Raw genomic sequence first — 72,089 nt, forward strand, 5'->3', positions numbered from 1 at the left:
CCAACAGATGGAGAGATATACCATGTTCTTGGATTGGAAGAATCAATATTGTGAAAATGACTATACCACCCAAAGCAATCTACAGATTCAATGCAGTCCCTATCAAATTACCAATGGCATTTTTTACGGAACTAGAACAAAAAAAATCTTAAAATTTGTGTGGAGACACAAAAGACCCTGAATAGCCAAAGCGGTCTTGAGGGAAAAAACGGGGCTGGAGGAATCAGACTCTCTGACTTCAGACTATACTACAAAGCTACAGTAATCAAGACAATAGGGTACTGGCACAAAACCAGAAATATAGATCAATGGAAAAAGATAGAAAGCCCAGAGATAAACCCACGCACCTATGGTCAACTAATCTATGACAAAGGAGGCAAGGATATACAATGGAGAAAAGACAGTCTCTTCAATAAGTGGTGCTGGGAAAACTGGACAGGTACATGTAAAAGAATGAAATTAGAACACTACCTACACCATACACAAAAATAAACTCAAAATGGATTAGAGACCTAAATGTAAGACTGGACACTATAAAACTCTTAGAGGAAAACATAGGAAGAACACTCTTTGACATAAATCACAGCAAGACCTTTTTTGATCCACCTCCTAGAGAAATGGAAATAAAAATAAACAAATGGGACCTAATGAAACTTAAAAGTGTTTGCACAGCAAAGGAAACTACAAACAATACGAAAATACAACCCTCAGAATGGGAGAAAATATTTGCAAACAAATCAATGGACAAACAACTCATGCAGCTCAATATTAAAAAAACACACAACCCAATCCAAAAATGGGCAGAAGACCTAAATAGACATTTCTCCAAAGAAGACGTACAGATGGCCAAGAAGCACATGAAAAGCTGCTCAATCACTAATTATTAGAGAAATACAAATCAAAACTACAATGAGGTATCACCTCACACCAGTTAGAATGGGCATCATCAGAAAATCTACAAACAACAAATGCTGGAGAGGGTGTGGAGAAAAGGGAACCCTCTTGCACTGTTGGTGGGAATGTAAATTGATACAGCCACTATGGAGAACAGTATGGAGGTTCCATAAAAACTAGAAATAGAATTACCATATGACCCAGCAATCCCACTACTGGGTATATACCCAGAGAAAACCATAATTCAAAAAGCGACATGCACCCCAATGTTCATTGCAGCACTATTTACAGTAGTCAGGACATGGAAGCAACCTAAGTGTCCATAGACAGATGAATGGATAAAGAAGCTGTGGCACATACATACAATGGAATATTACCCGGCCATAAAAAGAAAAGAAATAGGGTTATTTGTATTGAGGTGGATGGATGTAGAGTCTGTCATACAGAGTTAAGAAAATCAGAAAGAGAAAAACAAATACCATATGCTAATATGGAATTTAAAAAAAAATGGTTCTGATGAACCTAGCAGGAGGACAGGAATAAAGACGTAGACATAGAGAATGGATTTGAGGATATGGGGAGGGGGAAGGGTAAGCTGGGACGAAATGAGAGAGTAGCATGGACATATATACACTACCAAATGTAAAATAGGTAGCTAGTGGGAAGCAGGTGCACAGCACAGGGAGATCAGCTCGGTGCTTTGTGACCACCTAGAGTGGTGGCATAGGAAGTGTGGGAGGGAGGTGAAAGAGGGAGGGGATATGGGGATATATGTATACATATAGCTGATTCATTTTGTTATACAGCAGAAACTAACACAACTTTGTAAAGCAATTATACAATAATGATGTTACCAAAAAAATAAAGGGAATCCAAATTGGAAAAAAGTAATACTGTCAGTTTGCAGGTGAAATGATGTTATACATAGAAAATCCTAGAGATGCCACCAAAAATCTAGTAGAGTTCATCAATGAATTTGGTAAAGTTGTAGGATACAAAATTAATGTGTGATGGTCCTTTATTAACTGCTGTGATTCAGAAATAAAGAATTTCATAGTTTAGTCTGAGGTAAACTGGGAAAATTAAAGTTTCTTCCCTGTCATATTTCTCAGAATCTCTACTCTATTGATGTGAAAGACAGATCTCTAAAAAGAAACAGAGAATACAGCATTTTTGAAACATTTGACGACATAACTGTTTTTTTATGGTGCATTTTACAAAACTTATTTTGGGAAACATTGTTCTAATCCAACTCTATTATTTTACAAGAGAGGAAACTAGAGAGGTAGAGAGGTGTACAGAGGTAAAATTATTACCCAAGAATAAACAGCTTGGTAAGGGAAATTAAGCTAGAGAGATGGGAGAGAGATCATGTAATATAAATTTTCCCAACAAAGGTGAATACAGATAGATACTATTTTAGAGCCTGTATAATGCTAATAAAACACATGTATTCTCCAGAAGACTATTTAGGGAAATATGTAACATATATATATGTATTTCACACTTCTAAAAGCATCCGTTATCATTAGACAGTATGCAGAAGTCACACAATTTTATTTCGGCAGCAATAGTACCATTCATGCATTAAATACCAATTAGACATCTGGTTTACCAACAAGAGCTTAACTTCACTAACATTATCCACATACAGAAATGCTCTGATAATAATATGCTGGAATGTGTTAATACATACTTCATAGACCCACGGATGGACCCATGTAATTAAGGAGGATAGGATTTTCAACATTATTTAAACTAATCCTCTCATTTTGAGTAAACTGAGGCCCAGGTAGAACAAATAGCAAAGTCAAACACCTGGCCTTTGGCAGCCATGACCCAAGAGCCTGTATTTCCGTAGCACAGTGTTTTCAGTCTTATATGAGCATGTGTAACCATGCCAAATTTCTGGAGCTGACTCATGGAGTACCACATTCTCTTCTCATTTAAACTTCTATTTGGGTTTATAGGATAGAGAACAATTATGAAACAAACTGATTTGTCATTCCTGGGTGAACAATTCTTCTGTTCATGTAAAACAAAATAAGGACATGCTTTCCGCTCTGAGAAAGATGAGCTGCTTCATGCATGCAGGATTCATTAGCCATGTTTTCCCTTGTTTAGAGTTGCCTGTTTTATTTAGAGATGCACACCCTTTTCAAGGAGAAGAAAAGCCTTTCTTTCTTGTCTATAAATGTCATCTGTGCTGTAAAGCATTAATAAGAACAGTGAATGGAAGAAATGTGATCATCTTTCAGGGGAAAAAATACTTCCCTTGAAATACATAATGGAAAGAAGAAGGTACAACTTGCTATTCTTTTTCTGTTTGTTGTTTGTTACTAGGTAGACTCTGTCATTACAAATGCTCTGGCATCTCATCACTTATGTCAGAAGCAGTCATTTAATTTTATTGTTTCTCTTTAGGTTTGAACACTGGACATCTGGGTTTCCAACTTTGTAGGTCACGAAACTCCCACCCAGTCACAGAAATGCCCAACACCTACACATCTAACTCCAAATTCTTCTCTGTGTGAGGTTCTTCTTGGAGCTTAGTATTTCCATCTTTTCCAGTAGCCTTAGGTTTGTGTCACTCTCCTGTGACCATGGGCCTTGAACTGTCATGCCAAACCAAGCCTTCCTAGCTGTTCATCTTGGGACATGTTCCCCAACTTTACAAAGTTTTGTGCCTTACATTTAAACAAAAGACAATCCCCTCTATCACCCAGAGTTATTTAAAGATTAGTAATAATAAAGCATATAACACATGTAGAATAGGCCCTGGTTCTGAAATCTCCTCTTGTACCACACTCATGGGGTGAAGAAAAGGAACACTGGAGTCTGGATTCTCAGCTTCTCAGCTTCATTCTCAGCTTCATTTGTACCTTTCTGAAGATTACATCTCCATTCCTCTATCCAAAGCAAGGAGATGAGTAGTGAAGCAGCTTAGTAGAGAGGTTGAATTGAGACTATTAAAATGATAAAGAAAGGAAAAGTTTATTCAGGCCTTAGAAACACAGGTCAAGACTTTAGGACAGTGTCAGAAGATATAAGAACACACTGTGGGCTCTCTGTTGTCTTTGTAAACCAAAGCTACTTTCAGCCCAAGTACTCCAGAGGTAAAGGGCCCGACAATCCCTCAGCCTCATAGTAATCAGCTACACCTTCCCTGTAACACTGTGCCAAGCCTTTATGGAGGGCAGGATGGTGGAGTAGAGCACCCAGTGGATTCAATTCTGACACATAGGAGGTGGTGGCTTTTCCTAAGGCAGTTACCTTCTTATACCTCTTTACACAAATGTTAATAACTGTGCACATTTATGTGTCTGTATTACTTACAGGTTATTGGGTACTTGCCATGTGCTTGTCTCTTTAAGTTCTTTATACTATTATCTCATTTAATTCTCTGTGATGTAGGCAGTTAGTATTATCCATTATGCATGGGCATAAGAAATGTATTACAAAAGGAAAAGAATGGTTACTCGAGACCAACTGAACCAAAATGACAGTTTTGCTAGGAGTTAGCCTTGTTGCAAGCCATGCAATTTCCAGAGAGCTAGCTGGAGAGTCTAACCCTACCCTGCTCTGACACACCATCAACATCACCAGCAGAGACTCTGAACTGGTGCCCACAGAGTCACAGGTTGTAAAGAGCCAAACAGTTTAATGTGCAGATGACTCCTGGTCCCATAGAACATAAGGCCACCAGAACAGGAAGGCAGCCAGGGTATAAAAGAGGTACGTTCTTATCACAGGTTCCAGGCCTTAATGGCCTTTGTTCTTTCCCTCATCAGCTATGTGACCTTGTAGAGTTTCATAACTTCCATGAACCTCAGATCATCATCTATAAAATGGGAATAATGAAGTCTGTCATGGCTCAGTGAGGCTGACTTAAGATAACACATACAATATATTTCTTGGTGTGGTGCCTGGCAACAAAGTAAGCTTTAAATAGATGGTTAACTCTCAGAATTATTACTATTAGTAGTTGTAGTAGGGTTGGTATTACTTCTACCAAAATATGAAGAATTACTTGGCATATATTAAGTGCCAGAAGTATTGGTGGATGCTGGCTTTTTAAAAGCTTTTATTTTTTATTCTTACAAACATAAAAAGAGATATAATACATACTGACCTTTTTACTATTTCAAATTGTTCTCTTGTTCCCTCTTTTATATCATGTAAGAATCAGCATAGTTATTCTAGGCTCTGATTAGTGGACATTTCAGTTGACATTGCTCATCTTTGACATCTTTACGACTTCTCAGTGGAGGAGTCAGAACAAGTATCACTTCCACTTGGTTAATGAAGTTATCTACCCAGTAAACTATCAGAAAAGGAAACAATCCCCAGATTGATTCCTCGCCACAAACTCTGGTTATGCTAACACTGACTGAATCTATTCTATTATCCACTCCCCCCCAACCTGTGAATCAACTGATCAAAAGTAGTGAGATCGTCTGTAAGTACTTTCACCAATCATAAGCCATTCTTGAACAAAGGCATTCTACAGGGCTTAACACAGTGCTAGGCGATGGATGGGGGTGACACTGAGCCACAATAAGGACCCTCTCTATCTACAAGCACCTTCTTGTTTCACTGGAAGGACAAGCATACCACTTATGGAGGTTATGAGTGGAAGTTATGATGGAATATGCATGAGAACAGATATAAGTGTATATCCATTAAGAAAATGAAGGCATATTGGAAGAATCTGGCTCTTGTGTTAGTATATGATTCTGCATGGACTAGATGTCCAACTCTGGTGTATATCTTAGACCTAAAAGCATAAAAAGCAAGTATAGCTGAATAAGTTTTCCTGCTTAGATCTTGTCCCGGTTTAGGAAAAAAGAGCTACATCATAAAAATAAATGAACAAAAACAAAAGACGAATAAATAAATACATAAATAAATGAAGGTTGGAGCAAAAGTGCTAGAAGCAAAAAACTCAAACAAAACTTTATTTTTTTAAGTCAAAAGCAATAGAAAGACTGTAATACTGCTTGCAGCTGGGATGCATGATCTACTTTCTGTTAGAAATCCCAGGATTTGATGTTTGGTTTGTTAAGGCGTCTGTTTTCCAGTGAGCATCTATAAACCTGTGAAATACTGATGAGAAAATACCTGTAAGATACTTGCAAGATACTTCATCAAGGAAAGCCAACACATATTAAGGGTACAATGGGTTGAATTGTGTATCCTCCAGATCTCCTACGTTAACATTAAAGTGCCCAGTACTTCAGAATGTGACCTTATTTGTCAGTAGGGTTGCTGCAGATATAATTAGTTAACATGTGGTCAAACCGAAGTAGGATGGGCCCCTACTCCAGTGTGAATGGTGTCCTTATATAAAGGGGAAATTTAGACTCAGAGATGCATACAGGGAGAATGTCATGTGAAGGTAAAGGAGTGACGCTTCTACAAGTCACGGGATGCCAAAGACCGCCAGCAACCCACCAGAATCTAGAAGAGATGCACAAAACAGATTCTTATTCAAGCCCTCAGAAAGAACCAACCTTGCCTACACCTTAATCTTGCACTTTTCTACTGCAGAACTGTGAAAGGATACATTTTTTGTTGTTATTTAAGGCAGGCTAAATTTGTGGTTCTTTATTATGGCAGCTCTAGAAAACTAATACATAGGGGGATGGAACTTGTCAGGAACTGTTGGAAGCCACTTCTATCACTAGATTCCTTTAAAAAGTAAATTGCTACGTGAGTAAGAAAGATGTTTGAAACCAAAAGTTCTCAAAAAGTGGGAAGTCCTAAATATAGTCAAAGCTGTCTGACCCTCAGGATTTAGGTTTTGTTCTGGAGAAAGTTTCAGATTTTTATTTCAATTGAAAGCCTTTTTCCGATTTGTGATTTACTAAGAATCCAAAAAGTAGAACTCACTGAGGAAAATTACTTTCTGAAAAGATGTATGATTCATTCATCCACATGTTTGAGCTATTTAGAGGAAATTATCTATGGGATTGTATGATCAATTTAAAAGCTGCTGCAATTGTTTTTGTGTCAGTATGATTTTAGGCCATGTAAGAGCATTAGTTAGAAAAACATATTTGAAAAAGTGACTAACTCATTCCATTTTGCTAAAAATGTGATTCAATAATTATTTGACACTTTATTTGTAACTGGTCCCATAGATGAAGTTGAAATAGAACCATCCCTCTTCTGCTGTTTTCAAAGGCTATAATTTACCCCTAAATCCTTCATTAGAGAGTGCTGTATAATCAAACGGAAATGTCAGGCCCAGCTATACTTGCTAACATGTGCTGAGAGAAAAAGAGCTTTAAGCTCATTTCCTGTGAACTGCTTCTGAAAGCCTGGTTATGGCAGTTGAGTCTCTGGGATCTGTATGGATCTTAAGAAATTTCTCCAAATTTCATATGGAACTAATTTAATTCCTATAAGTTTCATAAGAAACTATTTATCTTCTTCCTACAGTGCAGTCATTAGGAGTTTATAGCCAAGAGGCTTTCTCTTAAACCAGAATAATACTAAATATATCTAAATTTGTATCTATCAATCGATCTCATTTATCATAAACTTTAAATGTCCAAAAGAGTCATTATGAAAAGGGCAAACCAAAAGTAAAGACAGACTTCATGGAACAAATTCAGAGACTGACAGGTCAGAAAGATCAAGGGAAAAGACATGTTTTTCTTCTGATAAATATTTTTAGACATCCTTTAAGCTAAGAGGCATTTTGACTATGTGGGACAAAAGTGGACATTTTCTCTCTTCGAAATAAGTACTTGCAGTATGGAAAATTAAAGTCCATTTACCCACATTTGCCAAACACTTTACAAAAAGGTTTGTCACAAAAGAGTGCAGGTGTTTGATACCTTATCTTTAGTATATTTCCTGACAAACAGCTATTCTTTAGTTTCCTTCTGCCCAGTATTTATTGAGGTGTATCCAAAATAATAATTTCACAGGAAAACTTACTAAAAATAATTTTAAAGATGCTTAGTGCTATGGAATTTTATAGCAGCAAAAAAAAACTGTTAATTTGAAGACTTTTGAGAAAGAGGCAAGTGGAGCTATTTATTTATTTGTTTGTTTATATATGACTATTTTAGAGCAGTTTACAACAAAATTAAGAGGAAAGTATAGAGATCTCCCATATAGCACTACCCCAACACGTGCATAACCTACCCCATTATCAACATCACACACCAGCACTGAATCTCTCTCCAACTCCCTACAACCACAGATCTTTTGATTTTCTCCATAGTTTTGCCTTTTCTAGAAAGTGGTGTGTTTGGAATCTTTCATTGTGTAGTCTTCGCAGATTGTCTTGTTTCATTTAGTAATATGCATTTAAGGCTCCTGCACATCTTTTCATGGCTTGATAACTCATTTCTTTATAGCCATGAATAGTATTCCACTGCCTGGACGTACCACAGATGATTTACCCATTCATCTACTGAGGAACAACTTGGTTGCTTCCAAGTTTCGGCAGTTATGAATAAAGCTGCTACAAACATTTGTGTGTAAGTTTCTATGTGAACATAGGTTTTCAACTTCTTTGGTAAATATCAAGAAGTATAATCGCTGGATCTTATGGAAAGAATATAGTTAATTTTGTAAGTAACTGCCAAGTTGTCTTCCGAAATGGCTGTGCCATTTTACATTCTCACTAGCACCTCATGAGATTCCCAGTTCCTCCACACCCTAGCCAGCATTTGGTGTCGTCAGTATTCTGGATTTTGGCCATTCTAGTAGGTATAGTGATATTTCATTGTTGTTTTAATTTGCATTTCCCTGATGACATCTGATGTCAAGTATCCTTTCTTATGCTTATTTGCCATCTATATTATCTTCCTTGGTGAGGTATAAGTTAAGGCCTTGGCCCATTTTTTTCTTTCTTTCTTTTTTTTTTTTTTTTGGCCACACCACGCAGCATGTGGGATCTTAGTTCCCTGATCAGTGATTGAATCCTGCCCTCAGCATTGGAAATGTGGAGTCTTAACCACTGGACCAACTGCCAGGGAAGTCCCTTGGCCTATTTTTAATTGTTTTGTTTGCTTTCTTATTGTTGAGTTTTAAGAGTTGTTTGTATATTTTGGATAAGAGTCCTTTATCAGATGTGTCTTTTTCAAATGTTTCTCCCAGTCTGTGGCTTGTCTTCTCATTCTCTTGATATTCTCCTTCACAAAGCAGAGTTATTAAAATTTAATAAAATTGAGCTTATTGTTTCTTTCATAGATTGTGTCTTTGGTTCGGTATCTAAAAAGGCCTCACCATACTCAAGGTCATCTATGTTATCTACTATAAGTTTTATAATTTTGTGTTTTAAACTTAGGTCTATGATCCATATTGAATTAAGTTTTGTGAAGAGTGTAATGTCTATGTATAGATTCTTTTTTTTTTTTTGGCTTGTGGGTGTTCAGTTCTTCCAGCACAATCTGTTGAAGAATTTATCTTTGCTCCACCATATTCCTTTGCTCCTTTATCAAAAACCAGTTGACTATACTTACGGGGCTTTATTTCTGGGTACTCTGTTCTGTTCTATTGATCTATTAATCTTTTCTTTCACCAATACAATTCTGTCTTGATTACTGTAGCTTCAGGCTGGGCTTTCTTAATGAGCATTGTTCACATAATTAATGCTCAATCTCTCTGTTTACTTATGGAAATTCTAGTAAGTTTTCCCTGAGTGAAACATGTGGAGTGTTTTTTCTAGGTGTGTGTCACTTCTGTCTCCTGTAGCTAAACACCCTTTTCTTGAATCTTCCCTTAGACATGTGGAGAAAGTAGAAAGGAAATATCAGCCTTGAAACAAAAAAGAAGTATGAAACAAAGCAAACTCACAAAATCCCCATATATGAAAACTCTGCTTTGAGTTACAGCTTTATACTATTTTTTTCTTTTCTTTGAATTGAATGAAAGATTCTTTAAGTTCTATAGTGCTTTACAATTTTCAAAAATTTCACATGCATGATTTCATATAATCCCTTAATAATCCTTTTTTTATCCCCTACCCCTATATTGTCCCTCCCCCCTTCCCTCTCCGCACTGGTAACTACTGGTTTGTTCTCTATATCTATGAGTATGCTTCATTTTTGTTTTATTCTTTCATTTTTTTTAGATTCCACATATAAGTGATATACAGTATTTGCTTTTCTCTGACTTCTTTCACTTAGCATAATGCCCTCCAGTCCATCCATGTTGCTTGCAAATGGCAAAACTTCATACTTTTTTATGGCTGAGTAGTATTCCATCGTGTGTACGTGTGTGTGTGTGTGTGTGTGTGTGTGTGTGTGTGTGTGTGTATCTCACAGCTTCTTTATCCATTCATCTGTTAATGGACACTTAGGTTGCTTCCATACCTTGGCAATTATAAATAACACTTCTAAACACTAGGGTGCATGTGTCTTTTCGAATTAGCAGTTTTTGTTTTTGTTTGGATATATACCTAGAAGTAGAATTGCTGGGTCATATGGTACTTCTATTTTTAGTTTTTTGAGAAATCTCCATACTGTTTTCCACAGTGGCTGCACCAATATACATTCCCATCAGTAGTGTGGGTTTCCCTTTTCTCCACACCCTTGTCAACATTTGTTCTTTTTGTTCTTTTTGATAATAGCCATTCTGATAGGTGTCAGGTGATATGTCATTGTGGTTTTGATTTGTTTCACTGATGATGAGCAGTGTTGAGCATCTTTTTATGTGCCTGTAGGCCATCTGCATTTTCTATTTAGAAAAATATCTATTCAGTTCTTCTGCCTATTTTTTAATTGGGTTGTTTTTTGATGTTGGGTTGAATGAGCAGTTCATATATGTTGGATAGTAGCCCCTTATCAGTCATGTCATTTGCAAATATCTTCTCCCATTCAGTAGCTTTTTACTGTTTTCAAAGACCTTTTAGGTTCTTTTACTTTTATCTCTGATCTACAGTTTACTTTAAATTTCTACACATATAAAAGAGGAGCATCCATATGAGTTTTCTAATCAATACTGCACATAGTAATTTAGTATCTATATCTTAACATGAAGATCAACTCCAACTTCTCCATGTAATCTTCCCAAACAGCCAACATTAATCATTAAAAACACAGAACTTCAGAGGTAGAAGGGACTTTGTCCTTTTAATTGAAGCAAAACATAAACAAATCTAATAATTAGCCTCACCTGGGAGAAATATATTTTCTTCCAAAATACAGGAACCTGAATTCTAGATGTACTGAATAAGAAGTTCTATTGGTGGAGCCTAGGTAAATATGAAAAGAAAATGCCCATGTAATTTACCTGAACACTCCACAATAATTAACCACTGACCAATTCCTTCATTTTTTCAAAGGCAGTATACTGAATGCTTTATCTAATATTTTTTCTCTAAGCAAGCACACGAAATGAAGAAACTTAACCCCATGTCATACTGATAGTGAATGTCAACAAAAATCTCAACACAATCTGAAGACTGAAATTTCACTCTTAGCCACCACAATATCATGCCACACTATTATATAATTTCTCCACAGACAGCATGGAGTGAGGTAAAATTGACACCCTGCCTTTTTCTTGAAACAACTATCCATAATTTTTCTAGACGGATGCATTTTTAAAGATAAAGAACATGAGATCTGGAATCATATCCTTTTGAATGAAAATTTAGATCTTCCATTTTCTGATCATATTATCTAGATACAGTTCTTAACTTACCTGAGACTCTTATTTTTGGCATTTGTTTTGTTTTTTTGCTTACAATATATTAACTAGGATTTGTTTGAGGATTAAATGAGATAGCATGTGTAAAGTTCATAGCCCTCTGTAGCATGTAACAGTAAGGTATTAACTTCCTTTATTCTTTTTTCTACTCTCCTTTATCATGCTCAGCAACAGTGAGCATACTTTCAGTATGAGCAGAAAAGTATTGTATGTTAATAGCCCCATTGACCTACACTACTGTAGGTCTATATGTGTGTACTGGGACATGTGAGTGAGCATACTTTATGCTGTTCAGTTCTGCTCAGTGTGTTCACTGTGTATACTGAACATACTATATAATATGCCATGAGTAAGAGCTATGAGCTGAGCATAACATCAAGCCAGAATCAAAGAAAAATCCATTGGCCTTGAAATAACTCTGTCTTCTGAGAATATAAATGTATTCTGAGCAATTAAGCAGTATACAGTACTGAATAAAGACCAGGCAATGTTGTGAACACTAAAGGTCACTTTGTGGCAACATAAATGTTTTAAATTGTGATACTAATTTTGAAAGTTCTGATGCTATGATAGAAGTGAAAACTCCTACTGGGATTTTCCTCCTGTTGATTGCAATGAACATATCTGGAAAAGAAAACCTAAAGCAATTATCTGAGGATTCTGGAAAGTAAACAAAAGGGAGTTGATTATGGAGTGGAGTTAAAACTTGGAGAAGTGACTCACGCAAGGCAGAATTTCCTTTTTTTTCTCTCTCTCTCTGACAGCTTTGCAGCAAGTGAAGGCCCCAGGGGCTAAAAAGGATCTCTTGCAGGCAGGAACTTGAAGGAAAATCTCAAAGTAGAGGTACAAAGCAGAGAACTTCCAATTCTGTGTATGAACTTACACATCTTTCAGTCCAACCCCTAATTTGTGTATGCATGAAAGAGATACATACCAAATTAGAAAAGGCTTACTGAATTTGCAACTACTCCCATGAGTGTCAGGTTATTAAATTAGGCACGTACAGAACAAATTCAATCCAATAAATATCACAAGGGCATTGCAAACTAAGAGTTGACAATTTTTTATAGTTGTAACAGTCTACTTTTAAGTTGATAACAACTTCAATTGCATACAAAATTTCTAAACTTTTACTTCCCCCCTTGCTTTGCTATTAGTGTCACAATTTAGGTTTTTTCATATGGTGTAGTCAATAACATATTTTTGTAGGTATAGTTTATTAATACTTTTGTTTTTAATTTTTATATTAGAATCATGTGATTTACATGCCACCATTACAACATTACAATACTTTGTATTTATCTATATATTTACCTTTACCAGTGAGTTTTATATTTTCAAATACTTTAATGTTGCTCTTTATTATCCTTTCATTTCAAATTGAAGAACTCTCTAACATTTCTTATAAGGCAGGTCTAGAAAGTCTTTATCTCTCCTTTGTTTTTGAAGGATAGTTTTGTAGGGTACAGTCATCTTTGTTGGCAGGGTTTTTTTTTTAATTTTTGTTTGTTTGTTTTGTTTTGTTTTTCCACTCAGCACTTCGAATATATCATCCCACACGCTTTTGGCCTGCTGCAGGGAGCAGGAAATGGGGAGTTGCTATTCAATGGGAATAAATTTCAACTATATAAGATGAATAAGTTCTGGAGATCTGCCATATGACATTGTGCCTATGGTAGTTAACAGGCTGTATTATGTACTTAATATTTGATTAACAGAGTATTTATCATGTTAAGTGTTATTTCTACAAGAAAGAAATTTGAACAGTTTTCATCTATATCATGCTAACTATTGAGCAGTGCTATCACAGAAACAGACACAAACCAAGACAGGAAAACCTCTCAGAACCAAAGTGAGATGTAGAACACACATTCAAATATAAGCCTAACTGCTAAACCATACATGTGCAAACAGACACAAGAGTGGTCTAGCCAGGTCTCTGAGAACTGAATTAGGATGTGAGCAGTCATGGAAAGTATAATGGAAATTTTATGATCTTGCATTGATGGTCTGCTAAACCATCGTCATTCAGGAAAAGATTATTAAAAAATTCAGACACAACAGATGTAAACTTTCATAATATCTAGCATGTAATCCAAAATTAATCAACATACTAAGAACAAGGAAAATATGGTACAGTATCAAGAGAAAATACAAAAAACAAAGGCCATCCCTGAGATGATCTAAATGTTGGAATTATGAGCCTGAGGCTTTTGGACAGTTAATCTAATTTTCATTTATAGAACAATACTTCATACTGCAGAGTACAACCCCTTTTTCAGTGGATGAGATACTTTGATTCAAATAGACCATTTTCTAGGCAATAAATCAAATTTCAGTATATTTAAAAGGTTTGAAATCACTAAATTACTCAAAATTACTATAATAAAATTAGCAATGATATATCTGGGGAAATACCTCATAAATAATAATTACACTGCATTTCTAAATAACTAATTGGTTAAATATGAAAATTTAGTTGATATAAGAAACACTTAGAGATGAGAAGAATGTAAATAACATCTAAGTATTACTAAAATTTTAATCAGTCTTTTTGAAAGGATTTTAGGGGTACTCACTGAAAACACAAGCCCAGTGAAAATATAACAAAACGTTGGGGAAGTTTTCATACCTCTAGTTGGTGGTGGTTGAATCAGGTTTTGTTTCTTTGTTTTGGGTTTTTTGTGTGTGTGTTTGTTTTTTTCTGGTGTCATGGGAGTCAGAGAAACGCTCTTGGGATATCTGGATTTAACAAAGAGCAGGAGAAACAACTCTAGTTTAGTCAAAGCTTCCTCATACTACATTTAAAATAAGTTTATAGTTTATATGTAAACCCTGTTTACTGCATAGAAAAAAATTTTTTGATTATTTTTATTTTGGGCTGTGTTGGGTCTTCGTTGCTGTGCATGGGCTTTCTCTAGTTGCAGCAAGCAGGAGCTACTCTTCATTGCAGTGCATGGGCTTCTCATTGCTGTGGCTTCTATTGTTGTGGAGCATGGGCTCTAGAGTGCAGGCTCAGTAGTTGTAGCACACGGTCTTAGTTTCTCCATGGCATGTCGGATCTTCCTGGACCGGGCCTTGAACCCATGTCCCCTGCACTGGCAGGTGGACTCAACCATTGCGCCACCAGGGAAGCCCTCCATAGAAAATTTGTAGCTGGTATATAGGACCCCCCACCCCGCAAAATGACTTGCATATTAATTTGTTTATCAATACACCCAAAAGGATGTGCACAAAATTTCATTAATAGTAGATAACATAGATGGAGGTGGCAGAATTACAGGAGAAAAAAAAAGGTATTGAAGAAGTAAAACATTATCATTTGTGTTATTTCATTTTCTTTTTTTTTCCATTTACCTTGGTATACCAATGTATACCAGTAACAATCCAGTAACAAAGAACTCATTTATGACTAAGGATGTTAACCATTTGTCATGCAACGCAAATAAAATACCATATTTTATTGTCATCAATTTACTATGGTGTTTTGTATTTTGGTTGTGTATTAAAATATAATCGTATTGTGTTTAAAAAATAAAATAAGTTCACATATGAGGCTCTGATAGAAGTGGAAGGTAGATACATGTGGTAAGTGGGCTCTGCTTAATTCAAGGAAACAATTCTGCAATAAACAAATTAACAATACTTAGAATACGTGATAATGTTTTTAAGCATTTACATGAATTGTTATTTTAGTACACATAGAAGACAAGGTTTTGTAGCTATGATCAGCCTCATTTTATAGATAAGTAATCTGAAGTTAAGAGAAATCATGTGGTCATAAAGTAAGCAGGTAAATTAGGATTTAAATTTATGGGTGAATAGAATAAAAAATAGGGTATATATAAACAATAGAATATCATTTCAGCCATATAACAGAAGGAAATATTGCCACTTGCAACAACGTGGATGAACCTGGAGGATATTACACTAAGTGCAGTAAGCTAGACACGGAAAGATAAGTATTGTGTGATTTTACTTATGTGTGGAATCTAAAGAAGTCTAACTCACAGAAGCAGAGAATAGAATGGTGGTTTCTAAGAATTGGGGGTGAGTAGGGAGGAGAATGGGGAGATGTTAATGAAATGGTACAAACTTTCAGTTATAAGATGAATTAGTTCCAGAGGTCTAACGTACAGCATGGTAACTAACTATAGTTAATAATACTGTATCGTATACTTGAAATTTGCTAAGACAGTAGATCTTAAGTGTCCTCACCACACACACAAAATGGAACTATGTGAGGTGATGGATGTGTTAATTAGCAAGATTGTAGTAAACATTTTACAATGAATACACACATCAAAACATCACATTGTACACCTTATGTACAATTTTTATTTGTCAATTATGCTTCAAAAAAGCTAGAGAAAAAAAGAAACTCAAGGCATTTGATTCAAAGTCCTGGGAACTAACCACTGTGCTATTGGGGCGCCTCATCTATAGCACATAATATGTAAGGAATTGAGAGAGCATTTGCAGGAAAACAATACACGGGAAAATGACAATGGTGAATTGAAAAAGCCACTTAGTGCCTCACTTTTCCTGCCAGCATCTGAAAGATTATCTGCCAAGGACTATATCAGATATGCAAGTGATGGTAGAACCCTTTTGAACAGTTCTTATATCCCCATATTTGTATGATTCTCCAGCAGAAGTTTACCAGTTCCCCCCCTCCAAAACAATAGTTGCCCTCTTAGGAAAAAAACAAGGAGATGTATTTGTAACTTACATTCTGAATGAAGGAAGATTGGCAAGTGATATTTTAAAATTCCATTTATTTCAATTTTCCATCTCTGAGAGCAGAGACAGTGTTTCTTAACATTGTGGTAATAAATACATGATGTATAATATCTCTTTATTCAATGTATAGTTATTAAGTTCCTGCCAAGATGCAATAAAAGAAAATTAAAATGGCCAGGGGGGTATAATATATGGCATTTTTCCCTCTGAAGCATGCTTTTAAATAATGTTCAGTTAGTGCAGTGTCACCGGGCCGTTTGGGGACTGTACATTGTGTTATTAATAAATTCTTTGACTGAGATGAATTGAAGTAGCAGAGCTAATGCAGGTTAGATGTATCTTTCAAAGACTGTGAAGAAACCGTTGCACGTGGAAGGGAGTGGAGTTCACATCATCTGATGACAAATTAACCCAAATTAACATTGTGGGGGGTAAGGATTGGGAAAAGGTCTACTCCTTGCTGCTCAATTCCTTTCTTCCCGAACTTTGTAAATACAAACAGCCAGTTTTAAGGTGCATTACCTGAAGATTGTTCCCAAAGAAAGCAGGTACACTGTCAGATTACAGAGTAGAGCCAGTAGTCATAGGCTTCCACCTCTGCCAGCAGCTTAGAAGGGTCATGATCTCAAAGAATCTACGGTCTTTAAATAGGCCTTTGTTCCTATCAACAACCCCTGTTCCTAAATATGTCCTTATAAATACCTGGGTAGGGCACAGAATTATCCTTCTTGTAAATCTATGCTTTCCTGTGGGAAAATATAGAATAAGTAAAAATAGGATAATATACGAAGAAACAAAGAGATACAGGGACTCTGAATTTTCTTTCAATATTTGCTAAGACGAGGAAAAGGGAAGCAGTATGAATGATTTAGGAAAGAAGCTTCATAAGGCCAGCGCTAGAAAGAAAGGGGAAAAAAAGAGTTATAATCTCCTAAAGAGGTCAGATAATGTGAAAGGCAGTGGGAAAGCTGATTAGCTGGAAGCAGGGACATGTAGAGCAGGGATGTAGAGGAACTACTGCACAAACGTGAAAGCAGCTTGAGCAAGCGTGGGCAGATTTTGCAAAGCTTTTTAAAGATATAGTATAAATATGGAAGAGGGCATATAACATACATTTGCAGCACAAGGGGGTTTTTTTTGTTTTTTGTTTTTTTGCGGTACGCGGGCCTCTCACTGTTGTGGCCTGTCCCGTTGCGGAACACAGGCTCCGGACGCGCAGGCTCAGCGGTCATGGCTCACGGGCCCAGCCGCTCCGCGGCATGTGGGATCTTCCTGGACCGGGGCACGAACCCGTGTCCCCTGCATCAGCAGGCGGACTCTTAACCACTGCGTCACCAGGGAAGCCCCACAAGGGGTTTTAGAAACTGAACACTCCTGTACTATCAGCACTTTGCTCAAGAAACTAAATGTTATCAGGTCCCTCAGAACCCCCTATCTTGCTCCATAACAGTCTTCCACACCAAGAATAACTGTTATCCTGAGGTTTAAGGACATGGATTGGTTTTGCCTCCTTTTGTACTTTCAGTCTAAACGTTGTATTTGGGAATTTCATTCATATAGTTGTATGTTGTTATAAATCATCAGTTAGTTTTGTTGTATAGTATTTTATTTGGCAAATGCACCACAGTATATTTATCTAATCCAAGGCTGATGGGGGCTTGGGTAATTTCTTATCCATGGATATTACAAATTGTGCTTTTATGAATATTTTAATGCAGATATTTTGGTGACACATGACATACATGCCTTACTCAGGGTAAAACTAAGAGTAGAAAGTCTGTCTCGCTTAGTATGGATAAGTTAGGTGTAACATCTATATTAGTACTTCCAAATAACAAAAGGGCTGCACTAACTTGCACTCATAATAGTAGTGTATGATCTTTATATATATATATATATATACATATAAACTATAAAAGATTTTATGTATAAATATAAATATATTTATACATAAAATCTTTTATAGTTTAGCAATTCTCATGTAAGAGATGATTATAATTTTAATTTGTATTTTCCTGATGAATTAAGAAGTTGTAATTTTTTCTCAGCTTTTTATTCATCATTTGGGTATTTTCTTTTATAAAAGTGTTCAAGGTGATTTCATTTTTCTATTGAACTATCTGTTTAATGTAATCTTACTGATTTTTTGTGAATGACTTGCTTTTCTTTTTCTTTTTTTTCTTTTCCATTATAGCTTAATACAAGATATTGAATACAGTAGGACCTTGTTCTTTATCTATTGTATATATAGTAGTTTGTATCTGCTAATCCCGAACTCCTAATTTATCCCTCTCCTCCTTTTTCCCTTTGTTAACCATAAATTTGTTTTCTATGTCTCTGATTCCGTTTTGTAAAAAGTTCACTTGTATCAAATTTTAGATTCTGCATAAGTGATATATAATACTTGTCTTTCTTTGACTTACATTGCTTAGTATGGTAATCTCTAGGTTGCTGCAAATTGCATTATTTCATTCTCTTTTATGGCTGAGTAATAGTTCAAATTATATATATATGTACATATATAAACACATATGTATATATATATATATATATATATATATATACACACACCACATCTTCTTTATCCATTCATCTGTTGATGGACATTGAGGTTGTTTCCATGTCTTGGCTATTGTAAATAGTGCTGCTATGAACATTGGTGTGCATGTATATTTTGAATTAGAGTTTTCTCCAGATACACACCCATGAATGTGTTTACTGGATAATGTAGTAATTTTTTTTTTTTTTAAGGAACCTCCATACTGTTCTCCATAGTGACTGCACCAATTTACATTCCCACCAACAGTGTAGGAGGGTTCCTTTTTTTCCATACCCTCTCCAGCATTTATTATTTGTAGACTTTTTTTTTTAACATCTTTATTGGAGTATAATTGCTTTACAGTGTTGTGTTAGTTTCTGCTGTATAACAAGGTGAATCAGCTATATGTATACATATATCCCCATATCCCCTCCCTCTTGCGTCTCCCTCCCACACTCCCTATCCCACCCCTCTAGGGGGTCACAAAGCACTGAGATGATCTCCCTGTGCTCTGTAGCTGCTTCCCACTAGCTAGTTATTTTACATTTGGTAGTGTATATGTGTCAATGCTACTCTCTTTGTCCCAGCTTACCTTTCCCCATCCCCGTGTCCTTTTTTTTTTAAATTGGAGTATAGTTGATTTACAATGTTGTGTTAGTTTCTGCTGTACAGCAAAGTGAATCAGTTATACAGATATATATATATCCACTCTTTTTTAGATTCTTTTCCCATATAGGTCATTACAGAGTATTGAGTAGAGTTCCCTGTGCTATACACTAGGTCCTTATTAGTTATCTAGTTTTTTAGTAGCTCTTTATTGGAGTATAATTAATTGCTTTACAATACTGTGTTAGTTTCTGTTGTATCACAAAGAGAATCAACCATATGCATATACATGTCCCCATATCCCCTCCCTCTTGAGCCTCCCTCCCATCCTCCCTATCCCACCCCTCTAGGTCATCACAAAGCACTGAGTTGATCTCCCTGTGCTATGCGGCTGCTTCCCACCAGCCAAATGTAAAATTATTTGTAGACTTTTTGATGATGGCCATTCTGATGAGTGTGAGGAGATGCCTCATTGTAGCTTTGATTGTGTTTCTCTAATAATTAACGATGTTGAGCATCATCTCATGTGTCTATTGGCCAACCATATGTCTTCTTTGGAGAAATTTTTATTTAGGTCTTCCGCCCATTTTTTTTTTTTTTTTTTTTGCGGTACACGGGCCTCTCACTGTTGTGGCCTCTCCCGCTGCAGAGCACAGGCTCCGGATGCGCAGGCTCAGCGGCCATGGCCCACTGGCCCAGCCACTCCGCGGCATGTGGGATCTTCCCAGACCGGGGCACGAACCCATGTCCCCTGCATCGGCAGGCGGACTCTCAACCACTGCGCCACCAGGGAAGCCTCCGCCCATTTTTTGAAGGCTTCTTTGTTGTTGTTGTTTTTATTGAGTTGCATGAGCTGTTTGTATATTTTGAAAATTGTCCTCGTTAGTGACATCATTTGCAAATATTTTCTCCCATTCTGTAGGTTGCCTTTTCATTTTGTTTATGGTTTCCTTTGCTGTGCAGAAGTTTTTACATTTGATTAGGTCCCATTTATTTATTTTTGCTTTTATTTCTTTTTCCTTGGGAGACTGACCTAAGAAAATGTCACTATGATTTATGTCTGAGAATGTTTTGTCTAAGTCTCTATGCCATTTTGAGTTTACTTCTGTGTATGGTGTGAAGGAGTGTTAGAACACCTGACACTGACTCAGTAACTTATATTTATTCTTTGAAGTGAGTGTTTTCTAAGACAGGGGACGAACCATACATTTGTGAAGGATTTAAGGGTAAACCTCCTTTTCCCTGTCTGAATTCCCTCCCATTGCCTCTGTGTTTCCTTTAGTTGTGCTTCCAGGCTTACTGCCAGGGCAGAGCTTTGAGCCTTCTGTCTAGACTGGGCTCTTGTGATTTACACAAAAATTGAAGCACCCTTTCCCTTTATCAATCACTATATCTTTACTTTTACTGTAGATGACTCAAGACACTATGTAAAGTTTCCTATTATGTCTTCTTGGCATGGGGACAGAGAAACAAACAAACAAAAAACCATTTAACAGAAGTACTTTCATTTCCTTCCTGGAAATATAATAGAAAAAGATCACTGTGCTGCAGGGTTAGATGCAATTTTAGACATTTCCCCCCTTCACCTTTAAGCATCTATTTGCAAAGAAGAAAGAAAGCATGATATATCAAAAGTTTTCCCAGTCTCATCATCGTCCAGAAGCTTGTGGGGACACTCCCACCGTCTGCCTTCCCCATATGTGCCCTGTGTCTGTGGTCAGCGGCTGGACTGGCTAGGGGCTAGCTAAACTGAAATATCTCAGCTACGTTGTCTCCTCTCTACTTCACATGTTTCCTCATCCTCCAGCAGCGTGAGCTTGTTCACATGGTGGAGATACAGAGATTTCCAGAGAATGAACAAAAGTGAACAAAGTCTCTTGAGAGCTAGGCTTAGAACTCGCACAATATTGTTCTGCCACCCTGGCCACGGTCTTGTTTTGAGGCCATCCTAGATTTAAGGATGGAGATATAAATACCACCTCTGATCTTTCTCATAAGAAACGTAATACAAAGTCAAGTGGGGACCTGAGTTAGTTCTGCTTTTCAAGCCTCTATTAACTGTGAACTTCACAGCCCAAACTGGGAACTTGACCTTCCTTGTGTTGGGGCACCTAACTCAGTTTCCTTTCAAAACCTAACAGCTACCCCAGGTAGTTCAAACTGAAGTCCTCTCATATTATTGAAAGTTCAATATTGACCCACTTAGAGGCTCAGTCCAATCCTTATTTCCTGTCAAATCGCTGACATCTCTTGAAATGCCAAACTTCATTGCTGCCTGTTTAGCTGAATATTCCTTTTTCCTCTGCAAATTCTTTTCTTTTCCTTGTAGAAAAGTTTTCTACTGGTAAGTGGAGGCAGGATAAAACTGAGATTTCAGTCTTATTAGCTCCAGGAGGAAAAAAAAATGCTAAAAGTCTCTATTTTTATAATATCCTGTAAAAGTATTTGCCTATCTATCTATCTTTACAAATACATAGATACATAAATATAAATATATCTGCTGTAGATTTTTGTATTTGTTTACACAAATCTCAAAAATCTTAAGACATAAAATAAATATACATATATGCTGTAGATTTATGTATTTGCTTATACAAGTCTCAAAATTTTTTTTTAAAATATGAAGCAAATAATTCTCAAAATAGGACTGCCATGATGAAATGTCATATTTAAAAATTGGACCATGTTTACTTTATCTGATAGCAAAATCCTTCAATTAAGTTCAAAATAGAGTGCGAGTAGAAGTCACTTCTCTGAGAATATCAGTTCGTAACTCATTCTGAGTTTCTTCCAATATGCCTGTTTGTCCTGCTGGACATACCCACTTGGATGTTGTCTGGCATCTGGAAGATGGTCCGAAACTGAACTCATCACCTTCACCCTCAAATGCATTCTTTACTCCTTATTCCAGTTTTTAGGTAGCTCCAATATCTACCTAGTTATCTGAACCTGCACAGTTCTTTTTGGTTTCTCTTTTTCCAAGTTCCCCAATCTCAAGCAATGGAAACAAGATGACTATGCAGGTCCCAATTCCTTGAAAAAAGTCCCCTTTCTTCCTAGTGTAGGCTTTCATTACCTCTTCTGTGCAGTACTAGAGCTGCTTAGCCGGCATCCCTGCCTGAAAGTCTCTTCTCCTTGTGGGGGAAAAAAAAAAAAAAAAGCAGGGGTTTTTGGAGCCACTGAACCTGGAGTTTTAACACTAGCTATCTCATCTCAGGTTTACTTACTATTTGGGGAACCTTAGGAAGTAATTTATCTTGGTGTCTCTGAGCCTTAGTTTCTCTTGCAGCTATATGAGCATAATTAAACATATAGGTGATGCCTTGTGAGTTCATTCTATACTTTAAGTTTAATCTTCAAAATACACAGGTCTGAACACACCAGTCCCTGATACAAGCATCCTTCATGACTCTTCACTGTCCTCAGAATAAAGCACAAACTTCTTAGCTTTTGCAGTCCCCTGTCATTCTTACCTAAACTTCATGTCTAATATCCTTTCCTACCAACTCCTTAGTGGATTTTATGTTACAGATTGAGTCCTCTCCCATCTCCCATCCACTCTTTTTCTGACCCTGCTTTTCCACTTATGCCTTGATCTGACCTGGAATGCTCTGTAGCCAGGAACCCTAGCTCTAAAGTCAGACTACAGGATTTCACACCGCAGTTCCATTACTTGCAAGCTGTGTGCCCTCGGGCAAATGCCTTAAACACTGTGCCTTTCTTCATCTTCTTGTAAAAGGAAATAATAATAGGACCTGTAGCATAAGGTGATTATAAAGGCTAAAACAGTTATTAAAGCACTTAGAATAGTACCAGGTGACAGTAGGTTAGTAAATATTTGTAAAAAATTACACACATCCAACTTTTTATAGCCTTCAAATACCAGCTAAACCACATTCTTCGGGAAGCCTTTTCTAGTGCCGTCAGCTAGTTATGAACCTCCTCTATTCAGAACTCATCCTTCACTTGTAGGCAGCTCTTGTTATTTATTTCTATCAATCAATCATACACTATAATTAAATAAATGTATGTATTACTTCTGCTAAGGCATCTACTCCTTAAAACTATCTCTTTAATCTTTCATCTAATACACCACTAAACACAAAGTAAAATTTCAATAAGTATATAATGAATTAATTTGTCTCATACCCCATTAATAAAAACACACCAAAAGTTAGTTGACTGAATTATTGCCATTTAAAATATTGTAAAAGGTCTCGTAATAGCAGTAGAAAACACTAACTTTACAGCTATATTTTATTTCTATAAAAAAATGGTATACAGCATCTATTTAGGCTAAATCAGTTTAATCTAACTGATCTATCTCAATTAGAGGTCAGAATTAATTGTAATAAAAGGTTTCATTTATACCACATGAAAAATAAACCACACTCACGCACTCACACAAAAATGAGAATTCAATGCCTAAAGGCTGGCATTTCTGGTTTTGTGCCATGTTTAAGTAACACACAGTATATCTAAGGACCTTAAACTCATCAACAAAACAAAACATTATATTTATCCAAACATATATCTATCCCAAATTCTTTATCTGCTTCATGACTTAAAAAAACTGGTTCAGGGTATCAAGACTACACAATGAAAAAAGAACATCCCCTTCAACAAATGGTGGTAGGAAAACTTGACATACACATTCAAAAGAATGAAGTTACCTTATACCATATGGGAAAATTAATTCAAAAGGGATTAAACCTAAGACCAAAAACTATAAAACTACCAAAAGAAGACATAAGGGAAGAGCTTAATGATATTGGATTTGGTTATGATTTCTTGTATATGACACCAAAAGCACAGACAGTAAAAGCAAAAATAGGCACATGAGACTACATCAAACTCACTTATGTTCATCAAAGGAAACAATTAATAGAATGAAAAGGCAACCTATGTAATGGGAGAAAACACTAATCACAAGTCTGATAAGGGATTAATATCCAGAATATATAAAAACTCCTATACCTCAACCACCACCATCACCACAACAAAAATAATTTTAAAATGGGAAAAGAAGTTGAAGAGACATTTCTACAAAGTAGACCTACAACTGTCCAACAAGCATATTAAAAGATGCTCAACATTACAAATCACTAGAGAGAAATACAAATCAAAACCTCATACCCACTAGGATGGCCACTATCAAAAATACAAACCAACCAACCAACCAACAATCCCAGAAAGTGACAAGTGTTGTGGAGGATGGGAGAGGAATTGGAACTCTTGGGCATGGCTAGTGGGAAAGTAAAATGGTGCAGCCACTGTGGAAAATAGAACAGAAGTTCTTCCAAAAATTAAAAATAGAATTACCATATGATCCAGAAATGCCACTTCTGGGTATATATACAAATTAATTAAAAGCAGAATCTCAAAGAGATATTTGTACACTCATATTCACCTTAGCATTTATTCACAAGAGCCAAGAGATGGAAGCACCCTAAATGTCTATGGATGGATAAATGAATAAATAACATTATTCATCCTCAAAAAAGAAGGAAATCCTGTAACATGCTACAACATGGGTGCCCCTTGAAGACATTATGCTAAGTGAAATGAGCCAAATAGAAACAAAAAGACAAATAACTACATGAGTTCACTCATATGAGATATCTAAAGTCATCAGATTCATAGAGAAAGAATGGTGACTGCTGGGGGGAGGGGAAACGGGGAGTTGTTATTCCATGGTATAGAGTTTCAGCTTCACAAGATGAAAAAGTTTTAGAGATCTGTTATACAACTTGAATACCACTGAAGTATACACTTAAAGTGGTTAAGGTGGTACATTTTGGTTTTTTTAAATTAGAAAACTTGAAAAAATTTGTTCTGGGTACACAAAATTAATCACCATGTTGTTAATTTGGAAGGAATTACATGTAACACCTGGTTGTTGTTTTTTTAAGATGTTGGGGGTAGGAGCTTATTAATTAATTTATTTTTGCTGTGTTGGGTCTTCGTTTCTGTGTAAGGGCTTTCTCTAGTTGTGGCAAGCGGGGCCACTCTTCATCGCGGTGCGCGGGCCTCTCACTGTCACGGCCTCTCTTGTTGTGGAGCACAGGCTCCAGATGCGCAGGCTCAGTAGATGTGGCTCACAGGCTTAGTTGCTCCACGGCATGCGGGATCCTCCCAGACCAGGGCTCAAACCCGTGTTCCCTGCATTGGCAGGCAGATTCTTAACCACTGCGCCACCAGGGAAGCCCGAACACCTGCTTTTTATCTATGTGTTTTTCCTCATTCATTCACTCAAAAATTCAGATCTCTAAGTACAAGTCACTGCTAATTCCCGAGAACAGGCCTTCAGTAATTCAAAGCAGAATAAGGTTTTTAAAACATAAAGGTAGTTGGGTCATGCTTTTCAATTTTCTCTTACATTTCTCTTGTCTCTTTTTGGAGCTACATCCCCTGGGTTCACTTGACCAGATCCCCTGAGCAGTCAGTCAACCTGTATTTTGAGTGTGTGCCTGCCACATGCATGATAGTGCTGAGAAAAGAAACAGGGTAACCTACTAGGACACAACTGGGCAGGCCAGTCCTCAAGTCTGGGGAGACTGAGAGCTCCCTAAGAGCAGGCAGAGCTATGTTTGCAGTCTTACTCTGTTTCTTCAAGGGTATGTAAAGGGGCCATTGTACTGTCTGCAGGATTTGAATGTAAGAAATGCCTGACCAGGTGAAAATGTTCTCTGTCAGCTTTGGCCAGAGAAAAACTGCCTCTGTGTTCCAGAAAAATGTCTTTTTTCTCCATAAGTGAATCGATCCCTTTGAAAAAGTCCTGATTCTTGTGAGTACCCGTGAGGATGCTTTTGGCTGCAAGGGACAGAAAGGCTATCATAGCTGGCTTAAATGATGAACACATTTATTGTTTTGTATAATAAGAACAACTGCAGGGGCAGGCACTTCCTGGGTCATTAAATACACAGTGCAATGATGGCCCAGTTTCCCCTTAACTTTTAGCTCTGCCAGCCTCAGTGTGTTGGCCCCTTCCCCGGCCATATAATGTGTCCTGCAGTTCCATCTGGCACATGCTGATAATAAACATTGTGGCAAAGAGTGAGGCTGTCTCTTCTCATGAATCTCTGTAAAAGCTAAACAAGAAAATCTCTTTCTCCATAGCACACCCCTAGCAGACCTCTCCTCACATTTTATTAGGAATCACATCTCTGGACATTCACTGCTAGTGGGAACTGGATTACTTTGTCTTGTAGGCAAATAGTAATGTTTTCTACACTCTGCTACTAACCAGCTGTACAATTTAAGTGTATTTTCCTTGTAGGACCCAATTTTTTTGTTTTTCCTATTTATATTTTTTAATAATTTAATTTTTGGGTGTGTTGGGTCTTCGTTGCTGCACCCAGGCTTTCTCTAGTTGCAGCAAGCAGTGGCTACTCTTTGTTACGGTGCATGGGCTTCTCATTGCTGTGGCTTCTCTTGTTGCAGGGCACAGGCTCTAGGTGCATGGGCTCAGTAGTTGTGGCTTACGGGCTGTAGAGTGCAGGCTCAGCAGCTCTGGTGCACAGGCTTAGTTGCTCTGTGGCATGTGGGATCTTCCCGGACCAGGGCTCGAACCTGTGCCCCTGTATTGGCAGGAGGATTCTTAACCACTGCACCACCAGGGAAGTCCTTGTTTTTCCTATTTAGATGCTATACATCTGCTTGGGAAATTGAATTTTATGTATTTGCCAAATGTAGGATTCTATGCTAGACTGCAGGGTGTTCAAAGATGAAAAGTGCTGTTGCCTTTGAGGATCTTAAGGGACTAGAAAAAATAAGTAAATCCCATGCCATTGGATTCAACCTGAGAAGACATAGGTCAAGAGGTGCTGTCAAGGAACATGATACGTGGTGGATCCTGAGACTAAAACTCATGTGAGCTTAGGATCAGGAGTTAGTTAGATGGAGAGAGACTAGGTTCAAAGAGCATAATGTAAGCCTTAGCTAACACCCCTCCTCAAAATTAGCAAGTTCTGGAATTGTCTGTAATTTGGAATAGTAAAATTTCTTTCTCCTGATTTAACGGGTCAAACTGATAAAATGAACAAAAATGCATGACACTGGAGAAGCCTTGAATGCCTAAGGAATAGCCAAGGAAAATAAATAAAGATTCTCCTGGAAGAAAAGAAAAATAAACAAAGAAAAATATTCCGTAATATAAGGTATTAGTGTCTGTCAGCAACCAGCACATTTGGGGGTTGACAGTTTCCTCCAATGTCAGCCCACATTGTATATGAAATAATAAAAGAAGTCTTTTAAATATACCTTGCTGACATGGCACTGATATAGACATCATGCCAGTAAAATGCAAGGCATTATCTAGTGCTTTTAGGGGAAAAAAGAAAATAGGTGAACATATATTTGTAGAGTGAAAGACATTAAAGTTGGGGAAAGACATCATCTCTTCTAGTCCCACCCTTTAATAACAAATGAACAAAAATTCAAGTGGGGATCACTGATTTTCACACAGACCAAACCTGCGCTCCTACTTGAACTACAACATTTCTTGGGATGAATGCTCCAAACATTACTCTTTGGGAAATGTTGGTATAGACCATTCTGGGGAGTTCTCATTCAGAATCTATAGCCTCATCAGCAAGACTCAGCCCACCTCACTAGGGTAACCCAAGAACAGCTCCTAACTTCCAAACACTCCACTAGAAGGCCAGGCGTCTCCCAGGCACCAAGGAAAGATACACTGTCTTGGCACTGGGGCCGGTTGGGGGGTTGTTCATGGCATTTGAAGGGCCTGGCTGTCCTCACCACTCCTCCCTCAGGGTTTAACTACAGTTCTGCAGGTAATTAGAAAACCCAGTCCTTAAGGTGACTAACAGTGGCAGTAAATCGCAAACACCTTAAATCTTATATTCCAAAGAATTAGTAGACATGACATAGGTGATACTCCTTCTCTCCCCTGATTCAATCTAACATTTAATGAATACCTACCATGTGATGGGAAATGCACTAGGGACATCCCAGTGGCACTTCACTTAGTCCTTTTCACAACCCTCTGAGGCAGGTCTGGTTATCACTTTATATAAGGCAGCTAAAGCTTAGGGAAGTTAACTGAAACTCAAGGCATAGAGCTTGTAAATTGTGGAGTTGGGATGGTAACCTAGGCCTTATGATTCTAAACCAATGTCCTTAAGTCTCCCCAACCATGCCCTGGCCAAACTCAGCCAGCCCTTCTTGGTAATTAGGAGACAAGATTACCAGAGTGACACACAAAATAAGAGCTATTAAAAAAAAGGATAAGTAAGTTGCTTCAAGTGCTACAAAATCACATATGCTAGAAAGATACTGGACAAGTACATTAAAATAATTATTTCTGAGTCCTTATTGTTATTGAAACCAAGTCCCTCTAAAACTGAGTTCTTCTGCCAATTTATGCTTAACCTCTCTATCCAAACTTTACTCTTTCTTTTCCTGAACCTGTTCCCCTCAAGATTGAGGAGTATGAAAGAAAAGGGGGGATTGAAACCATATACAAGCCCCTGTATCCCTGTGCTTTGAAGTAAGAGGCTTTTGCTTTAGTCTCCAGGCCTCCCTTGAGTCTCAAAAGGCTGACTCAAGAGTTAATGACTAGGAAATGTGAAGATGTAGAAACAAAGAAGAGCTGTTGGGCTGGAAAACTGGTAAGAGTTTATAGTATAAATCTACCACACAGCAGAGGCATGGAAATCCCAGTTCCCTGAAGATACAGATAAAGGCCTGACACATGTTCCTAAGTTGTTTTTACAGGAAGCAGACCCCCACCAGATGAAAATAGCTGACTGCAAGAACATAGACTCTCGATGGGTTGAGACCAGGGTTGATGATGCTTGAAACTTCACCTTGAGGCCAACCAATCTGAGAATTGTGCACGAGCTGATCACACACCCTGCAGCCCCCTCCCTCACACTGCCTTTAAAACCCCTTCCCTGAAAGCCATCGGGGAGTTCAGGTCTTTGGAGCATGAGCTGCACATTCTCCTTGCTTGGCTCCCTGCAATAAACACTGTACTTTCCCTCACCACAACCCGATGTCAGTACATTGGCTTTACTGAGCACAGGCGAGCAGACCCAAGTCTGGTTTGGTAACATTATTCAGGGACAGACTAAGAACTTTTTTCCAAACTATAGTGCCACAAAATCCATACAGTGACTCTAACAAGGTACTGCTATTATTATCCTCATTTTACAGATAAGAAAATTGAGAATCATAGACCCTAAATAATACATCTCAGGTTATACAACTTAGGGTTTAAAGCAAGTAATGTGACAAAATGAATCTGTCCTTGACTATGGTAAATGTTTACAATTCCATAGGGGTTTCCACTGTCTAAATCATGGAAAAGTGGGAAGAACATACTCTAGAGCATCCCTAAATTTATTTAATGAAAAGATAATGTGCTATCCTGATTTCATTGGTGAAAGCTTTGTCAAAGGTCAGAGCTGACCCACAGACCTGCATTCAGGAACACTGACCCCAAGACATCAGCAAAGTGGAATTTTCAATTCTCATCTTACACTTACTTTCCAAAACTAGAACAAGAGCATAATCATTCTAGGTATTTTCAGGATGCCATCCACATTTCATTCTGCAAATGACCTTCAAACACATATAAAAAATAACTGAATTACATCCCCTCTGATTCCATTATTTTTTTAAATTATTTTTTCCTACACTATACTTCTACTGTTGCATTGGTTGGGCCAAGAAACTACCACCCTCAAAACTTAGAATTTGAAAATGAACCTCAGGTAAGGAAAGGGCATTAACAAGGAGTGGAAGGATAAGCTTTAAGGATATGAAAATTCCAAGACACTAATATTATTATTATTATTTTTTTACCAGAATGGGCCTATCTGCTGTGGGTATGGGGCCTAAAGAACTTAAAATCGTCAAGTGACTCTCCAAGGGTCACCCAGTGAACTTTGACTAGAGTAGTGATTTTATCAAATAGAAATAATGTAATACTTGAAGGATGCATCTTTAAAATGTGAGTCTTACATGAAATAAATGGCTATATAAAACTGAGTATTTATGAGTGCTCTTTATCTCATTTCCCTAGAGAGAGCACTTATATAGTTGCATATACTGTTTCATGAGCATCCTTTTGGGCGAATTCCATTGTACTTGTGTTATTTAGAGGCTCTACTTTGATGATTTAACTCTTTTTCTTCTAAGCCAATCTTTTAGTATCCTGTACTCACTGCATTCCATCAATTTTTATCTTTACTGTATCCCAAAATCCAATAAAAATGTACGTTAGGAATAAGTGGAAATAGTTAATATTGCATTTCTGCCCATTGATGTGTGGATGGGAGTTCAAATGAAAAGTCAGCTATCTGCAGTTTTCTAGGTGACACACAATCACTCCCAGGTAGATTAAAGGACCTCAGTAGAGGTTATTCTTAAATCAGAAAATCTTACCTGAGTAAAAAGGGAAAGCTATGTACTTGCTCTGGGGATATCTTCCTATAGTAGTAATATTATTAAATATCAATTAAGGAACATTTAATAATATGAATTCTATTAAGTATTACTTCTAAGTGTCATCTGAAAGATGTGTTGCTTTGAAGTCCGTAGAGTATTGTGTTTATGTGTGCTGTCATTGTGGAAAAATCAGCAAGGCTGAGAGTGACTGTATCCTTGGTGTCTGACATCCTTTTAGAAGAGCTTTTTATTTGTGGGACAGTCACACTAATTGGCTTTTTTTTCCTGGGTGGAAATATTTTGAAATTGGAAGAGCAAGTACGCAGCTCGCCCTTTCTACTCAGAGGAGATTATCTCATTTAAGAACAATCTCTACTGAGGTTCCTTAATCTGCCTGGGAGTGATTGTTACCTGGACAAGTCCACAGTGAATTTTCTGCAGAAGCCTCATAATCTGGCATCATTTAGGAAGAAATTTTTATTGTTATGCTGTCAAGTGAGGCTTCTACTATTGGCCTGAGCAACCTGAATCTTCTGAATGTAGGTAACAATTTTGCAGTCAAGATGAAGATGATCTAGAGAATAAAGGAGAAGATCTTTAGACTCAGTCCCAATATAAATATGGATCACTCCCCCACTTGACTGCAGCAAGGAGCACATAGCTGTCTTTCCTCATCTCACCACTGACCAAGAAATTATGACTTCTTCTCGGAGAAATAATTTGAATGTAGGAAAGGTAGATTTCTCTAACAACTTGAAAAAGAGGTACTTCACATTCAGGAAAAACACATGCTCTAATTTAATGGAATCCTAGAAGATCAAGGTTAGACTAGACAGAAAGACACTGCATGATATGTAGTTCAACCTCAATGCATGCTTTAATCCTTGCTACACACCCATGCTGTGCAGTCATTCGAGCAATGGTAGAATACCTACAATGATAGGGAGATCACAACCTCCATATGGTTGGGCAGCTCTAATCATTATTTATTTATGCATTTGTGCAAACATTTATTTAAAGGCTACTTTTGGACAGACATTCTGCTACACAGTGAACCCGATTCACATGGATACATATTCAGAGGGCCCATATTCTGGCAGGAGATGCCACTAATCCAGCAATTACGCTAGCACATTCTTCCTTAAATTGAACCGAATTCTCTGCCTAAATCTCACTTACTGTTCCTGGATTAATCTCTTAAAGGCACACATAATGTGTCTAACAATATCCCACAGCCCAAACCCTTCAGCCTTCCTGATTTCATCAGGTTCTTTTTTGCATGTTAACAATCCCCATTTCAATTCATTTATAGCTGTATGCATTCATTCATTCAACAAGTATGTTTTAATTATTTATCATGTGCCAGGTTCTGAAGAGAAAGGATAAAAATTTTAGTGACAGTCCCTGTCTTCATGAAGTTGATGATCTGGTGTTCTTTCATCTGTCACTGTTCTTGGATAAAAGAATTCCCCTATAAATACCTCTCTACTTACTAAGTGAAATAAAGTCTAGTCTACAAAGAAGTATGATTGACAGCCCCTGCCTTCACAGACCGTAAAGTCTTGTAAAGCCAAGTGTAGTATCTGTATCCTTGTCTGTGTCATGAATCTCCAAGGCAATTAGTTATATGGTAATACTTCCCTAGAGCATCACTCTTGCAGACATCTAAAATATATGATTACTGAGGAGGAACCAAGATGGCAGAGTAGAAGGATGTGCTCTCACTCCCTCTTGCAGAACACCAAAATCACAACTAGCTGTTGGACAATCATCGACAGGAAGACAGTGGAACTCACCAAAAGAGATACCCCACATCCAAAGACAAAGGAGAAGCCACAATGAGACGGTAGGAGGGGCGCAATCAGAGTAAAATCAAATCCCATAACTGGTGGGTGGGTGACTAACAAACTGGAGAAAACTTATACCACAGAAGTCCACCCACTGCAGTGAAGGTTCTGAGCCCCAGGTCAGGCTTCCCAACCTGGGGGTCCGACAACGGGAGGAAGAATTCCTAGAGAATCAGACTTTGAAGCCTAGTGGAAATTGATTGCAGGACTTTGACAGGACTGGGGGAAACAGAGACTCCACTCTTGGAGGGCACACACAAAGTAGTGTGCACATCAGGACCCAGGGGAAGGAGCAGTGACCCCAGGGGAGACTGAACCAGACCTACCTGCTAGTGTTGGAGGGACTACAACAGAGGCAGGGGGTGGCACTCTTTCACCATGGGGACAAGGACACTGGCAGCAGAAGTTCTGGGAAGTACTCCTTGGTGTGATCTCTCCCAGAGTCTGTCATTAGCCCCACCAAAGAGCCCAGATAGGCTCCAGTTTTGGGTTGCCTCAGGCCAAACAACCAACAGGGAGGGAACCCAGCCCCACCCATCAACAGTCAAGTGGATTAAAGTTTTACTGAGCTCTGGCTTCCAGAGCAACAGCCAGCTCTACCACCACCAGTCCCTCCCATCAAGCCTCTTAGATAGCCTCATCCACCAGAGGGCAGACAGCAGAAGCAAGAAGAACTACAGTTCTGCAGCCTGTGGAACAAAAACCACATTCACAGAAAGATAGACAAGATGAAAAGGCAGAGGGCTATGTACCAGATGAAGGAACAAGATAAAACTCCAGAAAAACAACTAAATGGAGATAGGCAACCTTTCAGAAAAAGAATTCAGAATAATGATAGTGAAGATGATCCAGGACCTCGGAAAAAGAATGGAGGCAAAGATAGAGAAGATGCAAGAAATGTTTTAAAAAGACCTAGAAGAATTAAGGAACAAACAAACAGAGATGAACAATACAATAACTGAAATGAAAACTACACTAGAAGGAATCAATAGCAGAATAACTGAGGCAGGAGAATGAACAAGTGACCTGGAAGACAGAATGGTGAAATTCACTGCCGCAGAACAGAATGAAAAGAAATGAAGACAATCTAAGAGACCTCTGGGACAACCTTAAATGCAACAACATTCGTATTACAAGGGTCCCAGAAGGAGAAGAGAGAGAGAAAGGCCCAGAGAAAATATTTGAAGACATTATAGTCAAAAATTTCCCTAACATGGGAAAGGAAATAGCCACCCAAGTCCAGGAAGAGCAGCGAGTCCAATACAGGATAAATCCAAGGAGAGACACACTGAGACACATAGTAATGAAATTGGCAAAAATTAAACATAAAGAAAAATTATTGAAAGCAGCAAGGGAAAAACAACAAATAATATATAAGAGAACTCCCATAAAGTTAACAGCTGATTTCTCAGCAGAAACTCTACAAGCCAGAAAGGAGTGGCATGATATACTTAAAGTGATGAAAGGGAAGAACCTACAACCAAGATTACTCTATCTGGCAAGGATCTCATTCATATTCGATGGAGAAATCAAAAGCTTTACAGACAAGCAAAAGCTAAGAGAATTCAGCACCACCAAACCAGCTCTACAACAAATGCTTAAGGAACTTCTCTAAGTGAGAAATACAAGGGAAGAAAAGGACCTACAAAAACAAACCCATAACAATTAAGAAAATGGTCATAGGAACATACATATCGATAATTACCTTAAACGTAAATGGATTAAATCCTCCAACCAAAAGACACAGACTTGCTGAATGTATAAAAACAAGACCCACATATATGCTGTCTACAAGAGACCCACTTCAGACCTAGGGACACATGCAGATTGAGGTGAAAGGATGGTAAAAGATATTCCATGCCAATGGAAGTCAAAAGAAAGCTGGAGAAGCAATACTCATATCAGACAAAAGAGACTTTAAAGTATGTTACAAGAGACAAGGAAGGACACTACATAATGATCAAGGGATCAATCCAAGAAGAAGATAGAACAATTATAAATATATATGCACCCAACATAGGAGCACCTCAATACAACTGCTAACAGCTATAAAAGAGGAAATTGACAGTAACACAATAATAGTGGAGGACTTTAACACCTCACTTACACCAATGGACAGATCATCCAAAATGAAAATAAATAAGGAAACAGAAGCTTTAAATGACACAATAGACCAGATAGATTTAATTGATATTTATAGGACATTCCATCCGAAAACAGCAGGTTACACTTTCTTCTCAAATGTGCATGGAACATTCTCCAGGATAGATCATATCTTGGGTCACAAATCAAGCCTCAGTAAATTTAAGAAAATTGAAATCATATGAAGCATCTTTTCTGACCACAACACTATGAGATTAGAAATGAATTAGAAGGAAAAAAGCATAAAACACACAAACACTTGGAAGCTAAACAATACGTTGCTAAATAACCAAGAGATCACTGAAGAAATCAAAGAGGAAATCAACAAATACCTAGAGAGAAATGACAATGAAAACAAGAAGATCCAAAACCTGTGGGATGCAGCAAAGCAGTTTAAGAGGGAAGTTTATAGCTATACAAGCCTACCTCAAGAAACAAGAAAAATCTCAAATAAACAATCTAACCTTACACCTAAAGGAACTAGAGCAAGAAGAACAAACAAAACCCAAAGTTAGCAGAAGGAAAGAAATCATAAAGATCAGAGCAGAAATAAATGAAATAGAAAAAAGAAAACAATAGCAAGGATCAATAAAACTAAAAGCTGGTTCTTTGAGAAGATAAACAAAATTGATAAACCATGAGCCAGACTCATCAAGAAAAAGAGGGAGAGGATTCAAATCAATAAAATTAGAAATGAAAAAGGAAAAGTAACAACAGACACCACAAAAATACAAAGCATCCTAAGAGACTACTACAAGCAACTCTATGCCAATAAAACAGACAACCTGGAAGAAATGGACAAATTCTTAGAAAGGTATAACCTTTCAAGACTAAACCAGGAAGAAACAGAAAATATGAACAAACCAATCACAAGTAATTAAATTGAAACTGTGACTAAAAATCTTCCAACAAACAAAATTTCAGGACCAGATGGCTTCACAGGTGGATTCTATCAAACATTTAGAGAAGAGCTAACACCCATCCTTCTCAAACTCTTCCAAAAAATTACAGAGGAAGGCACACTCCCAAATTCATTCTATGAGGCCACCATCACCCTGACACCAAAACAAGACAAAGATACTACAAAAAAAAAATTACAGACCAATATCACTGATAAATATAGATTCAAAAATCCTCAACAAAATACTAGCAAATAGAATCCAACAACACATTAAAAGGATCATACACCACGATCAAGTGGGACTTAGCCCAGGGATGCAAGGATTCTTCAATATACACAAATCAATCAATGTGATACACCATATTAACAAATTGAATATATAAGCCATATGATCATCTCAATAGATGCAGAAAAAGCCTTTGACAAAATTCAACACCCATTTATGCTAAAAACTCTCTGGAAAGTGGGCATAGAGGGAACCTACCTCAACATAATAAAGTCCACATACGACAAACCCACAGCAAACATCATTCTCAATGTTGAAAAACTGAAAGCATTTCCTCTAAGATCAGGAACAAGACAAGGATATCCACTCTCACCACTATTATTCAACATAGTTTTGCAAGTCCTAGCCACAGCAGTCAGAGAAGAAAAAGAAATAAAAGGAATACAAATAGGAAAAGAAGAAGTAAAACTGTCACTCTTTGCAAATGATACTATATACAGAGAATCCTAAAGATGCCACCAGACAACTACTAGAGCTAATCAATGAATTTGGTAAAGTTGCAGGATACAAAATTAATGCACAGAAATCTCTTGCATTCCTGTACACTAATGATGAAAAATCTGAAAGAGAAATTATGGAAACACTCCCATTTACCATGGCAACAAAAAGCATAAAATACCTAGGAATAAACCTACCTAGGGAGACAAAAGACCTGTATGCAGAAAACTATAAGACACTGATGAAAGAAATTTTAAAGATGATACCCACAGATGGAGAGATATACCATGTTCTTGGATTGGAAGAATCAATATTGTGAAAATGACTATACTACCCAAAGCAATCTACAGATTCAATGCAATCCCTATCAAATTACCAATGGCATTTTTTATGGAACTAGAACAAATCATCTTAAAATTTGTATGGAGACAGAAAAGACCCCTAATAGCAAAAGCAGTCTTGAGGGAAAAAAATGGAGCTGGAGGAATCAGACTCCCTGACTTCAGACTATACTACAAAGCTACAGTAATCAAGACAATATGGTACTGGCACAAAAACAGAAACATAGATCAATGGAACAAGATAGAAAGCCCAGAGGTAAACCCACGCACCTATGGTCAACTAATCTATGATAAAGGAGGCAAAGATATACAATGGAGAAAAGACAGTCTCTTCAGTAAGTGGTGCTGGGAAAACTGGACAGGTACATGTAAAAGAATGAAGTTAGAACACTTCCTAACACCATACTCAAAAATAAACTCAAAATGGGTTAGAGACCTAAATGTAAGACTGGACACTATAAAACTCTTAGAGGAACACATAGGAAGAACACTCTTTGACATAAATCACAGCAAGATCTTTTTTCATCCACCTCCTAGAGTAATGGAAATAAAAACAAAAACTCGAAAATTGGACCTAATGAAACTTCAAAGCTTTTGCACAGCAAAGGAAACCATAAACAAGATGAAAATACAACACTGAGAATGGGAGAAAATATTTGCAAATGAATCAATGGACAAAGTATTAATCTCCAAAATATATAAACAGCTCATGCAGCTCAATATTAAAGAAAAAAAACAACCCAATCCAAAAATGGGCAGAAAACCTAAATAGACATTTCTCCAAAGAAGACATACAGATGGCCAAGAAGCACATGAAAAGCTGCTCAACATCACTAATTATTAGAGAAATGCAAATCAAAACTACAATGAGGTATCACGTCACACCAGTTAGAATGGGCATCATCAGAAAATCTACAAACAACAAATGCTGGAGAGGGTGCAGAGAAAAGGGAACCCTCTTGCACTTTTGGTGGGAATGTAAATTGATAGAGCCACTATGGAGAACAGTTTGGAGGTTCTTTAAAAAGTAAAAATAGAATTACCATATGATTCAGCAATCCCCCTACTGCGCATATACCCTGAGAAAACCATAATTCAAAAAGACACATGCACCCCAATGTTCACTGCAGCACTATTTACAATAGCCAGGTCATGGAAGCAGCCTAAATGCCCATCGACAGATGAATGGCTAAAGAATATGTGGTACATATACACAATGGAATATTATTCAGCCATAAAAAGGAACGAAATTGAGACATTTGTTGCGACGTGGACGGATCTAGAGACTGTCATACAGAGTGAAGTAAGTCAGAAAGAGAAAAACAAATATCGTATATTAACGCATGTATGTGTAACCTAGAAGAATGGTACAGATGAGCCGGTTTGCAGGGCAGAAGTTGCGACACAGATGTAGAGAACAGATGTATTGACACCAAGGGGAGAAAACCGCAGTGGCATTGGGATGGTACTGTGCTGAATTGAGCAATTGGGATTGACATGTATACACTGATGTGTATAAAATTGATGACTGGGTTTCCCTGGTGGTGCAGTGGTTGAGAGTCCACCTGCCGATGCAGGGGACACGGGTTCGTGCCCCGGTCCACGAAGATCCCACATGCCATGGAGCAGCTAGGGCCATGAGCCATGGCCACTGAGCCTGCACGTCCAGGGCCTGTGCTCCACAACGGGAGAGGCCACAACAGTGAGAGGCCCATGTACCGCAATAAATAAATAAATAAATAAATAAAATTGACGACTAATAAGAACCTGCAGTATAAAGAAGGAAACAAACAACCAAAAAATAAACTAATACTAAACTTTCTTTGGGTTTTTTGTATGGAAATATGTTAATATAAATGTTTCAGAGATTACATGAAATTTCTAAAAATCTTATATGTTCTGGTATAATGTTATAAGTCATAATTCTAGTTTTTACCTTAAAATTTATATCTCAGAAATATCTAAATTTCCTTGTCAATTGCATTATTATGAACTTTCATCATATCTTTAGCCGTGGTCATTTTTAAGTCTTTTGTCATTTACAGACAGTTCCGGGTGTACTCTGATGCTTTAAAAAATATGTTGCTATAAAATGGTTTCATTTTCAAAGAATTCATGGAAAAGACTCTGACAAGTACAGGTTTCTGGTAACTGACCATACTGCTGAACTGAATGAATAAGCATTTTCAGAACTCTAATGGAAAACTGATGAACTCATAAAAGTGCTAACAAAAGATCAAGATGAAAAAAAATTAATTACATGGGACTGAGTGAACTGATGAGGATGATTATAATTTTTGTGACTTTCTATTTGAATAAATAAAATCCCACAAGGACTCAGAGGCAAAAAATATACAAATCAATTTCCACTGCAAAGTAAAGGAGCTGTTACAGTGGAGGATTACTGGACTGAATGTCAATACTATGACATAGTATAAGTGTGTTTCATGTTTGTTAATTGCAATCATTGTTGCTTTTGTTGTGGTCATCCATTTACAATGCTTGGTGTCAGTCTATTTATCTCTTGTAAAAATAAAATACAGTGTGTGTGTTTGAAAAAAAAAATGTGTCACATGATAGCAAACCCACAATGCAAAATTAAAAAGAATCAACCAATTGAGGAAATGTAATATGCTGCAAATGTAGTATAAGGATCTTGAAAAATATGTATTTATACACCTCTGAGGAAAATGATAAACAACTTGAGTGTGAAAAATCAAGATATGTACAAAATAGGAACAAAATAAAATATTTAGAAAATAGCAAATATATGTATAAATGTATATGTATAAACTCAACAGATGCTTATAAAATAAAATATGAGGTTTATAAATGGTAAATATGCATATATATGTATGCATGTGTTTATGAATAAATTCAATCCTATCTGTTAGCAAAGAGATACAAATTAAAATAAAATACAAACGTTGTCTATCAAAAAATGAAATAAAATAAAATATATGATTACCATTGCAATCTGCATAATTAACATAGTTTTAATAGAACACATATCAAATATTTATATTAATTGCAGAGACTGTAGGTAGGTCCTGAGGATTCATCCTGTGATGGGGAAGTCAGTAAAGCCCATTTACCAAACACAGAATAGCTTATGTTCTATTTCTTTTCTTGGGATTATTTTTGAGAACTTGAGATCTCCCAATTTTCCATACATACTGATGTAGGTACTAAAGAGTGCTGGGCAACAGAATAATCCCTGAGCCATGTTCTAAATCACTCCTCTACTCTCTGGAGCTGGCTAAAACTCAAGTTACTGTGACTTATTTTTTCCATCTGAAAACAAAATGATGCAATATAGTGTTTACATGTCTCCTCTTCATCAAAGGCACAGGGTTCTCAGGAACCTCTCCAATATACTCAGATTTGAGGGAGAAGTTGTGCTGGAGGTTGTCATTTTTCTCCTTTTAATTTTTCCTTGGTTATTTTTTCCCTCCTTTCATGGTCTGAGTCCCTGCCTTTCTCCATTCAGTCTTCTAAAGCACTAAAATTTCCCAAGCTTTTCTCTCCCTATAATATAATTACATGATTTCTATTATGACTGTTCTCTCATGAGGATGTTTTGATGTGATATATAAAGCATTGAATTTTTAGTCATTTCATTAACAAGTTATAAGCAAAAAGGGCATCATTAATATTTCCCTGAACCTCACCCCATTGTTACCCCTTACCCCTGGGAAGGGCTTTGACAATATTAGAGATATCAGGCACCATTTACAAGATAGGACACATGTTTGCCTCAGAGAAGATTCCCCTGTCAATTCAATGCAAACCTGCATCCATGGCAAGCCTATCTCACATGGTCATAGTTTTATTTTCTACAGAGCATATCCCATGACCTGAAATTGCCTTAGTTATCTACTTCTTTACTTGTAGATGTCTTTATTTCCTTCATCAGAGCCCCACTCCCATCCCTAACTAGAAAGCTATTTATACAAGAACAGGTACCTTGGGGGGATTACTGGTTGCTGTATTTCTATCAGGCATAAAATTAACAGTAAAAAAAAGAAATTACACATATGCACACACACACATGTTAAGGAATGACCCATGGGAGATGTATTTTTCATACTTGTTTATCTCATAAAGCATTTAATTTTTCTAAGCAAACTGTTCATTCTTAGAATTTTACATTAACTGGGTGTATCTAATGTCTGGTATCTATCTACTCAACAGTACAAATCAACATACTCTTCCATATAATAACTAAATTGGTTCAGTACCTTTGAGCCTCTGGGGGAAGATGGTGACATAGGAGGTCCCTGAAATTCTGTCATCCCACAGGCACATCAAATACACACCTGCACACACAGCAATACTCTCTGAGAGAAATCCATGCTTGGGTTGAGTGACCCCTACACATCGAGAGACCAGGAGAGTACCCACAAAGAAATAAGTGGGAGAGGCTGAGACACACTCTCACCATAAGCCCTATCCCTGGCACAGTACCATACAGTCAGGAGGGAACACCCAAACTCCTAGCATCTCCCTGAGGAGTTAAGCGTATGGACCACATATCTAACACCCTAACTTTTAAGGTTGCCACCCAGGGGATGAGACCCCAAAGTATTTATTTCTAAAAGCCAATGGGGCTTGCATGCATGAGTCTCAAAGGACTATGGCAAAGGGAGAAGCAGTTGTTAGTCCCCAGGGACTAATGCAGAGAAAACAGGAAAAAAAGTGCCATCTTCCAGTCTTACCCTGGAAGGGGACTGACTACATATTTCACAAGCTACTGCCTCAGGGTCCAGCATCTAATTTGTATACATCTAAATACTGACTGTGATCCTTCCTGGAGCTCAAAAGAACCTGTGGGCACTTCCAATAACTTCTCTCTCTGGCACACTCCAACAAAAAATCAACTTATCAGCATCTCCCTGAAAGGAGATTATCCACACATCTAGCACCCCAACTTTTATGGTTGACACCAGAGTGATGGCCCCCCGAATCACACAGCCCTGATAACCAGTGGGGTTTGCAATCTCAAGTCCCATAGAACTATGGTGAACAAAAAAGTAGTGTTTAAATGAGTGCAGGAATCACCACCCGCATCCTTCACCATGGCTATACACCCAAGTTCAGTGTATAACTTCAACATAATAAAAGTCATATATGACAGTCCACGGCTAATATTGTATTCTGTGGTGAAAAGCTAAAAATTTCTCCTCTAAGAACAAAGACAAGGATGCCCACTCTCTCCATTTTTATTCAACACACTACTGGAAGTCTTAGCCAGAGAAAATAGGGAAGAAAAAAAGCATCTAAATCAGAAAGGAAGAAATAAAACTGTCTCTGTTTATAGATGATATAATCATATATAGAAAATACTAATTACTCGATCATGGCACTGTCTGAACTAATAAAAGAATTCAGTAAAGTTTCAGAATGCAAAATCAATATACATAAATCAGTTGTGCTTCTATACACAAGCAATGAACTATCAGAAAGAGAAATTCAGAAAACAATCTCATTTACAGAGCAACCAAAATAATAAAATACTTAGGAATACATTTATCCAAGGAGGTAAAGTATCTGTACACTGAAAACTATAAAACATTGATGAAAGAAATTAAAGAAGACACAAACAAATGGAAAGATATTCTGTGTTCACAGATTAGAAGAATTAATATTGTTAAAATGTCCACATTACCCAGAGAAATGTACAGATTCAATGCAATCATTATCAAAATTCTCATGACATTTTCACAGAAATAGAACAATCTTAAGATTCATATATAAGCACAAAAGACCCCAAATAGCCAAAGCAACCTCGAGAAAAAAGAACAAAGCTATAGGCATCACAGTTCCTTATTTCAAACTATATTACAAAGCTATAGTAATTAAAATGGTATGGTATTGGCATTGAAAACAGAAATATAAACTAATGGAAAAGAAGAATCACGAGCACCAAAATAAATCCGGGCATATATGGTCAATTAAGTTTTGACTAAAAAAATCCAAGAATAGACAATGGAGAAAGGATAGTCTTTTTAATAAATGACACTGGAAAAACTGGATATCCACATGCAAGAGAATGAAACTAGACCCCTACCTTACACCATACCCAAAAATCAACCCAAAATAAATTAAAGACTTGAGTGTAATACCTCAAACCATACAACTACTAGAAGGAAAAATAAGAGGAAGGCCCTGTGCTGTTGATGTTGGCAAGGAAATTTTGGCTATGGCAACAAAAGCAGAAATAAACAAGTGGGACTATATCAAACTAAAAAGCTGCACAGCAAAGAAAACCATCATCAAAATGAAAAAGAAATTATGGAATGGGTGAGAATATTTGAAAACCACCTATCTGGTAAGGTGTTAATATCCAAGATACATAGATACATAAGGAACTAATTCAACTCAACAGCAAAAAAAAAAAAAAAAAAAAAAAAAAAGCAATAACCAAATTCGGAAATGGGCAAAGTACCTGAATAGACATTTTTATAAAGAAGACATACAAATGGGTGACAGGTACATGACAAAGGTACTTGACTAATAATCAGGGTAATGCAAATCAAAATCACAATGAGATATTGTCTCACACCTGTTACAATGTCTATTATCGAAAAGACAATAGACAGCGTTGGTGAGAATGTGGGGGAAAGAGCACCCTTGTACATTGTTGGTGGGAATGTAAACTGGTACAGTCTCTATGGAAAACAGTATGGAAATTCTTCAAAAAATTAGAAATACAACTATCATATGATCCTACAATACCACTACTACCTGTATATCCAAAAGAAATGTAATTACTATTTTGAAGAGATATCTGTACTCCCATGTTTATTATGGTATTATTCATAATAGTTGAGGTATAAGGACAACCTTAGTGTCCATCAGTGAATGAATGGATAAAGAAAATGTGTTATATATATATAACCACATATACACACACTAATAATGGAATATATATATATATTCACACACACACAATGGAATATTATTCAGCCTTATAAAAGAAGGAAATCTTGCTATTTGCAGCAACATGGATGAATTTGGAGTACACTATGCTAAACTAAATAACCCAGAGAGGGAAAGAAAATACTGCATGGTATTACTCATGTGTATGGAATCTTAAAAAGTTGAATGCATAGAAAAAGAGGACAGTATGGTGGTTTTCAGGAATTGGGGTGAGAGGGTAAAAGGAAATGGGGTGAAAGGGTACAAACTTTCAGCTGTGAGATGCATAAGGTCTGAGAATCTAATGGATAACATAGTAAACCTAGTTGAATACTGTACTGTGTAATAGGAATTTGCTGAGAGACTGGAACTTAAGTATTTCACACACACAAAAAGACAGACATATGAGATGCTAGATATGTTAATTAAATCAATGGTGAGATGATGGGAATCCTCTCACAATGTATTCATATATCAAATTATCACTTTGAACCCTTTAGATATGAATTCCTTTGGCTGTGACATCCCCAAAATGTTTGAATTTCTAAAAACTGGACATGAAATTAAAGTAGATGAAGAAAGGGAGAACTTCCTTGAGACCAAAATAGCAAACTGGATATGTCAAATGACCAGATAGCTATCAGTCTGCAAGCAGTTATCAGTTAAGTTTGTAGGCACAGATTTCTCAGTTTGGGACCCTTTATGGTGTGGGCTTTTTTTCTTAGAAGTTCAACAAGTGAAGGTTTCTTACTAAAAACTGGGTCATTGTCATCCATCACTGGATGAATGGGTAAAGACAATGAGGTATTTTCCATAATACAATGGAATATTATTCAACCATAAAAAAAGAATGAAATAAGTCAGACAAAGAAAGACAGACACCATATGATCTCACTTATATGTGGAATCTTAAAAAAAAAAAAAAAAAAAAAAAAAGGCGAGCTCATAGATACAGAGAAGAGATTGGTATTTGCCAGAGGTGAGATTTGGGGGTTGCACAAAATGGGTGAAGGGAGTCAAACGTTACAAACTCCCAGTTATAAAATAAGTAAGTCATGGGGATGTAATGTACAGTATATCGACTACAATTAATAATACTATATTATATATCTGCAGGTTTCTAAGAGAGTAAATCTTAAAAGCTCTCATCACAAGAAAAAAAAATTGTAACTCTGTATGGTAATAGATGTTAACAAGACTTATCATGATGATCAATTTGCAGTATATACAAACATCTAATCATTATGTTGTACACCTGAAACCTGAAATATAACATTGGACGTCAACTATACCTCATAAAAAAAAAGATTGAGCCATTGCTGCCAAAAGTAGAAACCAAAGAATGTAACAGAGAAGCTGCTTAAAGTGTGTATTGTGAAATTATTTTCAGTGGATTAAGAAACAAATAGAGAAAATTATAAAACTGACAATTTTATTTGTCACTTAAACCTGAATAAAGCTGAAAAACAAATGAATAAATAGGAAAATTTGCCTACAAAATTACTAACTTTAAGCTATTTTCTAATTTAAAATGTATAGTTTGTATTTCTATATACTATCTTACTTTGGTGAATTATATATTAGACACACGAGGTGAAATAAGGGCAGGCAGAGGATATTTCAGCCACATGTGATCTCTTTTTCAACATCCTAGACTTCAAAAGAAATTCTAAATTATACTTCTAACAGTTATTTCAGTATTTTTATATTAAAAAATCATTAATAATTTAGTTTAATAAAACATTTAAAAATGGCTTTGGTAACTAGTTCTCTTATAGACACTAATTTATTCTAATAGATTTAAAAATCTTATTTTCCCCCAGTTAAAAATAATCTTATCAAAACTGAAAAAAAATCTACAATATTCTACAGTTTGGGAGATATTCATAATGGAACATGGGTAACGGATATTTAGTAATATTTTACAAACATATTAAGAGACTTGCATTTTGTCCAGGAGGGGTTGACATGATCACACCAAAATACATTGTTTTCTTATGGAATAATATCCTACTGCCATGTTAATCCACAGAAACAACCAACAAATTGAGATTATGCTGAAGTTTACAGTTACCTTCACTGAAAAGTTTTTATTAAGTAAATATATAATTAAACCTCAGTCAAGACATTTTACCATTTGAGGGGCATCATCCAGTGGTCAGAGAAGACACTGACCGGCTTGGATTGGACTATCACATTAATGCATAATTCCGCTTCAGTGTGTTACTACTTACTGGTCATGTTGGTGGTAGTACTGCTGCTATTAAAGGTAGCTCATTTTGCTACATGTTTCTTCTCAGTAGAAGACATGTATTACTGCCTTACAAACCTTGTAACACTGAGAAGTAGGTATTTGCACCCTCTCTTAAAAATGAACAACTGCAGCTAGGAGAGATTAGATAAACTACCCAAAATAATACAATAAGAGGTAAAGAGAATCAAAATTGAAACCCCAGCTATACAGGGAACACTAGGACTAGAAAAATGCCACAGTGAAGGCCCATGAAACAAGGAGATTGGTAGGAGAAATGATGGAATTGGAAGATTAAGAATGAATCCGCCTAACTTTGCAGTAAAACAAATGATACCCAAGTTCCCATTTTAAATTAATGCCTTCATGGGTCAACTCAAATTCTATAAATGAGCTGTGGTTCCATAATCTAGAGTTTGCTATCTGTGAGTATCCAGACACTTAAATCTCTACCAATGCCATCACAATGGACAAATCAACATCACTGCTCCTAAGAAACCAGGTTTAGCCATAATTTCATTTCATCCATTCCTATGTGCACTTACACATATACCCTTGCAAATATTTGAGTAAATGTCTGGCACTTGGGCACACTCTACCCTGCCCTGGAGGAACATCTCTCACCTTAGCAGGGCAATAGTCAAGAGAACAGACTCAGACAAACACAGAGCTCATACCCCACATATCTCTAAATGGTATTTAAATATCTTCTGTGAATTAAAGGTCAGTTCAACAAAATCCAAATGTTGGAAAATATTTGTAAAGTGCAAGCTCTTAAGAAACTCAGTTCTCTCTTCCACACATTGTTACAACCAGCTGAATTATTTAGCCATGGGTCCACACGATGCTTTCCTGATAAGTTAAAATACTGTTTTAAGCACAAATTAGTCTGCCTCAAGGTCTTTTCTCAACCAGAAAAGATTTATGGCATTAATTAAAATGAGGAAAATCTATAGAAAACATTTTTGTGCCTTTATATTGATTTACCAGCCATTAAAACTACTTTTCATCTAAGTGAGAAATAAAAACCAATTATAAAGTAGAAAGGACTGATTTTTAAAAATTAGAATGAACATTTTTTGTTTGTTTGTTTAATATACTTAAAGCTTTCAAGGCTAACCAAAGTTTACATAATATGTTGCCTCAGTTGTAACTCTGAACCTGTGAAACCCAATTTCACTCTAAATCACATCTCCAGCCTCTCTCTTCTGAACAGAGGAATGAACAGCAATAGGTAAAAAAGCCATGAAGTGTTAAACTTTAGGAGATTGTTGTCACAGCTGTCACCGTGTTTCTCCTAAGGAAAGGTCAAAAGTGTGACAGTAGGGTAAGCCTCCTTGGGACAAGAAACAGAGGGTAAGCCCTTAAATTTATGCAGTCAGGAGGATATACATAATATAAATGCAAGCTTGCCAATACTTTGGTTTCCATTTGCCTCTGGAAATAAAACAAAACCACATTAAAGAAGCAAAGGGGAGAAGTAATTCTTGCATACAGATTTCTCTCCTTTCAAAGTCTAGTTAGAAAATCAGCTGTTTTCATCTGGATTCATACCTCCTCTCAACCATTTAGACATTTATTATAATCTCTGTAAGCTTGAAACTTTTACATAAGAAACAAAAGCTAACAAAAAAGCCTAAACAAATTAAATAGAACCTATTCTTTGACATGCAAATGTATTTTAGCTTTGCCCCACTGAGGTCTTACGTTTCATTATTATTTAAAATGTCAAGCAATTTTTTGCCTGCTGGGAGTGTAGGTTTTACTCCTATTTTTCAATCTTACTCAAAACCCTTCACTGCATATTATATGAGGTGCAGCAGCCTTAGGTTGTTTTTTTTTTTTCTTAAATTACAAACTATGAACCCCATGGTGGCATTTTGCTAAATGGTTTTGCACAATTTGCTTTTGAACATTTATAGAATAAAAGTATAAAATGAGAAACCCTTTTTGGATGATTATTCTCTGTGTGCAACCTACAGGAGTGAAAATCATCTGTCCTTATTCATGGAGCAAGGGGGTCCTCCACCTGCTCAATTCATGAGCTTTCCTTCCATCTTGGGTGGTGCAATCCTCAAACTACTTCATCAAATACTCTCTTTCTCTCATTCCTCACCAACACCCCACATCCTACCTTTTATTGAGAAACCTACTGAGTAGAATTTATATGAGGAGAATTTGCTGAAACTTGAGTGGTGTATAAAAATGTCCTGCTTTCTCCCTTGCATTAACCTCTGGGGTTCTGTGAGCTTATTGAACTTGCCATTTGTGTTTGCAATGTGTGAAGGCTTCTGGGAAAATAATTCCTTCTGTCATAGGAAATATTTGAAGGACACTCATGGGAAAAATGGAACAACGTATCAGGAAAAACCAAGAGAGTTGGGAACATGGGTTTTACAAATAGATTTTAAAATACTTGTGTTTGGTTCAACACCTTTTCAGAATAGTAGATTACCACAGTCAAATTTTTCCTGTCTGGAGGGACAGGGTAGTTGTGAAGACCTAAGGAGCTAATATATGTTTAGAGCAGGACCTGGCCCAGGGACAGTGTCCAGTAAATATTTGGTGTAATTATTAATCTTCTCCTTATATAACAGTCACTGTAAACCCATCAGGAGGAGCTAGAATATAACTTCTTTAAGAGAAGCCCTGATTGAATCAGAAAACACAGGAAAAACAATGATTTAGATTCTAGGACCATAGCTGTGATTAACAGCTAGTATGGAAGATAATACTTCATATTCACTAAGATGGCTATAATCAAAAAGACAAAAAAAGTATTGCTGTGTATTTGAGGAGGGTGAAACCCATGTACACTGCTAGTAGGGTTGTAAAATGGTGCAGCCAATTTAGAAAACAGTTTGGCAGTTTCCCAAAATGTTAAACATAGAGTTACCATATGACCTAGTAATTCCACGTCTAGGTATATACTCAAGTGAAAATATATGTCCACACAAACACCTGTACATGAATGTTCATAACAGTATTATTTATAATAGCCAAAAAGTGGAAACAACCCAGATGTTCGTCAACTGATAAGAAGATAAAATATGGTATATATCTATTATGTGGCCATGTAAAAAGGATGCAATATTGATATATTCTACAACATGGATGAACCTTGGAAATGTTATGATAAGTGAAAAGGAAAGAAGGAAGGGAGGGAGGAAGGGAGAGAGAATAAAAAGATAGCTAATGATATATAATTTCATATATATATATATATATATATATATGTAAAAATTTTGTTTTTTCAGAAAGCAGTCCATTGGGCTACAGGAAGAAATCATTTTGTGGAATTTCAAGAACCAAGGATAGACCCCTACCCACCACCAGTCCCTCCCATCAGGAAACATGCACAAGCCTCTTAGATAGCCTCACCCACCAGAGGGCAGACAGCAGAAGCAAGAAGAACTACAATCCTGCAGCCTGTGGAACAAAAACCATAGTCACAGAAAGATAGACAAGATGAAAAGGCAGAAGACTATGTACCAGATGAAGGAACAAGATAAAACCCCAGAAAAACAACTAAACAAAGTGGAGGTAGGCAACTTTCCAGAAAAAGAATTCAGAATAATGATAGTGAAGATGATCCAGGACCTGGGAAAAAGAATCGAGGCAAAGAGCAAGAAGATGCAAAAAATGTTTAACAAAGACCTAGAAGAATTAAAGAACAAACAAACAGAGATGAACAATACAATAACTGAAATGAAAACTACACTAGAAGGAATCAATAGCAGAATAACTGAGGCAGAAAACGGATAAGTCACCTGGAAGACAGAATGGTGGAATTCACTGATGTAGAACAGAATAAAGAAAAAAGAATGAAAAGAAATGAAGACAGCCTAAGAGACCTCTGGGACAACATTAAACGCAGCAACATTCGCATTATAGGGGTCCCAGAAGGAGAAGAGAGAGAGAAAGGACCAGAGAAAATATTTGAAGACATTATAGTCGAAAACTTCCCTAACATGGGAAAGGAAATAGCCACCCAAATCCAGGAAGAGCAGGGAGTCACATACAGTATAAACCCAAGGAGAAAAATGCTGAGACACATAGTAACCAAACTGGCAAAAATTAAACACAAAGAAAAATTATTGAAAGCAGCAAGGGAAAAACAACAAATAACATACAAGGGAACTCCCATAAGGTTAACAGCTGACTTCTCAGCAGAAACTCTACAAGCCAGAAGGGAGTGGCATGATATACTTAAAGTGATGAAAGGGAAGAACCTACAGCCAAGATTACTCTACCCAGCAAGGATCTCATTCATATTCAATGGAGAAATCAAAAGCTTTACAGACAAGCAAAAGCTAAGAGAACTCAGCACAACCAAACCAGCTCTACAACAAATGCTAAAGGAACTTCTCTAAGTGGGAAAGACAAGAGAAGAAAAGGACCTACAAAAACAAACCCCAAACAATTAAGAAAATGATAATAGGAACATACATATTGATAATTATCTTAAACGTGAATGGATTAAATTCTCTAAGCAAAACACACAGCCTCAGTGAATGAATACAAAAACAAGACACATATATATGCTGTCTACAAGAGACCACTTCAGATCTAGGGACACATACAGACTGAAAGTGAGAGGATGGAAAAAGGTACTCCATGCAAATGGAAATCAAAAGAAAGCTGGAGTAGCAATATTCATATCAGATAAAATAGACTTTAAAATAAAGAATGTTACAACAGATAAGGAAGGACACTACATGAGCAAGGGATCAATCCAAGAAGAAGATAGAACAATTATAAATATATATGCACCCAACATAGGAGCACCTCAATACATAAGGCAACTGCTAACAGCTATAAAAGACTAAATCGACAGTAACACAATAATAGTGGGGGAATTTAACACCTCACTTACACTAATGGACAGATCATCCAAAATGAAAATAAATAAGGAAACAGAAGCTTTAAATGACACAATAGACCAGAAAGATTTAATTGATATTTATGGGACATTCCATCCAAAAACAGCAGATTACACTTTCTTCTCAAGTGCACACGGAACATTCTCCAGAATAGATCACATCTTGGGTCACAAGTGAAGCCTCAGTAAATTTAAGAAAATTGAAATCATATCCAGCATCTCTTCCAACCACAACACTATGAGATTAGAAAACGATTACAGGAAAAAAAGCGTAAACAGTACAAACACATGAGGCTAAACAATACGTTACTAAATAACAAAGAGATCACTGAAGAAATCAAAGAGGAAATCAAAAAATACCTAGAGACAAATGACGATGAAAACACGATGATCTAAAACCTATGGGATGCAGCAAATACAGTTCTAAGAGGGAAGTTTATAGCTATACAAGCCTACCTCAAGAAACAAGAAAAATCTCAAAGAAACAATCTAACCTTACACCTAAAGTAACTAGGGAAATAAGAACAAACAAAACCCAAAGTTAGCAGAAGGAAAGAAATCATAAAGACCAGAGCAGAAATAAATGAAATAGAAACAAAGAAAACAATAGCAGAGATCAAAAAACCTAAAGGCTGATTCTTTGGAAAGATAAACAAAATTGATAAAACACTGGCCAGACATATCAAGAAAAAGAGGGGGAGGACTCAAATCAATAAAATTAGAAATGAAAAAGGAGGAGTTACAACAGACACCACAGAAATACAAAACATCCTAAGCTCCTACTACAAGCAACTCTATGCCAATAAAGCAGACAACCTGTAAGAAATGGACAAATTCTTAGAAAGGTATAACCTTCCAAGACTGAACCAGGAAGAAATAGAAAATATGAAGAAAACAACTACAAGTAATGAAATTGAAACTGTGATTAAAAGTCTTCCAGCAAACAAAAGTCCAGGACCAGATGGCTTCACAGGTGAATTCTATCATACATTTAGAGAAGAGCTAACATCCATCCTTCTCAAACTCTTCCAAACAATTGCAGAGGAAGGAACACTCCCAAACACGTTCTATGAGGCCACCATCACCCTGATACCAAAACCAGACAAAGATACTACAAACAAAGAAAATTACAGACCAGTATCACTGATGAATATAGATGCAAAAATACTCAACAAAATACTAGCAAATAGAATCCAACAACACATTAAATGGATCATACACCACAATCAAGTGGGATTTACCCCAGGGACGCAAGGATTCTTCAATATACACAAATCAATCACTGTGATACACCATATTAACAAATTGAAGAATAAAAACCATATGATCATCTCAATAGATGCAGAAAAAGCTTTTGACAAAATTCAACACTGATTTATGTAAAAATTCTCCAGAAAGTGGGCATAGAGAGAACCTACCTCAACATAATAAAGGCCATGTATGACAAACCCACAGCAAACATCATTCTCAACAGTGAAAAACTGAAAGCATTTCCTCTAAGATCAGGAACAACACAAGGATATCCACTGTCACCACTATTATTCAACATAGTTTTGGAAGTCCTAGCCACAGCAATCAGAGAAGAAAAAGAAATACAAATTGGAAGAGAAGAAGTAAAATTGTCACTGTTTGCAGACAACATGATACTGTACATAGGGAATCCTAAAGATGCCACCAGACAACTACTAGAGCTAATCAATGAATTTGGTAAAGTTGCAGGATACAAAATTAATGCACAGAAATCTCTTGCATTCCTATACACTAATGATGAAAAATCTGAAAGAGAAATTAAGGAAACACTCCCATTTACCATTGCAACAAAAAAAATAAAATACCTAAGAATAAAATACCTAGGAATAAACCTACCTAGGGAGACAAAAGACCTGTATGCAGAAAACTATAAGTCAGTGATGAAAGAAATTAAAGATGATACCAACAGATGGAGAGATATACCATGTTTCTGGATTGGAAGAATCAACATTGTGAAAATGACTATACTACCCAAAGCAATCTACAGATTCAATGCAGTCCCTATCAAATTACCAATGGCATTTTTTACAGAACTAGAACAAAAAATCTTAAAATTTGTATGGAGACAAAAAAGACCTCGAATAGCCAAAGCAGTCTTGAGGGAAAAAAACGGAGCTGGAGGAATCAGACTCCCTGACTTCAGACTATACTACAAAGCTACAGTAATCAAGACAATATGGTACTGGCACAAAAGCAGAAAGATAGATCAATGGAACAAGATAGAAAGCCCAGAGATAAACCCACGCACCTATGGTCAACTAATCTATGACAAAGGAGGCAAAGATATACAATGGAGCAAAGACAGTCTCTTCAATAAGTGGCGCTGGGAAAACTGGACAGCTACATGTAAAAGAATGAAGTTAGAACACTCCCTAACACCATACACAAAAATAAACTCAAAATGGATTAGAGACCTAAATGTAAGACTGGACACTATAAAACTCTTAGAGGAAAACATAGGAAGAACACTCTTTGACATAAATCACAGCAAGATCTTTTGTGATCCACCTCTTAAAGTAATGGAAATAAAAACAAAAATTCAAAAATGGGACCTAATGAAACTTCAAAGCTTTTGCACAGTAAAGGAAACCAAAAACAAGATGAATAGACAACCCTCAGAATGGGAGAAAATATTTGCAAATGAAGCAACTGACAAAGGATTAATCTCCAAAATTTACAAGCAGCTCATGCAGCTCAATATTAAAAAAACAAACAACCCAATCCAAAAATGGGCCGAAGACCTAAATAGACATTTCTCCAAAGAAGACATACAGATGGTCAAGAAGCACATGAAAAGCTGCTTAACATCACTAATTATTAGAGAAATGCAAATCAAAACTACAATGAGGTATCACCTCTCACCAGTTAGAATGGGCATCATCAGAAAATCTACAAACAACAAATGCTAGAGAGGGTGTGGAGAAAAGGGAACCCTCTTGCACTTTTGGTGGGAATGTAAATCGATACAGCCACTATGGAGAACAGTTTGGAGGTTCCTTAAAAAACTAAAAATAGAACTAACATATGACCCAGAACTTCCACTACTGGGCATATACCCTGAGAAAACCATAATTCAAAAGGGGTCATGTACCACAATATTCATTGCAGCACCATTTACAATATCCAGGACATGGGAGCAACCTAAGTGCCCATCGACAGATGAATGGCTAAAGAAGATGTGGTACATATATACAATGGAATATTACTCAGCCATAAAAAGGAACGAAATTGGGTCATTTGTAGAGATGTGGATGGATCTAGAGACTGTCATACAGAGTGAAGTAAGTCAGAAAGAAAAAAGCAAATACCGTATATTAACGCATATATGTGGAACCTAGAAAAATGGTACAGATGAACCGGTTAGCAGGGCAGAAATTGAGACACAGATGTAGAGAACAAACGTATGGACACCATGGGGGGAAAGCCACAGTGGGGTGGGGGTGGGGATGTGATGACTTGGGCAATTGGGATTTACATGTATACACTGATGTGTATAAAATTGATGACTATTAAGAACCTGCTGTATAAAAATATAAATTAAATAAAATTCAAAAATTAAAAAAAACGAAAGAACCAAGGATAAGTAGATGATGAAAATAATTGAAAAAGAGCTTTCCTAATAGCCCTCAGATGGCCCCAGAGTAACCACTTTTTCAGGTATTAACTTTCCCCTGCTTGTTCTTGCTCTAAGCACATGTTCTATTTCTGATTTCATTCTTACTCAGCATTAAAGTGTCACTGGCTGCTACCATGATCCCGACAACCCAGAACTCACCTTTCTCTTTCAGAAGCTAATAAAAACTCTGGTGTAACTGGGATCTTAGTTCCTTGGGGCAAGAAAATGCAGTATGTCTGGACTTCCAGGCTGAAGGCCTCAGCAAACCTGCAGCTCAGTCCCAACCCTCTCAGTACTTCCTCTCCCCCAAAGTCCACCCTCAGCAAACCCAGACAGAGCACGGCTGGATGCCTGTGCTGTTCCCTTCCCAGTCCCCAGTGGACATGAGGAGAGGTTTGTTGATGGACTTTCTGTGTGCTCAAGTAGCTAAAATGTCTCCAGCAAGGCTGAAGGCAGAGAAAGAAGGTTGAAGGCTATTGTGGTAATCCAGGCAAGAAATATAGGGGGTGAGAAACCACACAGTGTGAGTGTGTGTGTGTGATTGACATGCTGGAAAAATAAAGGAATGTATGGCAAATAGGTGTCAGTGATTAATTTAGAAACAGGGAGGAGGGAAGAAGCTCTCTGGCTTGAATGTCCAATGAGATGGTGATTCCACTAATGAGATGATGAATTATGAGGAGGATGTGCTTTCAGGAACCCCATGGAGGGCATGTTGAGTCAGAGGAGCCGGCAGGACCTTGGGCTGAGTGTAAACTGCAGTAGCTAGAATTCTGAGTGGAGACAACCTTTTAAAACCAGTCCTTTTCTTTGAAATAGCAAAAATACATCATTCAAAGCAGGAATGTGGAAGGAATGCACGACCTGATATATGAAATGAGGATCTTACACAGCAGAGTCAATTAAAAGATGATGAGGGAAATTGAAAGGACGAGAGAGATAACCTATTGAACAAGTGCTTTAGGCCAACTAGGAATTCGAATGTCAAGTAAGCTACAATGACAGGCTCCAAAACAGCATCTCTGACCGCAGATTGGAGGACAATCAAATGAGATTAGTGCTAAAGGTGCAATTGAACATCTACACTTTGTAGCTTCATTTGCACACACAGAGAAAAGCCACCATCAACACTGACATCCCGAAACCCAAGAGCCAATTGAATCACAAATGTTTGTCACAGTCAGACATCAGTGACTAATGTCTGGTACAGAGAAAAATAGTGAGCAAATAAGAGGGCAGTCATTTATTATCAGTTGGATAGTCTGCTTAAAGTCATAAATGGCCATGATTAAATTTAATAGAGCTTTGTTTTTCTTCACTTGTATATTAATTTTATACATTTTACAACAGGAACACAATTAGTTTCTATAGTTAATCAAAAAATTAAACAATTAAATTAACTTTTGAAAAACAGTCTAACCAGGTTCCTAATACATTAATTTACTGAATGTTCTTCCTTCGCTCAATTTAATTTACTGTATGTTATTTTCATCTATAGACATTAATTGAAGTTTCATATTTATCTGCAACAGTTTTAAAGCCCTACCTAATGATAAGCTGGGTTTTTTTTCCCCCATAAATCAAGATTTGTTGAATGTTACTCAAATTGTTCAACCCTAAGATGAAAAAGCAAAGTATATCTGTGGAGCTCAGTTTGCAGCTCTTCTATATCTTTATTAGAATAATGTTCAGATAGCATTTTTAGATTTCCAAACAACATATATACTCAAGCACAATTTGTTCCCTTTCATCATCATATAAAATTATAAATAAAGCATTTAAGGCTATTTTTGGATGGTTTTCCTTTGACTTTACTGGTGAATTCATTATCTCCTGTAATGCTACTGCCATGCCAGTTCTCTTTCTAAAAATGCATTTCTATTGAGGATAACGAAAAGACCAAATCTCTCTGGCTTAATGTTAATAGAAGGCAGAAGGTCAGTGCAATCTTGGTAAACAAGGAAACTCAATTTTTCACACTCAGTAAGAGAAAGTGAGAGATTATTTCACATGGCTAGTATGATTGTCATATCCTCATGATACAAATCATATCCTTCGTGTAATATGCAAATACTCTCGGGAATCACCAGTTTTCCTCTGAGAAGCCACAAGCTAATCTTTGTTGCTTTATTTGCTCCCAATCACACATAATGTTGGGATCCATATTTGTAAGTTGTGTAGGAAAAGCCAACTATGAAACCATCTTCCAATTCATTCAGAAGGCAAATCAGCTTACCTTTCCAAGGACTTTGTTTTCAAGATTTTTACAGGGGTACTAAGTATTATGAATGGTCCAACATTATTTTCTCAGGTTGGTCCATATCAATCTGCTGTTTGAAGAAAGATAAGTAAATGCCAAGACGTCCATATGTGGTGAGATAGCAGAAAGAGAAATAAAACAAGGATAAGAGACCAAGAAAGAGTGATAGATAAGAAACTAGAAGCTTGACCAAGACAGACATATAAACATATAAGTAGATACTTTATCCCCCATTCGTGCTTCTATTTTAGCTTCGTTGTGTGGGGAGTATAAGAATTACAGAGAAAGAAAGGGAGTTTGACTCTTGGTCTGCACATATTAACTGTGTGTCTCTAGGTAAGTTATTTAAGTTCTCTGAGACTCACATTTCCCGTTTATAAAAAGGGCATACAAAAGGATTTCTTATGAGATTACTGTGAAAATATATGCAAAATCTACAAAATGTAGCCTGGAATATGAAATAAATAGGCCCTGGCTCTACTTTCTTTCAACAAATATGTATTGACACCTTTTCCAATGTAGTCATAATCACTGTTGGTGGCAATAGTGGTGATCTTTGATTCTCAGATACTGGGTAAAAGATTACTTTCAAAACAATTTATCTCTATTTCTAGACCTTGTCTACTTCTAAACTGTGCTTGGACAATCTTCTGTCTGCTTCTCAGTAATAGTCGGTTTATTGTCTGCATATCAGTATCATGCTTTGTCAGGATTTGTGGGGTAGAAAGCGTTCTTCTAAGTGGGTAGATGTCTTGCTTGAATCAGAAATAATGAATAACTTAAAGATGGACTGTCTGGAATGGTTTATCACTCTTAATATCTGAACATCACACAGAAATCCCCTATGATTTGGTAATACCACCCATTGCTCCCGATCCCTTGAAAGTAATAATATTCCACATGTCTACAATGACATACATTTTGGGCTTTTAAAGTAACTTTCTGTTCAGTTTTTCTAATGAAGCATTCTAATCTTTACGTGTTCTTAAAACTCTCCTTACTATGCAAAATTACACTACAAAAGCCACAGGGCTTATGGTGGAAATGGGGTGAGAGGCACAAGATTCATAAACTTCATGAGTGAAAAATCTATAGATATAGGAGTATAAGAAACCAGTAGCATAGTTTCACATCTATTAAATGGTTCATAAATTCATAACATTCCTATACATATAGTACTTCACCTTATAAAGACATGAAGTTTATTTGGAAGGGCAGATATGTAAAGGGTGCAGCTTGTGAGTTACTGTAAAGTGGCAGAAGTAGATTTTTTTCTCTGAAATCAGACAAAAAGTTATAACACCAGGTGTGCATAGATGTAGGGCAGGATAGCTATAGTGAATTGAGGTAGCTGTAGGTGTTTGAGATGTGTGCGTGTGTGAGTACATTCCTACACAGCTCTGTTCACCTGGGTGCAGTTTTCTAAGTTTACTGAGTATCTCACATGAAAAAAAGTGTTTATAAGCAAACACATAATGTGTGTTATCCTCAGATTGATTCTTAAGATATCAATCATGTTAGAAAAAAATCTTGTTTTCAAAACATAAATTATAGCAGAAGTGAATGTATGTACTTTGTCTTCAGAATATACATATACTCTATTCTGAATGAAGGGTAGACTTGACAAAATATTCTCAAGTGAGCCTGGTGGTTTTATATAGTTAACCAATAGTTATTTTAAGAAAAGAAGCATTATATCCTGTTCAAAAAGTAGATGGGATTAGTGATCCATTGGCTCCATATTTGATTAAGTTTACTTGGTGGAAACTGGTCAGAGAATAGATACCAGATAAATCATAATGCTGTCTATGTTTGGTTTTGAATCTCTTTATTTAAAGCTAATTTATAATCCAAATTTGAGTTTATTCCAGATTATATAAAATTCACTTCCATTTCCAGATGACGTTTGTGTGACTGAAATAGGGTAAAATTTGATGAGAAATGATTGGGTGGCCAGGAAGAACTAGTTTGGGCATTATATATCCTTTCAAAGAGTCAAGGTGAATTCAGTAGCATTCATCCTGTGAATGTTAGTGAAACATTTACCAGTGTTTAGACCTTACTAGGTGTCAGGAGAAAAATCTCAGAGTGACTAGTATTCTCTGGGACCCCAGTCATGAGACATCACCCAGACAAACTCATCGAAGGTCTCCTCCAACTCATCTCAGGAATGGAAGGCTCTTTACAGAGCAACTGCTTTTTGCCTTCCTCTGGCTAACTTCCTTATTACCTCTTAAATTATTGGGAGGTTTTTTTATTTTTATAGTACTTTAAATACACAGTTAGCAATAGCAAATTGTACTGAAGGGTTTATCAGCAGTAACAAAGGCAAAGACAACAACAGAAACATGAAGACAGCAGCAGTGTGACTCCACCTCCCTCCCACCAAACAAGACCTGCATGTCATCCTGTTCTCCCCCATTCTTCAGTCAACAACAGAGGAGTTCTGAGAGATGCCCACAACTAGTTAAAGATGAGTCTTACTTAAGCCACTAAATGGAGAGGGAGAGAGCAACACAAGCCATACGCTATATCTGGAACAAGCAGCGTCGCGTCGTGCCATTCTTTGTTTTTTTGTTTTTGTTTTTGTTTTTTTTTGCGGTACGTGGGCCTCTCACTGCTGTGGCCTCTCCTGTTGCGGAGCACAGGCTCTGGACGCGCAGGCTCAGCGGCTATGGCTCACGGTCCCAGCCGCTCTGCGGCATGTGGGATCTTCCTGGGCCGGGGCACGAACCCGTGTCCCCTGAATCAGCAGGCGGACTCTCAACCACTGCGCCACCAGGGAAACCCGCGTCATGCCATTCTTTATTTCCCTCTTGGTTTCATTCCTAGAGTCAGCCTGAGACAAATAATAAAGCAGATCTTTCACTGCCTTTGCCCCCTCAACTCTTGCTTTCACCTCCCTGCCCAGCCCCATGCCTGCTGCCTTCCTCGGGACCTCTCACAACGCCCTTCTTCCTGAGCCCCACTTCTTTTCTTCTGCTAAACTTTCGCAGCTCTAGTCTGCACACTCCCCACCCCCCTTCATTTCTCTGTATCTTGACCTCATCTCAGGTTTCACACCAAGGGTCATGACTGACAGCAACTGTGTTAGAAATAGGATCCGCTACAGCTTAACCCAGTAGAATTGGGTTTCTATCCCGTCTTTGCTGTTTTAATATGTCCCTGGGGAAGCTACTTTATGTCTAAGTTTCAGTCACACCATCTCCAAGATGAATATAATCACCTTTCAGGGTTGCTTTGAGGATAAAAGAATCTATGTAAAAGCCCGGTACATCATAAGTGCTGTAATAATGCTTTCATTTCCCCTGTACTGACAATTTTTTTGCAGAAAAGAAACAAAAAGGATTTGAGTATTAAAAGGTTAGGTCTACCCTCTGTAGGCTAATACAAGTAGCAAAGGAAGGGCAAAGAGAGAAGTTATTTGATGTCTGGGATAAGTTCTGAGACCTCTGCTTTAAAGATTTCAGATATGCTTTCAGATGAGAGGTGGTGTGGCATGTGGTTAAGGCCTCAGACTCTTAAAAAACAACAACAAAAGCACCAGACAATCCTGACTCTGGCACCATTAGCTGAGGTGTCTTTAGCAAGTTACTTAATCTCTCTGTTCCTTCTGTGTGTGTATGTGTGTGTTTGTTAGAAAGAATCAAATGAGATAACACATTTAAGTGCTTACTTAGGTCAGTGCCTGGTTTGTATGAAATACAGATTTTTATTTTCGTTATTTTTGTGGTGATGAGGAAGATGGTCCTGATGAAGTTGGTGATAATGATGTCATGGAGTATTAAAAAAAAATACTCCGACTCCAAAAAGGCTTAAAAGTGTTTACAAGCTTTTTAATGAAGAAACTTATTTCTGCCATTGCTATGGATGGTTACTCAGACCACTGATACAAAACGCACTGTGTGAATTTACTTCTCTCCCATTGGATAACTGGATCCATCACCTGCTAACACAACATGAGTTAAATATTATGAGAGGTTATCAGAGTAATTCACTGAGGGAAATACTAGCTGTTCTACTTGTTCTTGTTTGAGTGGTGCAGGTAGTAAATTTAGTCATGGGTAACTTCAAACATTTACTGTGGACCCCTGAGACTTCACCTGAAATGCAATCCCAGGAAGATGACAGTACAGAGGACAAAGCAGTCGAACCTTTATAGTAGTTATTTTAAAAGCCGTTCGTCTTCAGGGAGGGCACAGGGAAGATTTCTAAAGCAGACTGATTATTAGAGTAGATATATATTAACTTCAGGAACACAGCAGAGTTTTTTTCCCATCCATCTTCAGGATCCTGGGCATTCCTGTACAGCCCATAAAGTAGGGTGTTGCATCGCCTGCTTTTAGAGCCCATAAAAAGTGTACACAAGACCCCATCTAGGTAAGTCATAGCCCAAACTTCCTACCTCACAGATTTTTAAATCTGAGTAATATAACTGGAAAACTATGAATCTATAGAAATATTATGTTTCATTTAATTTCATTCCCACCACCTTAACTAGATATATTTCTTACCTGCTAAATATTTCTGTCTTAAATAAGTTGCATTTCTCCTTTCCTAAGCTGACTTTCTAAATTAGATTTTTCTCCTCATGAAAATGTTTACAAATTGGGGAATTATTTATGTTGAAGATTCTCTTCATGTACCTGGCATCTTCCCGAGCCTCTAGGAAAATCATCTATTTGAGGTAATGTTCTAGCCACTGTGGCTGAGAATTATAATCACTTTGCCTGTTGCCACCTAACCCTTTACCTGGTAACCTGTGTTGTAGGACAGTACATTTGTAGGCCTTGGAGCTAACCAGCCCTATCCAGGAATATTTATTTTTCCCTGCTGATAAAGGAGAACTTCAAATAAAACAGAGCCATTAGAGTGTGCTCCTTCTCTCTCTTGTGTCAACTTCTCTCTGGATAGTAGCTTCATTTTTCTCTCCTATCAAAAACTAGCTTTCTCCACATGTCTAAAACTTAAGAGGAATAAGTACTCTCAAGTTTTACAGTATATAGCCTCTTCCCAGAGAGGGGCAGATTTCAAGTTCTTTCTTGATTCTATGTCCCAAATGCTCAGAGAAGAGAGATATTAGCTAAATTTGAATGTATTAGTTTTCTAGGGCTGCTGTAACAAAGCACCACAAATGAAGTGGCCTTAAAAATAGAAACGTACTGTCTTACAGTTCTGGGACCTATAAGTCTGAGGCCAAGGTGTTAGCAGAGTTGGTTCCTTCCGACAGTACTAGGGAAGGATGTTTCAGGCTTCTCTCCTTGGCTTGTTGATGCCTGTCTTCTCCCTGTGTCTCTTGACATTGTCTCCCCTCTATGCGTGCCACTCTCTGTATCCTAATTTCCTTTGTTTATAAGTACATCGGTCATATTGGATTATGGTCCATTCTAATGACTTCCCTTTAACTTGATTAGCCCTGTAAAGACCCTATCTTCAAATAAAGTAACATTCTGAAATATTGGGAGTTAGGGTTTCAACATACGAATTTAGGGGAAACACAAAGTAAACCATAACACATGTACAGGAGCATACATCCCACGACTCCCATAACACCTCACAATAACCACCTACCCCTGAGAACTGCTCTACAGAAGCTGCCTTGCCTGAAACATTACCCTCTATCACCAAAAGACTAGGTAGGCCACAGACAAGCAGTGACTGAGCTGAAGGTACAAAAGCCCAGTCTCCTAGACTCATGATTAGACCAATAGCGTGGTGCAATTCAGACTCTAGAGCTTCTCATGGGTTCTGGCTGTGATTCTGCAGCATCTTTAAGAGTTCTGTGCATTCCTTACTCAGTTGTAAACTCCTTTATTTCTTTTATAATGTACATTTTTATAATAATCATTACCAATAGCACTTTGAATTAATAAGTACCTTAGTCCATCCATTAGATCTTGTAGCACAATTCTAGGTGCATTCTTGATAAACACATATTTGGAAACAGATTTTTGGTGAGATGAGGCTTAGCATCACTTACACAAGCCACATTGAGCAACCACAGCAAGCACATCCAATGAATGGCAGGGGTACTGGCTTTTATGAGCTGTAAGGGGACTCCTAGGCACTTAATAGTATGCTAAGAAGTGATATCAAGCTGGAAGATTAGAAATGTTGTGTTTGGAATATGAGGGACCATGTTTTGTCACTGTAGAACACTATACTGTAATGAAACTCAGATTAAGAACAAAATTAGCCTATTCCTTATCTTCTCTAATTAGAGGATAACTTATAAGACAAGAAGTTCAGATTCTATGGGGAGATATTTTTTCTTTAACAAGACAAAGGAAGAGTTTACTTCAACACAGATTCTTTTATCTTTGTTAATTCAGGCGTTAAGAATGACTAGCATACTTGTTCACTTAGTGAAGTGATGAACATGTTAAATTTCTGAAAAGTAAGAATTATGAAATACATTTAAAAGGCACAATATGTATAACAAAAGCCTACCAGAAGTCATTCCGTGGAGAAAATCTGTTTTAGTAAACTAAATTCTGAAAATTTGTCATTACCATATTTATTGTTAGGATGAAAATAATGCTTCCTGAGAGAAGAAAAGAGCTTGTTCTTTGAAGTAACATAATTTCTCTTCTATACACTTGTCTAAATCATTGTTCCTTGGATTTAATCTTGAAAATAGTTTCTTACATTTATGTTGGACTTTACAGTTTAAAAGCACATTATCAGAGGACTTCTGGTTCTGGCCATGGAAGAGTGGCCTTTCTCCTTTAGCCCAGCTAAAAAGCCCTGAACATAAGATAATAAGCAAGCATAGGAAGACCCATGAGGGTGGACTACCTAGAGAACTCAAGATTTGAGGAAGAGCATGGTAATGAGTTTCCCTGGTTTTCTTATTGGCTCCCACATATCCTGGACAGAGTATTTCAGAACCCTCCAACCCAGAAGTGCTGACAGGCACAGAAACATTATGATTTTTCTTTTTCCCCAGAAGAACCTGTCTCTCATAGCCAAGGACCAGAAAATAGGTGGGTAAGAAGAAAAATTAGCAATACCCAATCTACTCCAGCCAAACACCAACAGAAAAGCCATATACACATACTACTCTCACAGTTTCAATGGAGCTGAGTGGGAACTGACCTTCTATCCCACCTCCAGAGAAGTGCCTTGTGGAAGCAGGCAGTGGAGCTCCAATTCCTCTGCCCATGAATGGGGAGCTAATCTCCAATCCTCTGCCCAACTGAAAGAAGGTGGTGTTCCATATCCCATTTCTAAGTAGTGTCAATAGGGCAGAGCAAGGAACTGATCTCTATCTCTTGCACAATGGAAGTAGGAAGTACTCTAATTCCCGTGCCACTGTGGTAGCAGCAGAGGCCTGCAGTAACTCTGGAACTCTGCTTCCTTTCTCCCCTCCCCAAGTATCAACAAGGCCCAGCGGGGCACAGCTGAGCTTCAGCTCTCAACCTGCAGCAGTACAGCGATATAAGTCAGCTCTCTGTTTTCCCCTTCCCTGGTGTCAACTGGGCATGGCAGGGAGCTTAAATCAGGGCCCCACATTTGCCAGGAAGGTGTTAGTGGACAGAGATGGGAGCTAAACTTCCACTTGATCCATTTACAATGAAGCAGCACCACACTTTTGCCAGTGGGATGGTGGGGGGCAGCAGAAAGCTGTACATATATGTTCACCTGCCCTCACACCACACCTCAATAGGTGTAAAGCAGGATTCAGAATCTCATAATATTCAAACTGTACATGATACAACAAAAAAATCACTCATCAAAATCCAGGAAGATCATGACTTAAAAGAAAAATGATCATCAACATATTCCAACACTGAAATGAATCAGATGTTGAAATCATCTGACAAGGTTTTTAAAGCAGCCATCATAAAAATGCTTCAATGCACAATAATCAATTAACTTGAAACTAATGAATAAATAGAACATTTCAGTCAAGAAATATGTTATTAAAGAGAACCAAATAGAAATTCCAGGACTGAAAAATGCAGAAAAAAAGAAAAAAGAAAACAAAATAGAATAAACTTGCTGGATGGGCTCGAAAGTAACATGGAAATGACAGAGGATAGAATCAGTGAACTTGAGGATACAGCAATACAATTTACCAAATCAGAGTAACAGAGAGAAAGTAGACCATAAAAAATTAACAGAGTATAAGGAACCTATGTTACAGTAACAAAAGATCTAACATTCAAATCATCAGAGTCTCAGTAGCAGAGGAGAGAGAGAGAGAATAAGATTGAAAATGTATCAGAAGAAATAATTGCTGAAAACCCCAAATATCATGAAATTCATAAACCTACAGATTCAAGAAGCTAAGTGAGCTACAAATAGAATAAATTCAAAGATAATAATTAAGTTTCTGAAAACAAAAGACAAAAATTCTTGAAAGAAGTCAGAGAAAAATGACACATCTTGTATGGTGAAACCCCAATTACAGAAACAGAAGACTTCTGATCTGAAAACACACAGGCCAGAAGGAAATGGAATATTTTTCAAGTACTGAAAGAAAAGAATACCAGCCATGATTTCTATATCTCATAAAAATATCCTTCAGAAATCAAGGGAATATAAACACATTATCAGACAAAAGAAAACTAAGAGAATTTGTTGCTAGCCTAACTACCCTCAATAAAGTGCTGATGTAAGTTCTCTAAAGCAAGAGGAAAGGAGAGAAGGAGGCATGGAATTTCAGAAAGGAAAAAACATCAGAAAGGGTAAAAGTCGGGGTAAATATAATATCCTAAGCTACTTCTCATAAGCTTCTTAAATAATATTTGATCATTGAAACAAGAATAATAGCACCATATGACATGTTGCTCAATGGATGTAGAGGAAATATAATTACAGAATTATAAATAATATAAAATAGTATTTTTAAAGTAGGGAGAATAAAGAGATCCAAATGGCAGTAAGATTTCTCCACTTCATTCAAAATGGTAGAAGCACATTTAAACCTCATGAGTGAAGTAAAGCAGAGATTTAACCACTTCCACAGATAAAGTAGGGCTTAAAGATGTTTTATACTTGCCAAAGTCACAAGAAGGTGCAATCTAGTGTCTCATAAATAAAAAGAGTTGGATTGGCCTCACTATATAAACAATATAGGGGGTGGGTAATGTGTGCATACCTAGCTCCTATCTCTTTATAACATCGTGACTTTTAAAAGCTTTTCAAATACAGTTCATAACAGTTCATAAGGACAATAGGATGTATTTGATATCCCATTTTTACAGATGGGAAAACAGAAAAGTCAGATGAACTCCTGAAGATCCCAAGGTGAGGTAATGGAGTGGCCAGCCTGGAAAGCATTCTCTTACCTCCAAGTCCAGATCTCTTCCCATCACATCATGCTTTTCAGAGATGTGAATAGGGGGACCCCCACTAATTCTGACATTAGGTCCTTTTCTTTTTTTTTCCTCAAAGAAGCTAATTTGTCTCCTCCCACTCAAGATAGGAGGGTGAGAGGTCAAATGCTTGCTCCACCACCAGGCTCAGGAGCTGTTGACTCAACTGGGATTTAGCCTCCCCTCCCTCCTGCTCTCAATCCCTCCTGCCCAGAGAAGCTACAGTAGGAGTATTTCACTGGAAAATCTCCCCACAGAGAAATGGTCAGACCTGGAAGAGTTCTGATGGGCCTCATGCTACGAGTTGGCACATGATGCTTCCAGCTCCTCTGTGGGGACAAATAGCAGAGGGAGAGGTTCCCACTGTGCCCCATTTGGGCATTGATCTGTTTACTATATGCAAGCTTAACCTCCAAATGGTTTCTGGGCCTTACAAGTCCCAGGGACATATATTTATCTTTTAAATAAATAAGTAAGCTAACATTTATAAAGAGTTTTACAACCTTCTGCCACATCCACAACCTGATGAAATTCTGTACCAAATCCAATGCATATGCATCTGTACTTTTGTCATGTGGGGAAACTGCTTAGTGATGAAATTACTAAGTTGACTTAATTTGCGTTATTTGGCCTCCAAAAATCTCATGCTCTTTTCCCCTACACCATTCTTTCCATTTACTGAATGACCTTAGACTATCTAAACCTTGGTCATGGAAATTTCCCCAAGAAAGCACTCAGAAATCTTACCTCTTAGTATGTCAGGTGTCCAGGCAGTGAGCAGCTCTTGAATGCTACATGAGAGCTCTTTCATAACGAAGATACCTTACAGGGAAGCAGAGACTAGATCACTCAGCTATATGCCCCTCTTTCCACTGTGTGGAAATAAGGGGCTAGGCTTTGATCTGAAGCTTAGTGAACACCCTGTGTGCTCCTGACTTGAATTTTTTTAAATTTTATTTTATATTGGAATACAGTTGATTAACAATATTGTGTTTGTTTCAGGTGCACAGAAGAGTGAACCAAATATACATGTATCTCTTCTTTTTCAAATTATTTTCACAGTTAGGTTATTACAGAGTATTGAGCAGAGTTTCTTGTGCTCTACAGTAGGCCCTTGTTGGTTATCTATTTTAAATGTAACAGGGTGCACATGTCAATCCCAAACTCCCAATCTATCCCTCCCCCCTACCCTACCCCCCTGGTAACCATAAGTTCATTCTGTAAGTCTGTGAGTCTATTTCTATTTTGTAAATAAGTTCATTTGTATCTTTTTTTTTTTTAGATTCCACATATAAGTGATATCATATGATATTTGTCTTTCTCTGTCTGACTTACTTCACTTAGTATGATAATCCCTAGGTCCATCCATGTTGCTGCAAAAGGCATTATTTCATTCTTTTTAATGGCTGAGTAATATTCCATTGTATATATGTATCACATCTTCTTTGTATATTCGTTTGTCAATGGACATTTAGGATGCTTCTATAATCTCCAAAAGTTACAAACAGCTCATGCAACTCAATATCAAAAAACAAACAACCTAGTCAAAAAATTGGCAGAAGACCTAAGTAGACATTTCTTCAAAGAAAACATACAGATAGCCAAGAGGCACATGAAAAGATGCTCGACACTGCTAATTATCAGAGAAATGCATATCAAAACTACAATGAGATATCACTTCACACCAGTCAAAATGGTAAAAAAGTCATTAAAAAGTCTACAAACAATAAATGCTGGAGAAGGTGTGGAGAGAAGGAAACCCTCCTACACTGCTGGTGGGAATGTAAATTGGTGCAGCCACTATGGAGGACAGTATGAAGGTTCCTTAAGAAAGTAAAAATAGAGCTACCATATGCTCCAGCAATTCCACCCCTGGGCATATATTTGAAGAAAAACATGGTTCGAAAGGATACATGCACCCCAATGTTCATTGCAGCACTGTTTACAATAGCCAAGGCATGATTTACATTTTTTAATCTCATCCCTTCTCTCCATTTGCTATGACAGGCCCAAGCTCCCTCATCACCAAAGCCCCAATTGTCCTCCTCTATGCTAGTTCATTCTAGAAGCTTCCAGTTCTTAAGTAGTTCCTGAATTTGTTGTCATAGAGAGAGAAGCCTGTGTGTGAGAAGCCAGATGGAAGAGGGACGGCAGAGCAGATGTGGGCTTTGAGTGCCCCTGCCCTTCTCATGCAACTTAACACAGTCTGTTTGTAGAAGGCCCAGACATCATACCATGCCACCTCTTCCAAGCAATTGAGCAGCGCTGTTTTCTGCCTTGACCCTCTGTGCTTTGATTATTTCTGTTACTATGTAATTTCTGACTCCATTTCCTAAATTCCTATAATATTTCTGGTCCTTCACTTTGTTAAAAGATAAAACTTCTGTCTATGGCTTAGTGAATTCATTGCCCATGTCAATTCTGCAGTCATGACCCTCCTCTTATTGTCTGTGTATTTTTATTCTCACTACTCCTTCCTAACAACTTTTATATAAAATATTCCTTTGATAAAACCTGATTTCAAAACACCCTAACATGCAGCTCCCAGACAAGAGAGGGACAAACCATACAACTTTGGAAAGCTGTTATGCCTCAGTAGAACTTATTTTCATCTATAAAATGAGGGAGTTCAACTACATCACTTCCTAAAAAGGAAGGAAAAAAAGAAAGAAGAAAAAAAGGAAGGAAGGAAGGAACTCAGTGAACACACAAGATGAATGATCAGAATCTGGGAGGTGGAGTGAAATTTAAGGAAAATAAAATCTATTGTCTTCAATTATACCAATGGAGAAACTATTATATCAGTAGAACTTAGATGGTATTGGTTATGGGCTTCATTGAGAATCATATGAAAGCTATGCACACTTAACAGAAGAAAGCGTATGTACATATAATTATAAACATATGCATACAATTTCACTGAAGCCTACCCTAACCTTAGGTTGAGAACCCTGCAACTGGCATTCAGCTCAAGTCTCAGTGCAGTTGCTGTTTGGGCCACAAATTTGGTATTTAACTTAGAAAACATGTGTCATATAACCATCTTGAATTTCCTGTAATTATTTCATGCATATTAAATTAACATATTTAACTATGGCACTTGCTGAATATTTTTACAACAAATATGTAGGAAAAAAAGACCAGTAGAAAATGTGCACACATTTAAGTCAAATTAAATAATCAAATTTATGGTACAGGTACCATTTTACATTAAATCCATTCATTTCCATAAAGTTAATAAAACTTTTTATTAAGTACACTTACCAATCAGCAAACAAAAATTATTTATCACATGGAGTATTCTACTTTTAATGTGGGTCATATGACCCACATATTGAAGGCTTAGATGATTTGAGTTCAACTTCTTACCCTGAGATATGTGAAGCTGAAAGGTTATTAGGTTAGGTTTTATATTAAATTGATACAATGAATGCTTGAGAAAGAGGTGCCTGTCTGCTTGGGTGATAAATGATTGTGCATCTAAAATGTTATTACAACTTCACTGAATTATGAAAATTGCTAATATAATTAATTATGAAAATATATCAAATCTGCTGGAGATAAATTAAAAAAATGAACCCAGCAATATTCCAAAACATAATAAAGAGGTTTTTAAATTGTTGCTTTAACCTTAAGTGTTTTCAGCTGACTTTATATTCTTACTTAAAAATAGTCATTATACTCCCCAATAAGAATATATAATGTAATTCGCTAGTGTTGATTGACTTAAGCCAAAAACTACAGGAAATATCTGAAGGCCAGATAAATGAGAATATGTCCAAATGTCAGAAAACCCTTGAACAAACCTCGTGTTTTCTTAACATGGTCAATAAGAAAAGGCCAGTGGATGCTGAATCCTTAGGCATTGTCAATGAAGGAGAAGTTGTCCAAATAATACATGAGACAGAGTGTAAGTAAGTATAATTGCTGGTGCAGCAAAATTCAGGTATAAAAATCCACAGATGTCATATTTTTCCCGACAGTAAGGAAAATGTGACATGTAGTCACTACACAGAAAAAAATTAACACAAGTAAGTATTTAAATGGGTTCATATACGGCTATAAGATGAATAAGGTCTGAGGATCTAATAGAACATGGTGACTATAGTTGATTATATTATATAACATTGTTATACTATAAAATCCATTGTGTGATAGATTTTTTTTTCAGGGAGTCAGAGAAATTTTGTTAAAGTACCAGAAGACCTTTAAAAAGTGGACTATCATACAGATGTTATAAAAATAATATATTTTAAGCATCTATTAGTTTGTACAGAACAAAATATTCTGCAGTGAAAAACACAAAATGCCAATATGAGTTAGGATGCTCTGGTTACAAGTATCAGAAAACCACACTTAAACCTCAAATAATAAGGAAATTTATTCTTTCACCTGACGGGAGTCCAAAGTTGGGCAGTTTCTTGTGTTTGTTGATTTGGGCACTCAGTGATGTATATGATCAAAGAATACGTTATTTTTATTTCTCCACTTTCCATTTTTGGGACTGTCTTCTTTCTTGGAATGGTAACAAGAGGCCAATGCAAGTGTTACATGGTGATTGTCTCTTCCTGAGTTCTTTCATTTTGTTCTAACTTTTCATGATTCTCTTTTACCAATCCAAATTGACCTGCTATTGTGGCATAGTATTTCTCAATTTCATTCAGTTGCTAATGATGAGCCTCTTTTAGCTAGATGATGTAACTAGGCTTTTTGTTCCATTTCACTCACTTTTGTAAAGACTATTTAGAACTCTGTAATGCTTTTAATGTTCCTTCAATCCTTTGATTTTTTTTATTTCTGTATCAAGTTGATATTTTCCCTTTTATTATTCCAAGACACACATCTTCATTTGCAACTGCATTTTAAAAACTCCATTGCTTTCTTTTTTTTTTTTTTTTTTTGCTTTACTAATGTTCCTTTTAATTCTGAAGAGTTTCCTTCTGCAATTTAATTTCTTGTGTCTCCTCAATAATTTTGCCACCCTGCTCTCTATATTGAGTTTCTGCTTCCTGGGGCATTAGCCACTGAGTACTGATCATACTATAGCTGATTATACTACAGAACACTTATGCTATATAACACTGTATTGTATAATTGAAATTAGCTAAAAAAGTAAAACTTAAATGTTCTCACACAAATATATATGCATATATTTCAATATACTTCATATATATCAATATTTGAGGTGATGGGTGTGTTAACTAGTTGGGAGGAATCCTTTCACAATGTATACATGTGTCAAATTATCACAATGTACAGCTTAAATATCTGACAATTGTATTTGTCAATTATACCTCAATCAAGCTGAAGAAAATAACTTAGGTGACCCAGAATCCAGTTCCAATCTATAGAATTCAAACTCAGAAAGACTCATGTCAATTCCAGACTGGTATGTAAAGGAGTATGCATTCCTAGTCCCAGTCATGACACCATTTCACCAGATGGTCATGGGAAAACCATAGATTTAGAACTGGTAGGTAGACTATATGCTATATTTACCAGAACTATTATTATTTAAATTGAGAAAAATCCAACCCAAAATATCTTTTAATAAAAAAAAAAAATACAAGAGAAAATTTGTTTAATGCCCAACAAAACTAGGAAGTTGAAGGAAATCTGGAGGTAGATCTTTGGTTACACCTGAATTCAGACACTAAAATAATATCAAGGGGGCTTCCCTTTACTCCTCAGATAGATATTCTACACCTTCAACAATAGCAACATACTTAAGTCCTAGAACCTAATAGAAGCAAGGTAGCAACTGATTAGATGATCTTTGTAACCTGTTCTCATCTTTAGATTCAGGGTCTAAGACTTCTTAGCATACTAATATTCAGCATCAGAGCATTTGATAGCCATGCTATTTTTTTTAAATTTATTTTATTTATTTATTTTTGGCTGCATTGGGTCTTCGTTACTGCGCACGGGCTTACTCTAGTTGCAGTGCGCAGGCTTCTCATTGCAGTGGCTTCTCTTGCGG

This window comes from Delphinapterus leucas, chromosome 16 (assembly GCF_059928025.1).
Source record: "Delphinapterus leucas isolate spDelLeu-1000000601 "Yukka" chromosome 16, BTC_Dleu_Yukka2, whole genome shotgun sequence".
Classification (NCBI taxonomy): domain Eukaryota; kingdom Metazoa; phylum Chordata; class Mammalia; order Artiodactyla; family Monodontidae; genus Delphinapterus; species Delphinapterus leucas.